This window comes from Mercenaria mercenaria, chromosome 6 (assembly GCF_021730395.1).
Source record: "Mercenaria mercenaria strain notata chromosome 6, MADL_Memer_1, whole genome shotgun sequence".
Classification (NCBI taxonomy): Eukaryota; Metazoa; Mollusca; class Bivalvia; order Venerida; family Veneridae; genus Mercenaria; species Mercenaria mercenaria.
The window spans coordinates 25478923-25551011 of NC_069366.1; the positions used below are offsets into that span (position 1 = coordinate 25478923).

The window sequence follows — 72089 nt, forward strand, 5'->3', positions numbered from 1 at the left end:
TTCTGTAATAATTATAACAATTTCACTAATTTAATGAATGTCCACTTTGATTTACTTCACTTTGAGATATGAACGACACAAACTTTCAGGCCCTTTACGCATATTTTTGACTGAGTTAAGAGCCACGTTGTTTACGACAAAAATCTAGTTAAGAGACAAACAGCGAGAAGCTTTTTTTTATTTTTAGCAGAAAGGAAAGGAGATTTCATCGTGAATTTACCTGTAGGATATGGGAAAAGTTTAATTTATCGCTTACTGCTCCAGGTTCTATGTAAAGGTAAACATTGCATTTATTTTTAGCTCACCTGAGCCACAGGCTCAGGGTGATCGCTCACCGTCCAGCGTCCGTCCACACTTTCCTTTAAACAACATCTCCTCCTAAACCATCAGGCCAATTTTGATGAAATTTCACAGGGATGTTCCTTGGATGGTCTTCTTTAAAACTTATTCAAAGAATTTAATTCCGTATAGAACTCTGGCTGCCATGGCAACCGAAAGGAAAATTTTTAAAAATCTTCTTGTCCAAAACCACAGGTCATAGGGCTTTTATATTTGGTATGTTGCATCATCTAGTGGTCCTCTACCAAGATTGTTAAAATTATTCCCCTAGGGTGAAATATGGCCCCGCCCTGGGGGTCACATGGTTTACATAGACTTATATAGGGAAAACTTTGAAAATCTTCTTGTCAAAAACCAGAAAGCATTGGGCCTCAATACTTGGCATGTAACATCATCTAATGGTCCTCTATAAAGATAATTCAAAATATGCCCCTGGGATGAAAAGAGGCCCTGTCCCGGGGATCTCAAGTTTTACATAGACTTGTATAGGGAAAAAACTTTAAAAATCTTCTTGTCTGAAACCAAAAGACCAAGGCCTTTGATATTTGGTATGTAGCATTGCCTTTTGGTTTCCTACCAAAATTGTTCAAATTATGCCCCTGGGGTGAAAAGAGGCCCCGCCCCGGGGGTCTCAAGTTTTACATAGACTTAAATAGGATTTTTTTTTTAAATTTTCTTGTCTGAAACTACAAGACCTAGGCCTTTGATGTTTTGCATGTAGCATTGCCTTGTGGTTCTGTACCAAGATTGTTCAAATTATGTCCCTGGGGTGAAAAGAGGCTCCGCCCCGGGGGTCCCAAGTTTTACATAGACTTACAAAGGAAAAAAAAATCTTGTCTAAATCTGCAAGGCCTAGGCTTTTGATTTTTGGTATGTTGCATTGCCTAGTTGTCCTTCACCAAGATTGGTCAAATTATGTCTCTGGGGTAAAAAGAGGCCCTGCCATGGGGTTCCAAAGTTTTACATAGACTTACATAGGAAAAAACTTTTAAAAATCTTCTTGACTGAAGTTCAAGGCCTAGGCTTTTGATATTCAGTATGTAGCATTGCCTAGTGGCTCTCTAACAAGATAGTTCAAATTATGCCCCTGGGGTGAAAAGAGGCCCCGCCCCGAGTGTCACATAGTTTTTATATGAGTTAGATAGGGAAAAATACTTAAAAATTATCTGATCATATTGCATAGACTGTTTAATTATAATTACCTTATGACCCCAAGTAATCAGGGGTCACTTGACTGTTACCTTGACCTACTGACCTACTTTCTTGTTTTTTAAGATACAGCCTTGAAATTTGGATGACATGTACAGTTTTGCACACCGATCTTAAAACTGATTTTCAGTGACCTTGAATGTGACCTACTGACCTACTTTCTTGTTTTCTAAGCTACAGCAAAATGATTTGGAATACCTGTAATATTTTTTTACAGACTTCAAAAGTAATCTTGCATAATCTTTACATTGACCCACTCTCCTAATTTTCTTCTAAGAAATTTGTTCAAGTAAACAACTACTCAGATGAGCGATATAGGGCCATCGTGGTCCTCTTGTTTTCATTTTGACAGATCTTCTTCCACTTTCATTTTGCAATTTTTATATATATATATTTTTTTTTTGGAAATGTACATGGTTTGTAACACTTTCAACTCCCGGAATATCTGGAGAAATATGTTAGACACACGGTAATCGTAAATGAAATGACAAAATACTTTTGAAAAAGAAGTATGATATTTTCTATGTTGAACCCACGAAGGTCTGATACAGTCCTACCAAAATGTCTGAGAAGGTTACTAAAATCTAGCAGGGGCATCTCAGCTAGGGAAATAATCTGTAACTGTTAATATCCCATAAATCTCCATGGCCTGCTGTGCTGACTGACATCCTCACATTAATTGCCTGTTCTTTGACCTTATCTTACATGACTGACCACTTGTTTTATGCCTTTTCATTGAGTATTTTATAAAAGACTTACATTTTGTTACAAAACTGGGAATGTTTTGCTTGCTTTTTTTTTTCTAACAGGTTATTAATTAATAGTATATTTTTTTTAATAAATCAATTATATTCTTGAAACAAAATGTATCTAGCTAAACAATTGGCATTACAGTAATTTTCGAGGATTTTTTTTTTATTTAATACACAATAAAACTAAGAAAATATTAGTCTCTACCCATTTCAACAGAGGGAATTATAGTTTTACTTGTAACTTCAATCCACGTGTCTGTCCATGCTTTAATACGTTGGTACTTATGTTGCTACAGGAGACAAAAAATAACAGTAAATTCAATTAATTCCGTAATTCTTAATTTAATTATGTGACTAAAACTTCTGTTAGGTGGCTTAAAGTTCTGCCAGAACGTCCGTCTAATTGTTTAAGTAAGTGTACAAAAAAGGATAATACAATAGCTTGAACTTGTTTGATGAAACTTTCTATATTTAATAAGAAAAAAAAACAGGTGATAATTTTTAATGCATGTCAGTTTGTTTTTGCAAATTTTGAGCCTAGTTATGCAAAAGAATATCCTGAAATGACTTAAAAATTATATGGTACGGTATTTCAGCTTGCTATACTGATAGGAGGAACATCATTTGATTTTTGCAATTTTTGTGCGTTGTTGTGAGAAAGCTTTGATAAAACAGCTTCCATTTCGTGTCCGCTCTTTATCTTCTACACCCCCTGAAGGAATTTTTAGCTCACCTGAGCACGAAGTGCTCAATGGTGAGCTTTTGTGATCGCCCTGTGTCCGTCCGTCCGTCGTCCGTCGTCAACAATTTGACTGTTAACAGTCTAGAGGTCACATTTTTGGCCCAATCTTAATGAAACTTGGTCAGAATGTTACCCTTAAAAAAATCTTGGAAGAGTTCGATACTGGGTCATCTGGGGTCAAAAACTAGGTCACCAGGTCAAATCAAAGGAAAAGCTTGTTAACACTCTAGAGGTCACAATTTTGGCCCGATCTTAATGAAACGTGGTCAGAATGTTACCCTTAATAAAATCTTGGATGAATTCGATATTTGGTCATCTGGGGTTAAAAACTAGGTCACCAGGTCAAATCAAAGGAAAAGCTTGTTAACACTCTAGAGGTCACAATTTTGGCCCGATCTTAATGAAACTTGGTTAGAATGTTACCCTTAATAAAATCTTGGATGAGTCCGATATTGGGTTATCTGGGGTCAAAAACTAGGTCACTAGGTCAAATCAGAGGAAAAGCTTGTTAACATCTTAGAGGTCATAATTTTGGTCCAATCTTAATGAACTTGACCAGAATATTATCCTTAATAAAGTCTTGGACGAGTTCGATATTGGGTTATCTGGGGTCAAAAACTAGGTCACCAGGTCAAATCAAAGGAAAAGCTTGTTAACACTGTAGAGGCAGCATTTATAATGTATCTTCATGAAACTTGGTCAGAATGTTAATCTTGATGATCTATAGCTCAGGTTCAAATCCGGGTTAGGTGGGTCAAAAATTAGGTCACCAGGTCAAATCAAAGGAAAAGCTTGTTAACACTCTAGAGGTCACATTTATGACTGTATCTTCATTAAACTTAGTCAGAATGTTAAACTTGATGACCTTTAGGACAAGTTCGAATCTGGGTCATGTCGGGTCAAAAACTAGATCACCGGGTCAAACCAAAAGAAAAGCTTGTTAACACTGTAGAGGCAGCATTTATAACTATATCTTCATGAAACTTAGTCAGAATGTTAATCTTGATGTTCTATAGCTCAGGTTCAAATCCGGGTTAGGTGGGGTCAAAAACTAGGTCACCAGGTCAAATCAAAGGAAGAGCTTGTTAACACTCTAGAGGTCACATTTATGACTATATCTTCATGAAACTTAGTCAGAATGTTAAACTTGGTGATCTTTAGGACAAGTTCGAATCTGGGTCATGTCGGGTCAAAAACTAGGTCACCGGATCAAACCAAAGGAAAAGCTAGTTAACACTTTAGTGGCCACATTTATGATCATATTTTAATGGAACTTGGTCAAAATGTAAATCTTGATGATCTTTAGGTCAAGTTAAAATCTGGGTCAGGTGGGGTGAAAAACTAGGTCACTAGGTCAAATCAAAGGAAAATTTTGTTAACACTAGAGGCCACATTTATGATTGTATTTTCATGAAACTTAGTCAGAATGTTAAACATGATGATCTTTAGGTCAAGTTCGAATCTGGGTCATGTCGAGTCAAAAACTAGGTCACCGGGTCAAATCAAAGGAAGAGCTAGTTAACACTTAAGGGGGCCACATTTATGACCCTAACTTAATGAAACTTGATCAGAATGTTAATCTTGATGATCTTCAGGTGAGCGATACAGGGCCTTCATGGCCCTCTTGTATAAAACTTGGGTCAAATGATTACCTTATCAAGACCATGTGCAGAACCTACGAGTCAGCCATACCGGCTCTAGGTCAAGACCATAACTTAGGGTCAAAGGTTTGAGCCTTCCATTTTATGTCTGCTCTGTATCTCTTTAACCCCTTTAAGGATTTTCATGAAACTTGGGTCAATTGATCACCTCATGAAGGCGATATGCAGATCTCATGAGTCAGCCATGTTGGCCTAAGGTCAAGGTCACAACACGGGGTCAAGGATTGAGCCTTCCATTTTGTGTCCCCTCTGTATCTTATAATCATCTTGAAGGTTTCATATGAAACCTGGGTCAAATGACCACCTATCCGCGACGAAGTAAAACCCATGAGTAAGCCATGCCGCCTCAACGTCAAGGTCACAACTTAGGGTCAAATGTTTCAGCCTTCCATTCTGTGTCCACTGGAAGGAGTTTCATCAAACTTGGGTCAAATGATCACCTCATCAAGTACTCATGAGTCAGCCATGTCAACTCATGGTCAATGTCAAAGGTTTGAGCTCTATACCTCCTAAACTCCTTAAAGGAGTTCCATGAGACTTTGGTCAAATGATCACCTTATCAAGACGATGTGAAGAATTTATGAGTCAGCCATGCCAGTTCAAGGTCAAAGTCACAAATCAAGGTCAAAGGTTTACCCTTTCACTATCCATAACAGTGGTAGGGGATCAAGCTGTCTTTCAGACTTCCTTGTTATACTTAGAAAAAAAATCAGGTTTAAGTTTTGTGCCAGTACATATCTCTGTGACTACTAAAGATATTCACACAATCATGTCTTCTGTGTCATTACGTCAAATAACTCTGACCTACATTTTACCAGAAGTATGTCCCTTTTTGTATATAGAATGTGAAAGTTTTGCATGCAAGTACGTATCTCTGTATACTTACAGTACTGCAATTTTTACATACTGATGAGAGTATGTTCCAATAGCCACCAGTTTTATGACATGAGGTAACTTTTAACAGCTTTCAAAGAAAATGCTGGAAGAGCAACTAGTATCATAACTTAGTGTCTAATTAAATAATATTGGTATTTAACGCATACAAGAACATAGTCAAATGCTGTAATTTGTCTATAAATGTTTCTTCTCCACTTCTTTGCTTTTTTTGTTGATCCCTAATATAAAACAATATCTTGAAATGATTGTTTTGTTTGTTCAAGGTCCAGTAACACTTGGAATTAATTTACAGAACATTACTTGTTGTTGATAGTTTAGAAATAAACCTGTTTTATTTTGCTCTAAAACATGTTACCATGTATTTTTCTGTGACAGTTTAATTGTTTCTACACAGAAAACAGTTAACAAAAGACATTTCTCTCCTTTTTGCAATATTATTAAAAAAATACTGTGCTATATTTTTGTAGTGTAATTTCAACTTGAAAAGCAACACTAGGTGTTTTGTGAGCAAATAAAAGCCAATTTCATCAGAAAGGTAACTTTCTTGGTAAAATAAATGCTACTTGTAATTATTACATCCAAAGTGTTACTGGGCCTTATAACTATTTCTTACTGTAACTCCAATATAGACTGCTAAATGTTTAAGTGATAAAGATAAATTTGTTTAACGTCATAGATTCATACGCCATACTCGAATTCCAAGTATGTTAAATTTCCTCTGCATTTCATTCAAAATACGTTTTTTTCTTGAAGCAATGCAATAAAACCCATATACCTAATATTCATCTCAATTCAAAGGCTGACCGTGGAGAAGGGAGCTGGTAATTTGATCGGGCTATTAAAGCCAATCTAAAGATGCTATCTGTAACTCTCTGGCTATTATAATTTCACGCCTATCATTAACCCTCCCATCAGAAATTCTCGGAGAAATTGAAATCTTCGGACATTTTAGTATGAGTGGATAGAACTACCTAGGAAATAAAAAGGACTTACCAAATCGATGGATGGCTACTGTAAGCTGTGTACAAGTTTAGCTTTTAAAAAAGCTAGAAAGTGGCTCGCTTAGCTCTTGATCTAACAGGGCAATTATGAAGCACAGTGATATGCCAGTGAAAACTATAGGGTCTGTGATGCCTGGATAGGTCAGTGGTAGAACGTTTATTGTGGGTACACAGGTTATGTGTTCAATGCCTGAACGTGAGCATTTTACCAGAAATTCCCTTGCTTTTTGCTTAGCATTAAAAAGAAAACCAACTTCCTCTCTCTTGTACATTCATGGCGATGGATATCATATAGCGTAATATAAGTACGTTTTTTCTCTGTTTTTCTTGCGTTTTTTGCAGGAACCTCCAGTGTACTAGAGAGTTGCAAAAACCGAAAAATTTAACGAGAAGAGCCGAAAAGGAAGGAAGGGAAAAAACGAAAAATTAAACAAGAAGAACCGAAAAGGAACGAAGGGTACTGTATTCTGTGTTGATAACGCCTTGAAATTTTGCCTTATTACTATTTCAGATCTTGTCTACATAGTTCTGAGGCGTATATTCATTCATTTTTTCCAGAAAAGGAGCAATCTGAATCTTTCTGCATAATTTCAACAACTACAATAAGGGACAGGAAATCGATGCATTTTCTACTTGCATAGATTGGTCCTTTGCGTGTCGTTGAGCTTCTTTGTGTTCATTAATATAAGATGGTTGCGGCCTATGTGGATTACATGACTTTTTCGTAAACCAGCTTTCGATTGGTTACTTTTTGTAAACCTGCTTTCGATTGGACACTTCTCGTAAAGGAAACGCTATTTTGTCTTCTTGGTTGCTGGCTTGCATTTGTAATGAAAGTAAAAAGCTGAGAGCCAGGTTTAGGAGATGTTCTGCCTTTTAGGTAGATTTAATAGTAAAATCCTATCGTAATACTGGCTCATCGAGAGGAGCAAGCAATATAACGGCTTTATTTGTCGTTCCGGAATGTCTACAATATGGCTGACGCACAAAACGAAGATGGCGATCCCACAATCCTCTTAGGAAACTGTTAAAGTCCGGAACCCATGATCCGGAACAGCCGCTCACTACACTCCTCCCCACCCTAAAAAGGAGAGCTTTGTAGGTGTAGAATAGCTGGGATCCACATCAGTACTGGTTGTTCTTTCCAGCAAGCTGAGTGGGTGTCCTGCACTTCTCAGCGGGTTTGGCCGAGAAGACTGCTGCCCAGGTTGGCCGTGCTTGCCATTACATCTCAGGGGGCTGGCCCTGGACGTATAACCGGTCCACATTCTGTGAGCATCTACGCAGGATATCCTTCCAAGGCTCATTACGGATCCTAGCGACCTCTACTGCAGCATACCCCAAGAGTGCAGGGGTCGTGCGCCGAGCTCCTCCGATGCCAATGTATGGGGCATCTGTCACCAACAGCATCCTTCCGGGCTCCATACGTCGGATACTTTCCAGTCTCTCGGCATCATCCTTTTCCGAGAGCCTCCTTACTAGGTTGTTATATCCGAAGTACCCAAATACTCAACCGCAGGAGGATGTTACGGAAGAGGTGGCGGTGCGGCGGGTTGTACATGTATCGCTGACACCTTGCTAGATCACCATGTTTACAGGGTATTGTACAAAATCGATAATCCACAACGACCAAATTCGCTATATTTTCACACGGTCACCCCGCAGACTCGGGTTATAGGCGATACATTAATTAATGAATGTTGAGAAAGAATATGAAGACATCACTCATAAAATATGTGATAGGCTGTTTCAAGAACGAGAAAAGTTTCCTGTTACTGTATTATTTATCCCTGTGTATTATATGACTCAAACTGTAATGTACTTTATTCAGGAATTCTTCCTTTGATGATTTTCTACCATATATCTTGATTGGCCTTGTGTTATCAACTCAACAAACAAAACAAACAATTTCAGTAACTTTTATCGGTGTCTGTTCCGCCATTTTAGTGCAGCGATCATGTGACAAAAAGTCACGTGTCTTCGAACTACTTTTTGAGGCTGTTACAGAGTTGAATGAAATATCACCGGAAGTGCAAGAGATCGCATATTTTTGTCAAAAGCCATAATTCTGGTTTTACCTAGTGGAATCTCAAATAAATCCCCCGATGCACAGTTTTACATGATGAATTATATTCCTGTATGGTTTCATGACTAGGTTATATTCTATTTGAGATATATGCGACACAACCTTTTAGGGCCTTTATGTACATTTTTGGATATTAAAGGCCATAGCTTTTACAATGTGAAATCTAAAAAAGAACACCAGGTGCACAACTTCGCATGCTGATAATCCTACGATGTTTAACAACTCTAGGTCAAATACTGTTTGAGATTTGTACAACAATCACCATCCACCCTCCCTCCGCATTCGAATAAAATGTTGAGGACGGGGGACACAAAAAAATATAACGACATTTTGAGCGGGTCACATCTTAATTACTTTACGATATTCCAAACTTTTCTGTAACTGTATGTCGGCTAAATCATGACTCGACGAAATAGTTGAACTTTGCTGTCTAAAAAGTTCCGATACGTGCAGACACGAACTTTCCACGACTACTCTTCCCGTAAAACACCATCACACCAACAACTTTAAAAGGCAAAATTTGCACGCCCCATATTGTCAGTATATATTTTTTGCGCAAGAACGCTGTATATCCGAGAAATATGGACTTTCGGTGGCGAATCATGTGGTCATCTTACTGTGCGATTTTGTTGCGCACAAAATATTGTAGATAAGGTAATAATGAACACCTACGATTATACATATGCGGGTGTACGCCTTAAGTGTTGGATAGTAACAAATCAAATCTGTGTAAGACAAGATTGGTTGTGGAACAGTCATTTGAAGTAATGAAAAGACCATGTTTAACATATGATTTACGTCTGTTACCAGGGTATGTAGAATAACTGTGCAATGTGTCGTTCTCAATAGCATCGGTCTACAGAGGAATGCTAGAGGAGTGGATTTAGCCAATCAGCAGCCAGAACCTGTGTACGATGGGCCGGGAGCCAGTAGTCATTACCAGGATTTTCTGGCTAACGCTTTCTTTGCATAAGCGCTACTGTAATTTATACAGAAAAATGAAAAATAACAGTGTATAGCAATAGTCCAATTACTTATTATAATTAAATAAACACATTTTCTTTACAAAATAAATTCACATTATTATGTATGATTGAAAAAGATCAAAACGAAAATGGCACTAGTTAAAGACTTGTACATTACAAATGATAATAATAAAGGTAATTGTTAGCGGACGGAAGCAAAGTCAGTGCAATTATATTATTTAATGTTCATGCCTGCTTCTTTCGCTGCTAAAGTAATGCGATTTCTGTCTCTGCTCTTCTCTTTTCAAGTTCATACAGCTCATCTAATATTACTGTCCTTTTCTTACCTTTTCTTGAAAATCCTTTTACTTCAGGCACCCCAGAAAAAATTATATTGAGAGTTTTTTTGTGTTCTATAATTGTTTAGCAATAGTTTCACGTTTAGTTTTGGGCAGCGGTCATCACTGAAATTTGTCTCTACTTGAGCTTGATGAAATATCATAAATAATACAAAGTTTATAATAAAAAAAATGGCATGGTAAAAGTTGTTTAAAATTGCAAAATAGTGCGACACAATGTCAATTTTAAGAAACAAAAGAATACTAAAAAGAGATCGACTGAAAAAGTTTGCGGATGAAGTTGCGAAAACACATTAATTAAGGCAGGGCCTAAACTGTCCGCATGACATTTTGAAGTAAAACTGTATTATACCTGTACATTCAAAATGATTTTAACGAAGTTCATTGGAGAGAGAAAACTAGGCCAGTAAGTTGTAGTGGGTCTTTACTATGGATATATGCTAGTTTTATTTATTGGTTGTTGCAATTTTATAAGTTTATCATGCATAATAACACAGGCATTTTTACTAACTATAATCAGTATTGCAGAGAATTCGTATGTTTCGCTGGTCCGCAGTGTCTGTTATCCAAAGCTCCTGTTGTAGCGCCTTTAAATTTGAAAAAAAAAACAGAGCCTCATAATTTCCGTTTTAGCTCGACCTTTCCAAGAAAAAGTATAGCTATTGCACTCGTCCTGGCGCCACCGTCGACGTTAGTTAAAGTTTTCCGTAAAGTCAAATGTCAAGTGCATATCAAACCTATTGACTTGTACTAACAATATTATTAAACATTATACAATGTGGACCTGTGACGAAGTTTGTAAAGCCCTTTCCTTTTTATTGAACAACATTTACATCAGGTTTGGGAATGCAGTTTTTAGACAAGTTGTTGGTATTCCCATGGGAACAAATTGTGCACCCCTTGTCGCAGATTTGTTTTTATATTGTTATGAAAGAGACTTTATGTTGAGCCTCTCTCCAGATACGCAGGCACATATTATAACGGCATTTAATAATACATCACGCTATCTAGATGATATTCTTAATACGGATAATCCGTTTTTTGGTCAGTTGGTGGGTACTATTTATCCTAGGGAGCTTCAGTTAATTAAAACTAACAATTCGGATACTGATGCTTCATTTTTAGATTTACATCTCTCTATTTATGACAATTTTATACATACCAAAATTTATGACAAGAGGGATGATTTTAATTTTAGTATTGTAAATTTTCCCCATTTGGATGGGGATGTACCTCAGGCTACATCTTATGGGGTATATATTTCTCAATTAATTCGGTTTGCCAGAGCGTGTAGTCATATCAAGCATTTCAATGAACGTAATCAATATATTACAGGTAAACTTCTTCAGCAAGGCTACCGTTATTACAAATTGCGTAAATATTTTGCTAAATTTTATTATCGTTATTCTGATTTAGTTTTAAAATTCAATAGTAATTTAAAGACACTTCTGCGAGAAGGTATTTCTAAACCCGTTTTTTATGGGGATGTGGTTTACAAACTTCGTAAGATCTTGGGTCACGGTAATTTTCCAAATGTATTTGGAAAGATTATCAAACGTTTTATTAAAAGAGGTTACGACCCAACTGTTTTGAGACATACCGCATGTTTAGTGTTCAACCCGTTTACAGTTGGACACTACGCTTCCCTCTTTGATTGCGTCTGACGGAAGAGGGGGAGGACTCTATGATGAGCAGTTTTTAAATCCTACCAGGACTGAACTGTTTTGATATTTGTCTTCTGGCCTGTTTCGTCGGGCCCTTAAGGGTGTTTCTCTTGTTGCTCTGTCTTCTGAAAAGGCATTGAGTACATACGTTTTTGGTTCTTAAGGTTTGTTTTTTATATATTTATACACGAGCATTTTTGTGTTTTACATGCCATGCCTTTTTGTTTCCATTACGTGTGTAAGAGATTCACCTTGAGGGGATTACTTTTATTTACACTGTCCCATGTCTTTGGAACATGGTGGGGGTAAGAGTGAGGTTAGGTGCACCATAAACCGGTTTAAGCTCCCCAGTGGTGTTTTTGCCACTGACCGTTCCAAGGCGATGCCCCACTGTGTTCCTTTGTTTATTCGTTTCGTCTTATGTGTTGGCTTTGTGCGCGTGTGTGTTGTTCGTTTTGTCCTTATGTGTTGGCTTTGGGTGTGTGTGTGTGTGTGTATGTGTGTGTGGTGCGCGCGTCTGCGTGCTGGGGGTTTCGTTTTGGGGAGGCTGCGTTTTTGGTGCGTGGCATTCCCTGTTTGATATTTTTCTTTGTTTTTTGAAACTTAAAACAGTTACTTACTACCAAAGTCTATACCAGAAGAAACAATCCCCATAACTCTGATTTGAACTTTGACAGAGTTATGTCTCTTTTAAACTTAGAATTTTTTGGTTAGTGTTTTTGATAAAGTCAAATATCTTTGTTACTATCAAAGCTTCCACTTGAAAATTAATGGCCCTATCACACCAAACTAGTTCTCAAAACGTCTCAACCCGTCCGATCTGGCTAGAACGTTTGTACTTTGGCCGGAAAATATCCATAATGCGGTCGTTGTTAGTTCATAAACAGTTCTCGATATGTCCATCGCGTCTTTTTCCCGTCTGAAGTCCGTTTATAGTAAGTTCAGTTCGGGAAAAATTGCCCGTTCACCTCATGTGGACACCGTTTGTAGGCAGTCCAAGCCTGGCTGTAGTCAGATTAAAGCAGTACGTAACTTGTCCTACTTCGTTCTGAATACGTCGAAATACGTTCTAACTAGTTTTTAACTCGACCAACTCGTTCACAGACAGTTTAACTAGTTCTGATTACGTCCTCATATCGTCCCTAGTACGTTCAAAATGTAAACTGCGATAACGTCTTGGCTCGATGGCTATAAAAAGCCGTCACGTTTCGTCCAGTTCTCATTCTCGTTTTTCTCTTCAAACACTCAAGATAAAAAAATCCACAGCAATAGGTACGTATCTTTATGCCTCCAAAGAAAAGTGGAACCAAACAGAGACGGGGTGTTAAAGTAGTAAAAAACCAAATTTCTAAAAGCTGCTGCACAACAGAAGCCGATACAGAGCCTCCCGAGTCAGCCCCTGAACGTGAAAGTCGAGATGATGAAAGTCGTAATTTATCCCCTGCACCTTCTGACGACTCTGTCCTCCACCTCTGATAATTCATGTGGGGAAGTTGGCAGATACTTGCGGAGAACAGGTTTGTACTGGTACAGAATCCAGGAACACTGGTTAGGTTAACTGCCCGCCGTTACGTGACTTAAATACTGTTGAAAAACGGCGTTAAACCCAAAACAAACAAACAAACTGTCTCAAAGTCCGAGGATGAAGGAGGACCGAGTCAGAAACCAATTTGAAAGAAGAAAAAAGCAAAGGCATACACACGGCTAAATCTGTGAACGGGTTGAACGAGCTACAAACGGATCCGGTCGGTGTGCGCACGTACTGAAATTGACGCCCGATCGCATTATGTCATACCACGTCTCTAGTACGATCGAAGTACGGCGGTTCAGTTCTTAGAACAGGGTTTTTTTTCAGTATTTATGGAACATGACCCATACCCTTGGGATTGGGAATTTTCGCGTCGTTTTGCTCAAAATTGGGGAAAATGTTATATTATAAAATTTACAAAATTAAACGAGACTTACCTTGGTTAAAGTTGATGTTTAATTGAAATTACAATTATGGAATATTATAACTTAATGAACACAAGTTAACAAACAGCTGAACATGATGGAAACATTTAATCAGTACTACTCCAACAGTCTCCTGTATGTATTCTCATATATATCTTATATTTAACATTGAAATCGTTTCTTTCAAATATATATTCTTATATAGGTGACATTCAATGATTGTGTCCACTTGGCCAAGTAAGTGACCAGTCAGACAATTACAATGCAAGATCCCTGCTTTTCATATTCTTGAACTCTTGTATAATGTCATTTAATTGTGCATCTGTCAGTGATTGATTTGCTTGCTTATGCTTATGGACACAAATTCTCATCAGAGAATCCAGTGAACTCTGGTTTAACCTGCTACGGGAGGCAGTGCATAACGAATTCATTAAACTAAATGTCCTTTCAACACATGCTGTGCTGCTTGGTATGATCCTACTAAGACCCACAAAAAAGAACATAACAGGATAGGCATTGCGAAGGATTCCATCTGTTGCCATCTCCTCATATAGGTCTGGTCTCGGATTCCTCTGCCTGTAATAGGATTATTTTAAAAGTTTAAATTATAATTAAAATCATCTAGGAGCGATTTACACCATTTGGTCAAAGAAGTGAAATACTGTGCAAAAAAGTCAAAGTAAATTCATGGATGTAAGTCATTAGCTATAAACTGATCATTCATTCAATACTTTATATTTCAGAAGCAGTAAACAGTACTCATCATGTCTGATAATCACAAGTGACATTTTCATCATGATCATGATTACAACTGGCATCTTTAATTATCAAACAATTTACTTTGAATCTTCTTATTTTTTTTTCTTACAAGAAACAGAAGATACCCTAACCAATTCATTGCTGCATTCAAAGACTTATTGACAGTCTACTAACCAACTGAACATAGTACAGGAATCAACTGGAAGGGAGAAGGATCATGAAACAACAAATGTAGCAACAACTGAAAACTAGAATAACAAAAGCAATCATGCCTTAAAATATCAACAACAGTGAACTGAAAAAGAACTCTGATTCTTGGAAACTTTAAAACAATGAACAGTGAAACTGCTAACTTCTTACGGGTAAATGATTACTCAAAACAGGTAAATTTAACTGAAGCTGAACTGTGTCAACATGTTGTTATTATATGACTTACTTCAATAATTATAAAAAGAACTTAAATAATAACTCAACAACTAGTACCGTATCAAAATCTGATTCTTCAACAAGGAAACTTTAATTTTAGTAATAAATAGTGCAAAACATTGGAAGTAGCTTGATATTGGATTATAAAACATTATCAAAACATGCAAACTGTTAACAGGTAAATTCAACTTAAACTGAACATGCAGTTGGATAAATTAATTCAAAATAAACATCTGCCGTTTGAACTGTTCAAACTTCTGAATAATTACTTCCCCTGTATACACAAGGTTAACTTCAGTTCGGTGCCCCATGAAAACATCTATTCTGTTTCTACCATAATGACTTGCTAGTGTCTTAATGGCTTGCTGGCAATAATATATGTACATAGGAATCATCTAAAATAAATTGTTGTTCAGAATGAGATACATATTTGTTGCTTTTTTTTTAATCATTTCAGTTCCATAATAAATCAAATAAAGTAAATGCACGGTCACCAGCATCTCTCGGTTACTGAATTTTTAGGCTAGCTATTACTAAAGGGGGGGTCCCAGTTAGGTGTCTGCGCAAAATGTTTTTTGATTTTATTTATACTTTGTGGTAATATACCTACATGTATTAAGTTTCATTAACAAGTGGTACTGTTACCAGTTTTGACTTACTTTTATAGATATTCACATTTAAAGTGGGTGGGGTAATCTGACGTGTGACCAGCCAGGAACACAATTTCTGTTATTTTTTTAAAAATGGTTCCAACTTTTTACCTGAAACTTTCATGATAAAATAACTATGCAATGGACATTCACACAACATGTTGCATTTTAAATTGTACTGAATACTTTTTTCATTACAGAGCCACAAAGTGGTCTAATCAAATTTACTGATTTTCAATGGACGAACTTCACCCAAAAGCTAAAACATTTTTTATTAGTTGAGATATTAAGGTGTTATTTTCAGAAGATATTGTAAACTAAATAAACATAAAAATGACAGTATATCAGTACACTCTGATTAATATTGGAAGAGTGGTACACTCTCAAACTGGGTAAAAAGTGGGTGGGGTAAATAAATATTTGAAGCAACACTACAAAAATTGTGCAGTTGTTACGAAATGGCCTCAGATTGTCTATTACTATCTTAATTGTGCCCCCATGAGTGGTGGGGGCATATAGTTTGCTCTTGTCTGTGCGTCCGTCCGTCCATCCATCTGTCCGTCCGTGCGTCTGTCGAAGTTCGTGACGCGCCTAGCTCAAAAAGTGTTTGATATAAATTGATGAAACCTTGCAAGAGTCTTTATCATGATATGAACTTGCGCACCTTTTATTTTTCGTCTGGCTTCGCCCCCTAATTTTAGAGTAACTGCCCCTGAAATAGTAAAAAATGCACATTTTCACCTTGTGACACGCCTAGCTCAAAAAGTATTTTATATAAATTGATGAAGTCTTGCATGAGTCTTTATAATGATATGAACTTGCACACCTTCTATTTTTCATCTGGCTCCCCCTCTATTTCTAGAGTTATGGCCCCTGAAATAGTAAAAAATGCACATGTTCACCTTGTGACATGCCTAGCTCAAAAAGTATTTGATATAGATTCATGAAACCTTGCATTAGTCTTATTCATGATATGAAATTGCGCATCTCCTATTTTTAATCTGGGTCTGCGCCCTATTTCTAGAGTTTTGGCCCCTGAAATAGTCAAAAATGCACATTTTCACCTTGTGACACGCCTAGCTCAAAAAATATTTGACATAAATTGATGAGTGTTTATCATGATATGAACTTGCGCACCTACTATTTTTTATCTGGGTTTGCACCCTATTTCCAGAGTTATGGTCCCAGAAATAGTAAAAAAAATGCACATTTTTACCTAATTATGTGCCTTACTCAGAAATATTCTCGGTGCCTTACTCTGAAGTATTTTAATGTAAATTCATGAAACCTTGCTTGAGTCTTTATCATAATGTGTCCTTTGCACACATGGCATTCTTCTTGAGAATTTTAGTATTCATTACAGAGTTATGGCCATTGAAATAGCCAAAATAGTGGATTTTTTGTTTGTGATTCTCATAGCTCAAAAAGTATATGGTATAGAATAATGAATCCTTTTCATATTTTTTGAGGCTATACCCCATTAAGACTGCAATCATTTGAATTATTTCCCCTTATTTGTGACAAATGTACCAGTCGGAGGAAGAGGTGGGGGGGCACACCCTGTGTCCTACAGACACATTCTAGTTTTATTAAATACATACATGGTTGATAAATTTTAACAAAAAAAATTCTCTTTAATAAGACTTTATACATGTGTGCCATGGAAAAATCAATGCAGAAAATTTAATGTTAATTTGAACAATAGCTTTCCTCAAAATATACTGCCTCAGGCAAAACCTTTTGTTAAATACTTTGAGCTTTGGTTTGTCTACATGTCATTTTCAAGGTCCATGCTTTTTCCATGACACACATGTATAAAGTGGGAAATTTTGTTAAAATTTATCAATCAATGCTGTATTTAATAAAATTAAGACAGTAATAGACAATCTGAGGCCATTTCTTAACAACTGCACAATTTTTGTAGTGTTGCTTCAAATATTTATTTACCCCACCCACTTTTTCCCAGTTTGAGAGTGTACCACTCTTCCGTTATTAATCAGAGTGTACTGATATACTGTCATTTTAATGTTTATTTAGTTTACAATACCTGCTGAAAATAACACCTAAATATCTCAACTAATGAAAAATGTTTTAGCTTTTTGGTAAAGTTCGTCCACTGAAAATCAGTAAATTTGATTAGACCACTTTGTGGCTCTGTGATGAAAAAAGTATTCAGTACAATTTAAAATGCAACATGTTGTATGAATGTCCATTGCTTAGTTATTTTATCATGAAAGTTTCAGGTAAAAAGTTGGAACCATTTAAAAAAAATAACAGAAATTGTGTTCCTGGCTGGGCACACGTCAGATTACCCCACCCACTTTAAATGTGAATATCTATAAAAGTAAGTCAAAACTGGTAACAGTAACACTTGTTAATGAAACTTAATACATGTAGGTATATTACCACAAAGTATAAATAAAATCAAAAAACATTTTGCGCAGACACCTAACTGGGACCCCCCCTTTCTGTAATTCATTACACCATCAATTTTTAATTTGAAAACTACAATTTATGATACAGATACCATTTCAGGGTAGACATGTATTTTAATTTCATTTTCAATATACCTTTTTATAGTCCTTGAGTTCTTCAAGATTATCTGGAACTGACTCTTATCTGAAAGCATCAAATGCAGCAAGAACTGGTGAGCAGATAAAAGCATCTTCTATTTCTTGTATGAGACGGTGTGTTCTGGGCACTGTTACCTCAGCTACAAGCTGTTCTGGTTCATGAAGTCCTGTGGCCCTGGAAAATGAAAATGTCAATAATGTCATACACTTTCAATTTGTATTAACTTATGAGTATCAGTTAGTTTACTTCTATTCATGATAAGAATTAGTACTGTAAAACACTACAAAGTACTCCATAATGAAACCTGTAAAGAGAATCAAAATACTGGTTGAGGAATTCATTAATATAAAATAAATTACAGTACCTCATTCTCCTTCTGAGATTGGTGCGTTCATCAATTTCCAGAAAAAGGGTTGACATCTTTGAAAAGTACAAATCTGTGTCAGGAGTCCGGAGGGATTCACGAAATCTTTCAATCAGGAGGTAAAGTGCATCCGTCAGATCCTGAAATAATAACTTCATAACTTGATCTTTTTTTTCTGACATGAATTTATTTGAAAATTTACAGTAAGTCAAATGAACAAAATTTATGTATTGCATCTTTTAAACAAACAAATCATTGGCTTATTTAATTATTTATTTATTTATTTATTTTGTTGGGTTTAACGTCGCGCCGACACAAGCTTATTTAATTAATTTACAGTACATGTAACGGGAATATTAAATGATCCTTTGTATAAAATTGATCTTTACATATTAAGCCTTAGGACTAGACGAAAAAAAATGGCAATTTTCATCGGGAATATTTTACCTTGACTTTTTTATTGACCTGTGAGAAAAAAAAAACAAAGAAAAATATCAAACAGGGAATGCCACGCACCAAAAAGGTAGCCTCCTCAAAAGTCTATGCTGGCCCCTTGAAGGTAATTGCTGAAGACGATGACTGGTTCTAGTAGGTCACACAATATTAATATGCCAGCGAAAGTGCTCTTTGAACACAGCATGTTTCGAATACCCTCGATTTCTGGATCATGTCTTCGATCGATCATTTCGTCCAGAGAATCTAGAACCTAAAAAAATAAAATGCTATAGAATGATCTACAACCTTAAAACAGCGCATGGATTCTCTTTTATGTGTTCACCATGATTGCCCTTTGAACTTTTAATAAAATTGTATTTTTATTCAGGTATACAAATGTAAATTCAACAGAACTGTAGAAACAGTGAGAAAACTTAAAACTCACCTGTACAAAGCGTTCAATAAGTCGTCTACATGCATGACCGTGTGACAGCCATCTTGTCGCTGCAGCCCGTACTATTTTAAGATTTTTCATTCCGTATGCTTTCTGTGCATCCATAAATATGACGTACTTCTGAGAACTATAATGGAAGAGTTTCCAGACACTCAAGAGGAGGCTGTCTACATCTTCTAACACAAGGAAACTTTGCATTAAATACTTCACACACAATGCAAAGTTTATGATTACGACAATTTATGTAGATCTGATATGGTAGGTGGTTTCTGAATCTTCTCTGAAGACCTGGAAATGCAGATAACATTATTTTTAAACTTAAAACATTAATTTGATACATCAGATTTATCAAATATTTTATAAATTAATATAAAATACTCCAAGTCTGGGGAATATCAAAGAATTTCCCAGCGATGTATGCATTGTACATAAACTGATAGGTTAATCACATTTTCATGGCATTTCAATTTCTATATCTGGTTACTGATTGACCAAACAACTTAAGAAAAAAACATGATGTTTTGATAATTGGTCTATTTTGCCTTTTTTTTTTAAAGATTTTTTTCATTCAAAATTTAGAGAAATATGTAACTGAGCAGCTCTCTATATTAATACCTTTATTCTTACCACTCATGGTGTTACAACCATCAAATCCAACAAAATATGCCTTCTTGATGTCCACTCCTTTGGCCAGTAGAAATATTTCAATAGCTTGCATAAGTGATGCTGCATCAGTGCGTTCAACATGGGTTATACCAAGAAAGTGGTCAGTCACAGACTTGTCATATGGAAACCGTACCAGGATAGCAAACTGCTCCTTATGAGCTTCATCAGAGGACTCGTCAGCCAAAAGAGCATAATAAGGAGCTGCACGCAGCTTCTCAACTAGTTCTCTTTCCAGTACATAATTCATGGAAGCAAGGAGGTCTGTTACTGTTGTAGATGAAGCATATTTTATGAAAGATGACTGTCCCATGGCAGGTTGTGCATCCATGTACTCGGCTATAGAAGGAGGACGCAAGTCTGCTATAAAATCTAGCATTGGCTCAAAACAGTCAAGGGCCCATCGCTGAGTAATGATAAAATATAAAAATCTTAACCAAACACTGCACATAGCGCCTATTTCTTTCAATCTCTTTCTTTTGTTTAACTTCTACAGTTTCTGTCAACATGTCTGCAACTGTTTTTTTTTTCACTTTACCAGATGCAGCAATACTATTTACCAAAACATACTTTGACACAGAATTTTTGTGGCATTTGGCATTAAAATGGCCCTCTGAATTACAACTGGGGTGGTCCCCTAGATTAGTTCCAACAATGAAGACATTGTCCTTATCTGTAGATGAAAACAGCTCACACAATTTGCAACAATAACCACCTTTGGCACAACTGTAATATAGCCAGTCATACCGGCTCTCATATTTGCTAGAGCTAAACAGACGCTGGTCAGGGACAGGCACTGTTTTATCAGTTTCAGACTCTTGCTCATCACTATCGTCACTGGCATTTTTATTCAGTTGTTTTTCACAGGATACGCCAGGCAGGGGGCACTCGGTCTTGCTGGTGTCCGATGACTCGGAATGTTGCTTACTAATAGTAGCTTCAGTACTTTGTCTTTGTTCAGAAAGAGCAGCCTGTTTAAACAGGGTGTCAATTTTTTGAATGTTTTTGTCCGTTTTCTTTAATTTCTTCACATAATACTTTGAATTGTGAGACATTATTTCTTTCAATTATTTACTTTCGCTTTCCGGCAATGTCATGATCGCCAGACGCTTTGCATTATCGTACGCCGTGATCTCCCTTACCTATATATACTGTAGTGGAAGGGAAGTAATTCGTTTACATAACACCGCGCATGTATATTTGTTTAGACTACGGCTTTCGCCTTCGTTTTACGTACCTGATATTCCCGAAAAAAGATCGATATTCATTTTATTGTTCGGAAGTTTCGATTGGGAATTTTTGCATGAAATTTGGGAAAAAAACCATACTTTTTTCAATTGGGAATATGACCGAATATCGGCTATAAAATCGGCCAAAAAAAACCCTGTAGTACGTCCATCTCGTTTTAAGAACGTTGTCAGTCCGTCTAAGTGCAGGACGGGATGATCGGCAGAAAATTTTGAGCAGGCCCAAAGTTCTGGAGCACCATGCCCGTTCAACCCCGTCCGAGCCAGTCCATAAAGTTCTAAGACAGACTGTAGAACGTCACTGCTACGTCTGTTCCGTTGAAGCAGTTTGAGCCCGTTCGGCTACATTTTTAGAATGTATTGAAAACGAGCTTGGTGTGATGGGGGTATAAAGTAGGTATTTACTATCAAAGTCTACTGCAGGTAAAACAATCCCCATACCTCTATTTTGAATTATGATAGGGTTATGCCCGCTTTTAAATTAGAATTTTTTGGTTAAAGTTTTGTTGTTTTTTTTTTGTTTTGTTTTTTTGTTGTTTGTTATAAAGGCAACTATTTGTGTTACCATCAAAGCTTTTGAATTGAAACTAACTATCAAAGTCTTCATGAGGAGAAACAATATACATAACTCTGATTTGAATTTTGACAGAGGTATTCTCCTTTTTAACTTGGAACATATTGGTTAAATATTTTGGTAAAATAAAGAAAAGTGGAAACTTCACAGGTCGCTCAACACGACAAAAACGAAAATGTTGCAGGCTCGGTTTGATTGAGCCTATTCATGGATGGTTGTGGAAATGCATGCTACCGTCCACGCCCTCTAGCCCCGGGTTGAGCAGAACTCAACATTTACACATGCTAAAAGTACAAAAAGCAATTTAAGAGACATCCGCAGATGTGTTCAAACGGCGGTGAACATGGAACCTAAAGTCTGATATACCTGATGCTATCAATAGCTTTTGACTTGAGACTCAAGTTTTTCGTCTGGCTCCGCCCCCTATTTTCAGAGTTATGGCCCCTGAAATAGTCAAAAATGCACATTTTCACCTTGTGACACGCCTAGCTCAAAAAGTAGTTGATATAAATTGATGAAACCTTGCATGAGTCTTTATCATGATATGAACTTGCGCACCTTCTACTTTTCGTCTAGCTCCGCCCCCAATTTTCTGAGTTATGGTCCCTGAAATAGTCAAAAATGCAAATTTTCACCTTGTGACGTGCCTAGCTCAAAAAATATTTGATATAAATTGATGAAACCTTGCATGAGTCTTAATCATGATATGAACTTGAGCACCTCTCTTTTTTGTCCTATATTCAGAGTTATGGCCCCTGAAATAGTCAAAAATGCACATTTTCACCTTGTCACACGCCTAGCTCAAAAAGTGTTTGATATAGATTTATGAAAACTTGCATGAGTCTCAATCATGATATGAACTAGCGCACCTCCTATTTTTCATTTTGGTCCGCACCCTGTTTTCAGAGTTATGACCCCTGAAATAGTCAAAAATGCACATTTTCACCTTGTGACAAGCCTAGCTCAAAAAGTGTTTGATATAGATTCATGAAACCTTGCATGAGTCTTAATCATGATATAAACTTACACACCTCTTATTTTTTGGCTGACTCCACCCCCTATTTTTAAAGTTATGGTCCCTGAAATAGTAAAAAAATGCACATTTTCACCTAATTATGTGTCTAACTCAAAAAGTATTTGATGTAAATTTATGAAACATTGCTTGGATCTTTATCATGATGTGTCCTTGCACACTTGGCATTCTTCCTGAGAGTCTTAGCATTAATTGCAAAGTTATGGCCCTTGAAATAGCCAGAATAGTGGATTTTTTGTTTGTGATGCTCATAGCTCAAAAAAGTATATGGCCTAGAATAATGAATCCTTTTCATAAAATGTTTGTTGAGGCTATACCCCATTAAGACTGCAAACATTTGAATTATTTCTCCTTATTTGTGACAAATGTACCAGTGGGGGTGGCGGCACACCCTGTGTCCTACAGACACATTCTAGTTAATATGTTAATTATTTTATGTACTGTCGATTCCCATTGGCTCGAACCCGGATCACTCGAATACCCTCGTCCGCTAGAACTCATAGTCTGGTCCCGATCTTATTACTTATATATTGTTCGACTTGAACACCGATAACTGAACTCATTAACTCCCTGTCTGGTCCCTTCATCTTAATTATAATGTAAATCATACCTGATGGGTCGAACAGAAAATTATCTGCCACAAATCTTTTCATGATGCAAAAACTTCGCACCTCTAGGTTATAACACACTAAGTAGTTGTTGTTCTTTATTCTATATGAAATTGACCTATTTCCAATGGCCGAAGCACACATCAGGACCCATTTTAAATGTCTGTAACCTACATTTTCTAGAAGAGTATTGTCAATGCTAAATAAAAATCAAAAGAAAAGTGGGGGTCATGTTTCATGCAAGAAAAATAATTTCAGTTAAACACACAAATTGCAAAAATCAGCTAAAAAAATGAGACCCCACTGGTGGTGTATGATCTAAGTTTCCATGAAAAATTTTGTCATGATGTTATTTCATTATGAAAATGCTACCTTTGTGTCAAGCATAGATTTGTCATGTGACTTTAGCAAAAAAATTGCAAAGAAAATAAGGAAAATAGCTCTACAACCTAAAAAAAAATGAGAACAATTTGTATCCGCCATTATGCGACTACCATTTTTTTCGCGCCATTTTTCTATTTAGTGTATGTATGCCTCTAGTGTTACTTACGCTTTTATCGGTGTGCGTAGTTTTAGCACGTTGTGAAATTAATACATGTATAGGTCAAACAAATTTAAGTAGATGATGTTCGTTCACTTTAATGATTTAATTAAGGAATTGTATGTGTCAAACAAAATCAGAACAAAGAATGTCTGTATTTTACTTTAAATAGGGCTGATTGCTTACACATTTCACATTTCCAGATTTGAAATATGCAAGTCGAACAACTTAGTGAAGGACCCGGCAACGGAGGATAGCTAAGTCGGCTACCGGAAAACAAGGAATTAAAAGAAAATTAGACCCAAAGACTCTTGAGACAAAATATAATGCTTTAATGGAATGTGAAAAAGGACAGAAATCAAAAACAGAAATTGCCAAAATGTTCGGCATACCGAAAAATACTCTCGGGCTGGATAAAAAAGGCAGACTCAATGAAAGAGGGCTACACAAAATTGGAACCAAAGCGTCGGAATATGAGAACTGTATTAAAGTTACAATTTTAAATTTATTATTTTTAATTACGTGTACTTGATTAATTGCGTTATTATTATTATTATTATTATTATTATTATTATTATTATATACCAGATTTATATAGCGCCCTTTTCATGATAAACACGTTCGAAGGCGCTTTACAGTAACTGCAGCCACACAGGGCGCGAAATCATCCTCTACTAGTACAGACACAGAGCGATATGACCAGAGGGACAGAGTGAGATAAAGCCCCCACAACAGACAGGGAAGTTTTCAGATACAGACGTGTCCGGCTAACTTAGCCTAGCTCTTTTCGAATAGACAGTCTGGTTCTTTAACGTGCCCGGTGTATAGTACCGATACACGCAAAGCCCTCTTTCCTGGGAAGAACCAGTACAGGCCTCCAGTTAGGTGGGAGACACTCAAGAGCATCTCAGAAATTTCCAGTGCCTGGACCGGGATTATAACCCCGGACCTCTGGATTGACAGTCAAGCGTGTTACCACTAGACCACCGGCCCACAGGTTATTCATAATGAAATGAGTTTTGTCTACTTTTAAAACAAAGACAAATATCAACAGGGAATGCCACGTACCAAAATCGCAGCCTCCCCAAAACGAAACCTACAGCACGCAGACGTGCACACCACAAACACACACATACACGTGCACACACACAAAGCCAACACACGAGGACAAAACGAACAAACAAAGGAACACACACACATACACACAAAGCCTACACAAGAGGACAATACAAAACAAACAAAGGAACACAGTGGGGCACCGCCTTGGAACGGTCAGTGGCAAAAACACCACTGGGGAGCTTAAACCGGTTTATGGTGCGCACCCAACCTCACTCTTAAGCCTATCATGAGTTAAACTTAAATCAAATATAGAGTTGAATACGATTTGTACGTTAGAGTGCTCATCGTGTTTTCTTTTTATATTTTCAGGGAAATTACGGGGAGTTAAAGACAGCCGTTCTTCGATGGTTCACAGAGGCTCGTGATGGCGACATCGCTATAGCAGGCTGGTCTGGATCCATTCTGGTCGCAAATGCAATATGTTGGTTTTCTCATGGCGCGGTTCATTTATACTATATATTGGGCTGATTACCAGAGATCTTTGGACAATTTATTAACTGATGTCAAGTGTGTATCTATTTGAACAACAAAATAACAATCCAGAAGGGTGTACCTACTGCCTGGGTGGTTTGTCTATACTCTAATGGACTGAATATTAAGATGATATTTAGGAGGGCTTCACAAGGCACACTCATTAGTTCCTCGTCAGTGACTTTCAACTCATCAGCATTAAGTGCCGTGTCACGGCTGTAAGGTGTCCCCTTACCTAGTTTCAGTGTTGCCGTATAATCTGGCCCTTTGGGATCATGGAGTTCATTTAATAAGTGAAGTGTAGAAATTCACTTAAGCCGGTGCTTTGGGACGTGTGGTGTGTTGCACACGCCATTACCTCCCATGAAGAAACTCAGTTAAACCAGGTCTACTATTGTTTTGCCTGAATTTATTAAAGGACAATCTCTCTCGTACATTTTTATTTCAAACACAGATATATAAATATTAGTAAACCAAACACTCAAGTTAAGTTTCGTACCAGCTCGATATGACTAACCGTTAACAAGATAAGATGTGAAAGGACGAAAGTTGCAGTTTTTAAACAATTAAAAAGAAATAAATCTGGACACACTTAAAAGAGTTTTCAGTTACAGATGCAGGGAAACAGCTGAATAGATATAGTATACATACCAATTATTAACTCGAATTGATTTACCATTACAACATGCTGGCTGCTGAGTGCAATTTTTTTATTAACGAAAGGGCAGTAACTATGACTGTACTAATTTTGATATTCACAACCTTTGCAGAGTAGCAGCTCCGAGTGAATACGAAGTCATTAAAACAAAACAAAATCTTTATCCTTTAGTGTATTGTTATCACCTACGAAAAGCACTCTTTGTCAATGTCCATTAGTCCGTCCTTGTGGTCTTCAGCAGCAGTATCTTTATAAGAGTTGATCAAATTGAGTTGATATTAGTGCGACACTTACAATGGATGTATAACTTATCCATAATTCAGTTGTTTTACTTTTTGTTTATGATATCGAACGTTTTTGTATTTACAATTGATTTAAAGTAAATGCAAAAGAAGGTTAGAGTCTATCGAAAATCGTGTTAACATGTATGAATACATCTGCGGATGTCTCTAGATTGTATTGTGAACTAGTAACATGAATAAATATTTAAGTTCTGCTCAACCCGGGGCTAGAGGGCGTAGACGGTAGCCTGAATTTTCACTACCGTCCATGAACAGGCTCAATCGAACCGAGCCTGTAACATTTTAATATATATCGTATTTGGCAACCTGTGGTTTTTCACTTTTTCAATGTAATTGTATTGTCCTTACTATCCGAAAATAAATTGTAATATGGTTCGTCCAATAATGCCTCCGCATTATTACATAATTTTATTAGTGTCATATTCATGCTCTTAAATAATTAAATCTACCTACAGTCAGAATATACTTTAGATATGTTGACTAATTGCTACACATAAATGAACGTGGTCAAGAAAGTTTACACAGGGGTGTATCTGAAGAAAGGGAAATTGTTTCATACCTGAAGTTTCATGCACAGCTTTTTAGTTTTAAAGCATGCCAATTTATTGATTATTATTTAGGAAGCAGGTATCCCGTGTTAACATTTCCATTTTCTAAATGATATTTTGTTTCTAAGAACGTAGAAAAAATTACAAGGTACGGTTGATGGTAACTTAAAATGCAAAACTGAGCATATCGTTTCTTTTTTTTTTATAGTTAATTTTGTTAAGATGATTTTGCCAGGTTTAAGCTCAAGAAAATATACCATTAGTTCGTACCAGAAATGAATAATAGATACATGCCTGCCTCGATGACATTAACTTCTTTGAAGTCGCGAGAAGATATACCTATACTTTCTTTGAAATCTATGGACTGGTGAAATCTGTCTGTTTCATGTTTTAAAAGAAAAGTTAAGCCTCCCATTTGTCATTTATATATTTGAATGTCTAGCCATCTTGGTGACGTGAAGTAAAGACTTTTAAAGATTTTACTTTGTGGGAATTTTAGGACTAGAACTGCCAGGCACCATGATTTGTTTACTTCTTCAGTTGTTCTCTCTGACTGGTAAGATTTAACTATTTTTTATTTCTTTTTCTTATGTAATAATTACATTAATCTGTTTTTCTCGGGTTTTTTTTGGTTTTTCTTTTTCGTTCTTTTTTTCTTTGTTTTTCCTTTTGTGTAAAATTTACAAGATAAACGCACCAAGGTTAAAATAATATCACCATGGTTTATTTTATTTCATTCTACGTACTTTCAACCTTAACCAAAATTCGATAATTTGTCGCCAGTTATAAAACAGTCTGTCGTCACTGAAATTTTACCATGATCATGAAATTGTGACACGTCTACGCGAAATTAAGTTATCACGATGCGACAGCAAGAAACATAAAGAAACAGCACGGTAATATGATGTGATAATGTAATATCAATGTCGTGTTATCGTGCTGGCGGATCATGTTATTGCCTTTACCTCTGTAAGGATCGACAGCACGATGTCACTACTCGAACACCGTAATAAAAAGAGGTAGTGTAGTTCCGGTATAAATATACTCGCGCTGTGTTATCATGTTGTTGTCCTCGGTCGTAATTTCATCATGTTAACCACGTCACGCTAACCTCTTATTCTGTTATTTCATTCTTCGCTATCGTATTTTCGCCCTTCTGTCAGGCATGAGCATACTATGAATTTAAATAAAGAGATAGGTTTACAGGGCAGTACAGGTCATTGACATGGTAGTGTTCCAACCTCGACTGGCAATGTAAGAAATCGTTTGCACCTGGTCCGTCCCCTTTGTCTGAGCCGTATACCTATATAGGATACGGTAGTGTATATTTAGTAATTTGCATGTGAATAAAACCATGTTATGATACCTTCAGTCGGTATTACTTAAAGATGTGACTTCTCAAAAAAAAAGACTATACAAGTCATTGATAGATGTAATAAGTACGTTATGCGATTCCTTAGCCCGTGGACAAGCAGCATGGGCACAAAACTGATAGTAACGGTACTTTTCCCAATACAATAGAAAAAGTGGACATTCTACAGGTCATTCAACACGACGAAAATAAAAGTTGCAAGATCGGTTTTATTGAGCGCGATCATTTAGTGTTGGTGAATTTGCAAGCGTTCGCGCCCTGTAGCCAAGGGTTGAGCTAATGTCAACATTTGCACATGTTACGAAAGCAGAACTACACTTTAAAGTCATCTGCAGATGTATTGATATGGCAGTTGAGATAGAACTTTCAATGATACACAGAGAGCAATATCATGAAAAGCGGCGTATGATCGTTAGCTAAAATAACATGGACATAGTATTAGAGATCAATGACACTAAATATTAATCCTGTCATGCATTTACCTGTTCACCAGCATGACACAAGTTAATAGCAATAATGAAGTAAATATTTGGTTAAAACTTTAGTGATAAGTCATTTCATTGTAATGTCAATTTTCATGGTAAATACTGAAGAGTTTTTTCTTGTTATTATATATGATGTGTGATATGATACAAATAACAATATGAGCCGCGCCATGAGAAAACCAACATAGTGGGTTTGCGACCAGCATGGATCCAGACCGGCCTGCGCATCCGCGCATTCTGGTCAGGATCCATGCTGTTCGCTTTTAAAGCCTACTGCAATTAGAGAAACTGTTAGCGAACAGCATGGATCCTGACCAGACTGCGCGGATGCGCAGGCTGGTCTGGATCCATGCTGGTCGCAAACCCACTGTGTTGATTTTCTCATGGCACGGCTCATATATCTAAATTTCGGCTTATATAGTGGATCTGAATTTATTTTATTAGATTTAAAACATTTTCTGACGTCACACAATAATAATGTATTTAACAACGTTTTTGCATTGAGATAAGTTCTTCCCGCATTAATCCAGGTATGGTTGGGGATTAAATTTGTGTAAAGGTAAGACTATCTGCAAGAGCAGATACATGGAAAGTATATAACAAGTTTTAGAAAATCTTAAATAATATGCTTCAAAATGATCAAATCAAGAGTTAAGTATTATATTCAGTCTTAAATGTTACATTTTCAGCAATCAGCAGTATCTTTTTAATTGTTTTTCATAAGCTAAAATTTTAGGTAATATCTCTAAATAACGGGTTTGAACCAAACGAGAAAACGATAGGCGGAACTAAACAAACTAGAATTTATAGAAATTATCTGAGGTAATGGAGCCTGTATAACAAAGAAACTACCAAAATACAAAAATGCAGGCGTTGTAATCCCGGAACATATTACTTAAAAGAAAATATATTTTGTTAAAACAGTGGGTTCATTGCGTCGCGGTTTGCTTACTATTTCTAGCTAAAGATATCAGACCCTGCGGTTATAATGTAAAACGGTTTCAGAGACAAAATCAGCACTTAGTCCAGGGCTGGAAGGACTGTAACCTAGGCAGAATTTAGTAATGTTGAATATTGAAAGCTATTGATACTTAACTCACAGAATATTTAGTACTAAGAAAATGAGAATATAATAAAAGTATCTTAATTTTGGGACACTGGATTTTTACGGTTTTCTACTGTGGTGAGAAAATTGTTTAACTGAGTCAGGTATATGGGTCAAGTTAAAAATTATTTCACCCTCAAAAATACCCATTCATATCGGAACATCCCAAAACTGAGTCATTTAATAATTTCTCAGATTTGACACCCCATCCCCAACCCAGCGCCGCCGTAACTTGCGAAAATAGTCTGGCTACTGATATCTTTAGATTTGCAATTTCTATTTAGGCGGATGCCAATATTATTAGCAAACTTTGAAATTCGAAATTCTGTCTGGCTTAGTTGTATATTAACCTATAGCCTGCTAAATTTCTAAAATGGACTGGTTCATCATTCAAGTTGGCAGTACACTTTATTATTCGAAGGGATATTCACTGCAAATTTCTGACTGAATAGCGAACAGTGCAGACCATGATGTGCAGGCTGATCTTGGTCTGCACTGGTCGCAAAGGCAGAATCACTTGCCAGCAGCAAGCTAAAGGTTAAACATTTACTGTTGAGATATGCTGGTATACAATATTTAATAACGGATATTTGGTTATTGTTGAAAAAAGGTGCAATTTGTGATATTTTACGAACCACGTGCGAAGTGCATTATGCAACTGACAATAAAAAATTACAAATAAAAAACAAAAAAGCTTGTAAGTAAACTAGTCTCCTCTTCACAACAAATAAATTTCAGACTTCCTAGTGATGGTTGCACTAGACAGGTTGTTCTTGCATACTAGACGGGGATTCCCGGTATTTTTACCGGTGCTGGAAAAATCATCTTATACCCCGGTGTGTAAGTCATCTTATACCCCGGGGTGTAAGTCATCTTATACCCCGGGGTGAAAGATGACCTCGTGCTGTAAATGACGTATTACGGACTACATATATGTAACAGATTTATGTAGTAATTTATATTTATTTAAAAAAAAACACGGGATAAAAATCCAATACCTTGACAGTTCCTCCTTGTTCCTGATAGTATATTTCTCGAGTCAAAACACGTTATTTTATCAAAAATTCATAACGTTACGCTGCAACTGATAAAACAAAACCGGAACTAAACATTGTTATTTGTCTTTGAAACGTCATGACGTCTTTCCTGTTTACGGACGTTAGCTTCACGCGCTTTGTTTAAATACGCTGCTATAAGAAATAGTTTTAAAATGAAAGCCGTTCGATTGATTTTATTTTTATTTCTTGAAATCAGTATGCAAGAAAAAGATTTTCTCACTGGTTATAGGTGCAGATGGGAATATCCGGCTCTCGGGTACCTACAACCGGTGAAAGAATCTTATCTTGAGTGAATAAAATTTGTAACTCTCCACTTGTAACATCTTATTTACACACATGTAGGATATAGAGGATATTTGTTTGATTCAGTGTAATATTGAAATATCCGTCACGAGTGATTACCAGATGCAATATTTTCAGGAATGGCACAGCTATGAGTGAAAAAGTAAGATATGGTGTCCATGAGGGAAAGATATTTTGATCTTACATGTGAAACAAACAAATGTTCCTTATATTTCATGTTTTGACAAAATTTATCAATTTTATAGTTTCTTACGAGCGAAAAAAATATTTAATATTTTTCACTGTGGAAATACCTGATATATATTTACTCTTAAGTTGTCGATAATTCACTCAAAACGTGTAATAAAAAGTTGTCATGTTGAATGTTTTTTGTGACATTTGGAATATGCAATATAGCAATTTGTATGAAGGGAGGTATCAGGTTCCATGTCAGTCTCACTTATAATGGTTACTGAGACAAGTTCTGATATATGATAAAGAGTAAATTCTCTGTAAGTCTATAGTTTCCTTTCTCTAAATATCGATTTTTGTGCCTTCCTTGTGAATTTATCATATTGATTACTAGGTGATCTGCCACAAGAAAATGATACCCTTGAATGTTCAAGAGGCGTACCATCGCAATAAAATTGCGTATGGGTCAATGATCATTTTCAGGCTGTTCCCAGAGCTAACTTTGACATTCACGAAACAATTATTTATTATTTGCCAGAAATTAATGTCTTAATGAGGATTAATGTCGCGTGCAAACTGTAGGTACCTATCTCAAAAGTAAAGGTCACATTTAAAGACGATCAATAGCATAACTGTATTTTTTGTATTTCCTTGGTGGTATATTACAAAATTTGCATAAAAAAGAAGTACAAGTATCCAGTTACAAAATTATTATATTGAAATAATGTAAGGTCAAGATCTAGACAATGTGTTTATGTTTTATTTATTAATTTATGGATTTCACGTCGCACCTACGCATTTATGTCATTTGGCGACTTCCAAGCTTTTTATGGCGGAGGAAGGCCCTAGGTGCCCTTCCGTGCATTTCGTCACGGGTGGGCACATAGGTAGAACCAACGTAGCTGGAGACAATGTATTTAATGTACAAACATTTTATTGAAAGAATATAGCAGTATGTATTCGATGTATTGAGTTTAGACCACGCTTTGTTAAAACGGTATAAGATAGAATCTCATCTAGGTTTTTAAAAATATACTAAAAATACATTTACTGAATACGTTTGCAGTTAAGTTGTTAAAATACATTAAGTCAGGGACCTGTCAGCTGAAATATACCAGTATTATGATTGTGAGGAAAAAGTAGGTCACTATGTTGTGATTGATCTTTAAGGATCAAATGCTATGTAAGATCTTATCTAGTGGGTAAGGGCTTATGTACAGTGCAATGTGTTGAAATATACTGGATCATCTGTCAAAGCATTATTTATTCATTGAGCGGAAAACGAAACGGCTAGCAGACTCACCAACGCGTAGAACATATTCCACCACATAGTCTTTGGCGTACAAAAGATTGCTGATAAACCGTTACCGCTCAGCAAAGAACTTATTTTAGGATCCTTAATTTTGGCAGACACATTGATCATCACTTTGTTTTTCTTTTCATGGGCAGTAGAAGAACTTTTTTTAAATAGCTATAGCTATAATATATAAGATTTTTATATCAAAGACATACAACATACTCGTATAGGTTTGTGTCTTCCTACTTACAATTTATGCCAAACGTACATATATGGTCGCCTTTATGTTTTTCATGCCTAATTAAAGCTTATTTCTAGTTTCAGTTATTGCAGATAGTCCGCCAGTCACGGGTAAGTATTCTAAATAATTTACTTTTTTTAAACGAACCCTTTAAACGAACCCATACGGTTAGTTCAATAGGGAGAGCTCAGATTTACGTATCGTGGGATGAGTTTCATCCCCGTGCGAGGCGTGTATTTCCCATGAGGACTGCTTATTGTCATTGTGTAAAGAAATAAGTCGTTTTCCACATTTGATTCGTGTGGAGAACTAGGCAGTTACTTGCGGAGAATACGTTAGTATTTGTACAGTACAAAATGCTGGAACAAGATCAGGTTAACAGCAGGTAAAGTAGACCGAAGCCAAGCTTCAGATATTATACCTTCACTGAAAAAAATTCAAATGTACGCGACATTCTTAATTGTTTTCTTTGTGATATTTTGAAATCTTTTTCCATAACTGTTCGTCTCATTTTCGATATCTGTGACAATCTGACGTAGTATAATTAGTATTAGAACTGCAGGACCATAATTTGAAAGCCAAGTATTATCGTTAAAAATGAGTTCAATTGTAAATCATATTATTTGTGTGTTAATGTTATTTGTAGTAAGCTTTTTCCAAATGGATTCCTATGAAACTTCATACACCATGACGTGAATGTTTTTCCCTGATATACTTAACAGGATACTTGTGCTTCGTCAAAGTGTCTTATGTGGTATTGTAGGACGATTTATTCTTCTGTAGTTATAATTCTGGCTATTTTTAGCTTAATAAAAAGCCTGATCTGGATACTGGCATAGGTTTTACAACTAGCAATATGTAAACAATCATGTTGTTAATCATTAGATGAAATTGCCCTTGTTGATATTGCTGCAGCTACCAAACAATACCTGGGCACGAGAATACATGTTTTACCAAGTCAGTTGAGCTAGCACAACAGAATGTATAATCAGATTTGTTCTTGTAGTATGTTGTATATAATTTGGACAGAAGCATTTTTAAACAAAGTAAATAAAACATTTATTTTTATATATCAAAATTTTCAGAAAAAGATTACATGTGTCGTTATCGAACATATTTTATCTACCAAAAATGAGAAAAAAGAAGAAAAAACACGAATATTATTGCAACATGTTGACAGAATGTTGACTTATACCATTAAAGTAACAACATAACATTCGCTTTTAACTCTCCAGTACTGTTCTTTTTTAGTAAAGTTCCAAGTTGACTTACAGTACTCACTTTTGGCTGCGTTAGGAGGACCAGATGTCTTTGTTGGAATAATACAACCAATGATACCAGACCTTTTCCAAGGCATTGAATCGGAGCACATTACAAATGTTGCCCTTTCTGACGCTGATGGTATTGAAACATTGTTTTTTTTTAGTATGCATTAATAGTAATATGCAGTATATAGCAGTCCATTTAACTATAGATATGTTAAGAATAAATAACCTTACAATGAGATGAAAAGCCTTACACAAATGAGCCGCACCATGAAGAACCAACATAGTGCATTTGCGACTTTGGCATCTGCGCAGTCTGGTCAGGATTCATGTTTTTAGCTTTCAAAGCCTATTGCTATTAGAGAAACCGTTAGCGAACAGGATGGGTGCGCAGTCTGGTCTGGATCCATGCTGGTCGCAAATGACATATGTTGGTTTTCTCATGGTTCGACTTAAATTATCTTAGCTATCTTAGATTTTTCTCGAGTGCTTAGTTGTGATGAATTAACAACAGATGTATATTTGTAATCTTAATGCTTATGGATATCTTTTATGATTTAGACTTCAAGAAAATAAAAAGACCTACAAAATAATCTACTACTTTTTCAGTTTTAAACTTTACATTTTTCGTATGCACGTTTAACCACTGTCTTGCAAAATTATGGCGTTTTGTAACTGAAAGATTCCGAGTTTACATTGTTCCTTTTAACTTATGCATGTAACCATGATTTTATGTTTGAATACATATATTTATATGATATTAAGAGATAACTCTGTACCCTGGATACTGTAAAAGAGCTAACCATGACAAACTAATATATATCAATGAACAACGGTTGGTTGTGCTTAGACATGAATAATTAAAGATGTATATCACTTTCACTGTGTTTTGAAAAAGAAAACAAGTCTTTGAAGGATGAACGGTGAATTTTCAGCCACTTTATGTTTACTTGGGTATGCATTACCATAACGACCGATTAGTATATCTTGAGAATGTGCTTTTGCGTATTTGTTTGGGTAGGGCAACGTAAAGTGACTCCCCCTCTTGGACAGGGCAATATGTGGTGAATCTCTCTGTATGGATAAAGCAAAGTGCAGCGACTCCCTCTGCAGTTAGGTTACAAGTACTCGCCAACTTCTGTGATGCATCCCGCCGGCAGTCACATGATATCATCAATACATCACATAAACTACTCCAAGTATCCCTTTGGAAGTACATAACAACTACTCATTGACTGACCATTCTCTGCGGATGTCAAGGAACATTCCACCACTACAGATATTTCCATTGTCAGTCTTGTAACAACTACTCACATATTGCAGGATTTCCCCTCGGACACGTTTAAATACTGGTCAACTACTCGGAAATCACGTAACAGCTTCTCAAATAACCTACTGAGAGTAATTCTCCGCCGGTCAAATAATTTGTATTCAGTAACTACTTCGAATTTGCTTTGTTGTAGTCATGTAACAACTTCAAATTAGTAGCTGCTCGGATTCCATCTGGTAGTAACAATAACTCCATACGATAGTCAAGTAACAGCTTGTTACTACCTTCCGTGGGGCTTCCCTTTGGAAGTTACACAAAAACTAACCTTTAAGTACAATATACTGCGAGCTTTTCTCTTAGAGTCACGTTACAGCTATTTACTTATTACAGAAGGGACTCCCTTTGACAGTCGTATAACAGAAACTCATTAACTACTTTGGGGCTTCCCTTTGGCAGTCAAGTAACAACTACTAACTTCCTGGTTTGAGAAGACAGTCTCCTAAAACAGTGACTGTTCATTGAAGGGATGTCCTCCGGCAATGATGTAGTAGCTGCTTTACAAATGTCAAGGCTTTCCTTCGGCAATAGCATTTGAACTTGTCACTGCCTACCGTGGAACTCCTCTTTGGCAATCATGTTACATATACTCGCTACCTACCGCAAGGCTGCGTTTTTAGAACGTGGATTTCTCTGTTGGATATTCATCCTTGTTTTCTTCCCCGCTGGCAGTCATGTCACAGCTATCACTACTTATTGAGGGGCTTCTCTCCAGATGAAACGCTTCAGCTACTAACTGCCTAATGCGGGGGCTTACGTCCAGCAGTCATATTGCATTTACTCACTACCTCCTGAGAAGCTACCACGCGGAGAGTCACGTTACAGCTACAAGGTACACACTAACTACTGAGGTGTCACGTAACAGCTACTCACTATCTACTGAAGGATTGCCTTCCAGCAGTCACGTAGCAGCTACAGACTGCATACAACAGGGATTTCATTAGGCAAGAATGTTACAGTTATTCGCTCCGGAGGATTTTAATGAGCAGTAACAATACTCTACTTACTGCCTACATAGGGCTTTCCTTAGATAATCGCAATACAACTACTTACTACCTACGATGGCTTTTTCTTATGCAATCACAATACTGCTATTTACTACTACAGAGGGCATCCTTAGGCAATCAAAATACTGCTAATTACTGCCTACGAGGGGCTTATCTTTGCAATCACGTAGCAGAAGACTGAGAGGCTTCCTTTAGCCAGTAATTTAAGATTCGTTAACGCACTACTACAGAGGTTCCCTTAAGCAGTCAATTAATAGCTACTCACTTTCTTTTCAGGGGCGTCCCTTCTGCAAACTTTAAACAGTTACTCTCTATCTACCGATGGTCTTTACATAGGGAGTAGCCTAACGGCTACTTACTAACTACTGAAGTGTTTACCTTCGGCAGTCATGGCAGTAATGTAACAGCTATCTGCAACCTACTTAAGGGATTCCCTCCGTCATTCACTATATAGAAAGTCACTAACTACAATAATGCTTCCCTCCGTCAAGTCACGCTACCTCTAATTACTACCTTCAGAGGGACCTTTCTCCAGCAATCATGTTAAAGCTACTCACTACCGATCGCGAGGTTTCCCTCCTTCATTGCAATCACCTACTACCGACCGCGGGATTTCGCGCCGGCAATCACGTGAGTGGCTCCTTTGCACTATCTATTATGAAGATTCCCTTCGGCACACCATTCTCAGCTGCTCACTACCAAGTGAGGCGCTTCCCTTCGACAGTCACATTACAACGACTTACTACCTATTTTGGGACTTCTCTTCTTCAGCCAGTTATAGATACTACCTACCACAGGACTCCCTTACGTTAATATCTCTCGAGGGGTTTCTGTTCGGAGTCATGTAGCTCTACTCACTACCTACTGATGGCTTCCTTTCATCAGTTATATCACAGCTGCTCACTATCTTCTTTCTGATGACATTCTCCCTTTCAGGCATATATTAGTTTCTCACTACCTACCGCGGGGCATCCCTTTATTAGTCAAGATTCAGCTACTCACTACATTACGTGGGGCTTCCCTCTGTAAGTCACATTACAGCTACTAACTACCTAAGGTAGAACTTTCCTGTGTTAGTCACTACAGCCACTCACTACTTACTAAGGGCCTCCCTCAGATAGCCCGGTAGCAGATCCTCACTATCATCTGAAGGACTTCTCTCCTACAGCAACTCGCTACCTATTGCGGGGTTTCCATTTGTTAGTTAGTTACAGATAAACAGTATCTTATTATAAGCTTAAGCTTCTGTTTTGGCAAACACGAAACAGGTAATCACTAATTACAGAGGTCCTTCCCTCTGTCTGTCACGTAACAGCTATTCAGACTACTTTGGGGCTACCCTCCGTCTGTAACCTTACAACTACACACTACCTACCGTGGAATTTCATTCCGTCAGTCACGTTAAAGCTACTCACCTCCTACCGCAAAGCTTCCCCTTGCCAATAGCACAGGGTGAAAAAATGTGCAGCCAGACCGGGACTCGAACCCGGGGCCTCGGAATACCGTTCGATGCTCTACCGACTGAGCTATCTGGCCGCCTACACATTTTCTCTCCGTTTTAATATTCAAGTTCTATACCGTGACGTATTTCCCCACCATTTTGAAATTCGTCCTCGAATTTCAGCGGGTACTTTAAATAAAAGCAATTACAGGCGTCGGAGACTAACCAGTGTAATGCCGTCACGGTCCCATGTTGGGCGCCAAATGTCACAGGATGAGAAAAATGTGCAGCCAGACCGGGACTCGAACCCGGGGCCTCGGAATACTGTTCCGATGCTCTACTGACTGAGCTATCCGGTCGCCTACACGTTTTCTCCCCGTTTTGATATTCAAGTTCTATACCATGACACCAATCGTATTGCTTCCGTCAAGCAGTCACCTTTCAGCTACTCTTTAACTATTGAGGTGCTTTCTCCTAGCATTCACGTTACAGCAACTCTTTATCACCTCAAGGACTTCCCTATGGCAGCCACGATACATTTTCTCATATGTTTCCCTTTTACAGGCATATTACAGGTGCTGACCTCATAACGCGGGTCTTCCCTACGGCAGGAGAAATAATCTACTGTAGGTCTTTCCTCGTGCAGGCACACATAATTTCTTATTTCATACCGCGGGCCTTCCCTACGGCAGGATAAATTATCTACCGTAGGGCTTTCCTTGTGCAGGCATAAATAATTTCTAACTTCATACCGCGGGCTTCCCTACGGCAGGATAAATAATCTACCATAGGGATTTCCTCGTCCAGGCACAAATGATTTCTTTCTTCATACCGCGAGCCTTCCCTACGGCAGGATAAATAACTTACCGAAGGGTTCCTCATGCAGGCATAAATCAAGGGCGGTCTTTATAGACAGGGTTTACTGTAGTTATCTTATAACCCTAGCCTACTGACTTATTTACTTTGTCATCGCTGTATTTTTATCATTTTTTGTTTTCACATATAACTAAAGTTGTATTACACACAAAAATTAGTATATGCCATAATTTTGTATTTCAGGGAACACAGAAATAACTGTATCTCTTGATTCTACGACACCTGATCTCACAAACACACTTGATGAAGTAGAAATCTTCGTCGAAGATGAAAGTTCGATTGAAGCTGGTGGAATGACTATAAAAACGATTCCAGGTTCTTTTTCCAGAATAGGTAAGACCAACAGTTAGTGTAAATTAAAGTACTGCAAATTCTCTTATATTTGTTTTAGTTCTCTGAAAAACAGTTTCCGTCCGTCCGTCCATCCACAATTTTGTGTCTTGTTCATAACTGTCATTCATCAAGAGATTTAAATAACTCTATTACTTGCCAAAACTATTGCCCTTCATGAGCAAAACCTATACTCTTGTCTATAAGGTCACGGTCACACACGGCGGTCAACTGTCTAGAGGGTTGTTTTCCTATCCGGTCTGTAACTCTTCATTCAATGAAGGGATTTCCATAATAAAGTTTAATATAAAACAGTATTTCAATAAGATATCAACTGTAATAATTGAAAATGGATCAGGAAAACAGTTTTGTGCTTCGGGTATACCTATAAATACAGCGACCATTTAGCAGGTAATACAAAAAAAAACGTATTTTGGGAGGCTGCGTTTCTGGCATCTTGGGAGCCTTGTCCTTGCCCTTACACTGCTATATTTCTAAAATGAACTGTTCCATCTTTGTGTCGATTCGCCGTAAAACCCAAGTCACTCACTCTCAAATAGCACTTTCCGAAAAACAAGAGGGTCGTGATGACCCTGAATCGCTCACCTGAGTAATATAAGCCACATATAAGCCACATGTTTAAAATGGCACACTGATGCTAAAATATTAGAAAGTTGGTCACATTCATGCTCACTGAAAGTCAGTTTTAAGATCGGTGCGCAAAACTGTACATGTCATACATATTTCAAGCCTGTAACTTAAACAAGAGAGCTATGAAGGCCCCGTATCGCTCATCTGACCTATTGACCTAAAGATCATAAAGATTAACATTCTGACCAAGTTTCATTAAGATATGGTCATAAATGTGGCCTCTAAAGTGTTAACTAGCTTTTCCTTTGATTTGATCCGGTGACCTAGTTTTTTAACCCACATGACCCAGATTCGAACTTGATCTAAAAATCATCAAGATTAACAATCTTACTAAGTTTCATAAAGATACAATCATAAATATGGCCTCTAGACTGTTAACAAGCTTTTCCTTTGATTTGACCCGGTGACCTAGATTTTGACCCCGCATGACCCAGATTCGAACTTGACCTGAAGATCATCAAGATTAACATTCTGACCATGTTTCATGAAGATAAGTCATAAATTTGGCCTCTAGAGTGTTAACAAGCTTTTCCTTTGATTTGACCTAGTGGCCTAGTTTTTTACCCCACCTGACCTAGATTTAAACATGAACTATAGATCATCAAGATGAACATTTTGACTTAGTTTCATTAAGATATGATCATACATGTGGCCTCTACAGTGTTAACTAGCTTTTCCTTTGATTTGACCTGGTGACCTAGTTTTTGACCTTACGTGACCCAGATTCAAACCTTGAGATCATCAAGATTAACATTCTGACCAAGTTTCATTAAGATATGGTCATAAATGTGGCCTCTAAACTGTTAACTAGCTTTTCATTTGATTTGACCCGGTGACCTAGGTTTATACCCCACATGACCCAGATTCAAATTTTACTTTTAGATTATCAAGATTAACATTCTGACTAACTTTCATGAAGATACAGTCATAAATTAGGCATCTAGACTGTTAACAAGCTTTTCCTTTGATTTGACCCGGTGACCTAGATTTTGATCCCGCATGACCCAAATTCGAACCATAAAGATCATCAAGATTAACATTCTGACCAAGTTTCATGAAGATACAGTCATAAATGTGGCCTCTAGAGTGTTAACAAGCTTTTCCTTTGATTTGACCTAGTGACCTAGTTTTTCACCCCACCTGACCTAGATTTAAACAATAACCATAGATCATCATGATTAATATTCTGACTTAGTTTCATTAAGATAAGATCATACATGTGGTCTCTACAGTGTTAACAAGCTTTTCCTTTGATTTGAACTGGTGGCCTAGTTTTTTATCCCGGATACCCCAATACAGAACTGGACCTTGAGATCATCAAGATTAACATTCTGACTGGGTTTCATGAAGATACAGTCATAAATGTGGCCTATACAGTGTTAACAAGCTTTTCCTTTGATTTGACCTGGTGACCTATTTTTTGATCCCAGGTAACCCAATATCGAACTCGTCCAAGATTTTATTGAGGGAAACATTCTGACCAAGTTTCATTAAGATTGGGCCAAAATTGTGACCTCTAGGGTGTTAACAAGCTTTTCATTTGATTTGACCTGATTTCCTAGTTTTTGACCCAGATGACCCAATATCAAATTCCTCCAAGCATTTATTATGGGTAACATTCTGACCAAGTTTCATTCAGATTGGGCCAAAATTGTGACCTCTAGAATGTTAACAGTCAAATTGTTGACGACGACGGACGGACGACGGACACAGGGCGATCACAAAAGCTCACCTTTGAGCACTTCGTGCTCAGGTTAGTTAAAAATACAATACCTTTTATCTCTGACTCTTTAACTTGTTGAGCCTAGAGAGAAATGGGGTTTCTTAGAAATTATCAGTGTCATTATGATGAAAGAAATAAACTTTATTACAGATTACTAAGATAACTGACCTCAACACACACTGTAAATCTAAGCCTAGAGTAGCGATGTCATTTGATAGGCTGCCCTTGCAAGGGTAGTTAAAGTTGGGGCTTTAAGATGAGGTCACAGAGAGAGCAGAAAAACAGACCCGCTGCCTTATAGCTATACAAGATATTTTGCTTCTATTCCCTTTTTCTACCCATCAGATTGTTTGTACCTTGTATCTAGTCTAGACATTTATAACTTTTGTTGGCAGTGTTGCATTTTCTATTACTGCTCATGAACAGACTCAATCAAACCGAGTCTGCAATTTTCACTGTTTGCCTTGTTCTCGGTGCTTCCGAGGGATCTACTTTTCAGATTTTATTTATCGCGCTTGTTAGTTTGTTTGTTTTTGGTTTAACGCCGTTTTTCAACAGTATTTCAGTCATGTAACGGCGGGCAGTTAACCTAACCAGTGTTCCTGGATTCTGTACCAGTACAAACCTGTTCTCCGCAAGTAATTGCCCCACATGAATTACATGAATTATCAGAGGTGGAGGACGAATGTCTTTTATCAAATCGCCACGGAGAACACAGCCCCGCCCGAGGATCGAACTCAAGACTCCGCGATTTGTAGACCAACGCTCTCCCTACTGAGATAACCGGGTGGGCTTATTTATTTAAGAAATAATAAGTTCCCAAACGTGGTTTATCGTAGAATAAGAGTTTTTCGTTCTTCTGCGAAACAATATATCACTTGGGCTTTTCTACGATAAATCACACTTGGGAACTTGTTACTTCGATTCTTACACGACATACTAGTATCAACAGTGTTAGAAAAAATGGTAACTACTTTTTACGACCGTGCTACGCACCTGGCTCGGATGACGTCATTGCACGCGAGCGGTTTATTGCAGAATAATCCCGAGATCGATTTTGCTCTACATGTATGTAGGTTATTCGCTGGTCGTGTTAGAATTATGTTTTTTAGACTGTACTGAAAAGATAGTGACTGAATAGTTGTAAAAACACAAGTATTTCATCGATTATTTATCGCGCTTGTTAGTTTGTTTGTTTTTTGTTTAACGCCGTTTTTCAACAGTATTTCAGTCATGTAACGGCGGGCAGTTAACCTAACCAATGTTCCTGGATTCTGTACCAGTACAAACCTGTTCTCCGCAAGTAATTGCCCCACATGAATTATTAGAGGTGGAGGACGAATGTCTTTTATCAAATCGCCACGGAGAACACACGCCCGCCCGAGGATCGAACTCACGACCCCGCGATCTGTAGACCAACGGTGTCCCTACTGAGATAACCGGGAGGGCTTATTTATTTAAGAAATAATAAGTTCCCAAACGTGGTTTATCGAAGAGTAAGAGTTTTTCTTTCTTCTGCGAAACAATATATCACTTGGGTTTTTCTACGATAAATCACACGTGCTACGCACCTGGATCGGATGACGTCATTTATTTATTGCCGAATAATCCGAGGTCGATTTTGCTCTACATGTATGTAGGTTATTCGCTGGTCGTGTTAGAATTATGTTTTTAAGACTGTACTGAAAAGATAGTGACTGAATAGTTGTAAAAACACAAGTATTTCATCGAATGTCTTAATTTTCCCATCTGTCATCATGTAACATAGCTGCATTATACAAGTATTATCAGAATGGCTTTCACGAAGTTCGTGGGGGTGGTGTTTAAGGCCACACGCGTCACTAATGTGGTTAAGCAGCTTCGCTTTTGGTGTGGCTGTAGGTAATTCTTCATCTGAGGAAGCCATCGATCCAGCTGCCTGGCAGAAGGTATATTGTTCTACCCAAGTGCCAGTCCGTGGGTCTTCCTCTTCCAACGAAAGCCGGAAGAGCCTCTATGTGACCTCAGTTAACTTAACGTTTAGCGAAGTCTAACAGAAGCGTAGTTAATATTACAGTATTGTACCAAATACTGAAATCACGTGTTTATATCACAGTTTACGTCAAAATAAAATATTTTGTCTGTCTCTCTATATTTATATCGAAGAACTACTGTATACATTTGTCTGCATAATATATTGATTATCTAATACATATTTAACTTATTTTTCTTTTATTGCATACGTTACAGGAGTAATTGCAGGTAAGTATAAGATTCTGTTCATTCTCCAGATGTTTTTGTTAGAAAACCAACTGAAGTTTCAGAACAAACCTTTGTATTTTGAAAAAAAAAACTTTGCCTTCGTTGTTTTTGATGTGTCCAAATTCACCAGACTTGCCTTAGATTTACTAATTTGCCATTTTATGTTGTTAGATAGTTTGGGCACATTTTTATATGAAATCGACACTACCCCCAGAGTATTTCATTTAAAACAAGAGCTCGTAGAACAAGAAATGCACCCCTTGATACATTCAGTAATTGCACAAGAAACAGAAATTATTTGCCCACAGTAAACAAATTTAAAGTTCTACTGTTCTGGTTCAATGCAACCTTGACCTTTGACCTATTGTCCTCAAATTCAACAGCGGTCATCTGCTGGTCATAATCGACCTCCCTATTAAGTTTCGTCATCCTAGGCCCAAGCGTTCTCATGTTATCGTCCGGAAAGGGTTAAACTCTTCCGGGTCAATGTGACCTTGACCTTTGGTCTACTGATCTCAAAATCTATAGGGTTCATCTACTGGTCATGACAAACGTCCCTATAAAGTTTCATGATCCTAGACTCAAGCGTTACGAAGTAATTTTCCAGAAATGGTTTAACTGTTCCGGGTCACTATAACCTTGAACTTTGGCCTACTGACCGCCAATTCAATAGGGGTCATTTGCTGGTCCTGAACAACCTTTCCATCAATTTTCCTGATCCTAGGCCCAAGCATTCTTGAGTTATCATCCAGAAACCGTTTTACTGTTCCTGGTCACTGCAAAACAATATACCCCTCCTTCGAGTGGTGGGGGGTGGGGGGGGGCATAATTAGTAACGGCGGTATCTTAAGGAGTACCAGAAATATTTTCATGAAAGCAGATGACAATATCAAAATTATGCTCTTATTTTTTTCATTTTGTTGCTGTGGCAATTAATATGGTTGTAAGAGTAACAAATATTTAAACAAAACATAAGACAAACTTGTAGATTATGCTATAACTTAAAAATACAGTTGTTTTTCTTTCATGACACTTGAATCACGATAATATAAAACAAGAGGACCGTGAAGGCCCTGTATCTCTCATCTGACCCATTGACCTGATCATCAAGATTAACATTCTGACCACGTTTCATTAAGATATGGTCATAAATATGGGCTCTAGTGGTTAACTAGCTTTTCCTTTGATTTGACCAAGTGTCTAGTTTTTGACCCCACATGACCCAGATTCGAACTTGACCTAAGGATCATCAAGATTAACATTCTGACTAAGTTTCATGAAGATACAGTCATAAATGTGGCCTCTAGAGTGTTAACAATGTTTTCCTTTGATTTGATCTAGTTTTTAAGCCCATCTGAACCAATATCGACCCCGTTCAAGATTTTATTTAGGGTAACATTCTGACCAAGTTTCATTAAGAATGGGCCAAAATTGTGACCTCTAGAATGTTAACAAGCTTTTCCTTTGATTTGACCTCTTGACCTAATTTTTGACCCCAGATGACCCACTATTGAATTCTTCCAAGATTTTATTTAGAGTAACATTCTGACCAAGTTTCATTCAGATTGGACCAAAATTGTGACCTCTAGAGTGTTTACAATCTTTTCCTTTGATTTTACCTGGTAACCTAGTTTTTTACCCTAGATGACCCAGTATCGAACATGTTTAAGATTTCATTAAGGGTAACATTCTGACCAAGTTTCATTAAAATTGGGCCAAAATTGTGACTTTTAGAGTGTTAACAAGCTTTTCCTTTGATTTGACCTTGTGACCTAGTTTCTTTCCCCAGATAACCCAATATTGAACTCGTCCAAGATTTTATTTAGAGTAACATTCTGACAAAGTTTTATTAAGTTTAGGTCAAAAGTGTGACCTCTAGAGTGTTTACAAGCTTTTCTTTTGATTTTACCTGGTGACCTAGTCTTAGACCCCAGATGACCCAATATCGAACTTATTTAAGATTTTATTTAGGGTTACATTCTGACCAGGTTTCATTAAGATTTGGCCAAAATTGTGACTACTAGAGTGTTAACAAGCTTTTCCTTTGATTTGACCTGATGACCTAGTTTTTGACCCAAGATGACCCAATATCAAACTCTTCAAAGATTATATTATTATTATTATTATTATACCAGATTTGTTGAGCGCCCTTTTCATATGGAATATACGTTCAAAGGCGCTTTATAATTAAACATGTGACACATCGCAGATATGTAGGAAAGTAACAAAACATGACATATGCAATCACAAAACTGAAACTGAACAATTTGATTAAACGCCTTTTTTTTATAAATGATATATTCAATGGCGTTGTACATAATAATAAAAAATAATAGTTATTACAACAATATCATAAATGAACAATGATAATATTTATAGCCTTATTGTAACAAACAGCCATGACCGCGCCCCCACCCTTGAGGTCATATTGAGGGTAACACTCTGACTAAGTTTCATTAAGATTGGGTCGAAATTATGACCTCTAGAGTGTTAACAAGCTTTTCCTTTGATTTGACCTGTTGACCTAGTCTTTGACCCCAGATGACCCAATATCGAACTCATCCAATATTTTATTGAGGGTAACATTCTAACAAAATTTCAATAAGATTGGGCCAAAATTGTGACCTCTAGAGTGTTAACAGTCAAATTGTTGACGACTGACGGACAGACGACGACGAAGGTTCTACCCAGTACCCGCTCGTGACGAATTAATGCCCGAAGTTACAGCTGGGGTATTCCTCCACCATCAAAGCAGGAAGGTCGCCATATATGACCTTGGATTGGGTCGTTAAACGCAACAAAAAGCAAAAGCAAAATCTTCAAGCAACATGTTTTTTTTGTTTTCTCCATTCGTCCTTCTCTCAGTCACAAATGACTGATTCTATCAAACCTATTTCACTTATCTGGTATATCTGGTGTAAAGTGCTTGTCCATATATCATATTGAACTAACAGATGTAGTAATTGGAATGGTGATATTTTTTTATTTGTGGCTGTTGATTTCTTAACAGCCATTTTCGGAACACAACGGGGGCACCGCTTTAGAATTGTCATTGCAGGATTTTAAATCGGTTAATTTCGTACCAACCCTCACTGTTTAACCATACTACATGGTAGTATAAATAAGATTAGCTCCCATCTTTAAATTCCTTTAATTTCTCTTGCATCGTTTCTAGTCGTAAGAATTTTAAATTACAGTACCCAAGACATCAGCTGATCCTGCGAGTCAAAATGCAGTAGAACTACGGGGGTTTCAGAATTCCATTCTTAAAAGTACTTTCAAATAAAGATATATTTTTAAACCCCTTTCACGCTTGATTATAATGAAAAACATACACAGAAGAGGGAAAATGGGATTTATGGTCGTATTTCCTATTATGTGTGATCTGTATAACTAAGTAGGCTTCGAGTGTCCGTACGATTTACATTGTTATCAGTTCTTACTTGTTTGTTTGTTTTCGGTTAAATGCCGTTTTTCAACATTATTTCAGTCATGTAACGACGGACAGTTATGATTTCAGACACATTGTCTTTTATCAAATCGTCACGGAGATCATATGCCCCGCCTTGGGATCGAACTCGCAACCCTGCGATTCGTAGACCAACGCTCTCCCTACTGTGCTAAGCGGGCAGAATGTTTTTAGTTGTTATAAATGTTAACCTTTACCATGCTAAATTTCTAAATGGACTGGCTCTTATTTCTTATTTGGGCGGCCCCACTTATTCAAAAGGGTGTTCACTGAACTTTACTGACTGAAAAGTGCCTTCTTGCAACTGCATAAATCTGGAAGCGCGGTGCCTTAAATAAACTGAATATATGTAAATATATGTGTTATTTGGTTGCTTTTTTTCTTTTTGAAGTAACATATGCCTACTTGCTGCCGTATGGTCTTGTTAGCGGTGTGGCCACCGAAGAGGAAATCCTGCAAGGAATACGACAGTGGACTCCAGTTTACATTGATATATCGGCAAACGACATTCAACACGTCGAAATCTTTTCGAACGACAATGGTAAGTAAAGGGGTTGCAATGCTCTTATAGCTACAAACATAGTTCTTTATATTTTTCCTACTCCAGTGGAACATTTTTAAATTATACGAGAGTCCTGCAAAATGTTCGTCATTGGGTTCTGATTTCTTGCTACGTTTTATCGAATTATTTTATTACAAACCCACATTACCAAAACAATTTGTTGTAACCGTTTTACCCAATCGCGAAAAGTAGATAGTCTTCTTTTGGTATATACTTGAGACATTAATAAATTTCGCTGCCAAGAGAACTTCTATACTTCCAGAAAGCATTTTCTTAAACCTTGGAATTAAAAGAAGTCACATGGACTTGAGTCAGGTGAATAAGGCGGATGGCTTACAATTTCCGCCTTTTCAGAAGCAAAAAGGACAATGGAGTTTCCACTTTCTATTTCAACAACCTCGCACTTGTGAGAGGAGGCGTTGTCGTGTATAGTTGGCCTCCTGGCCATCTTTTGCTTGGACGTTCCTTATTGTAAAACTTCACTTTCTTCAGCACAGAGTTCTTGCAGAATCCTTCAGCGAATGTATGACACTTGCACGACTGGCCCACTAGAATTAAAGAAAATTGCGTACGACCTCTTTTTCGAACTTACGGTTCTCTTGACAATACAGAGGGTTTTCGATCTTTTCGCTTCCACTGCATATTATCAGCCTTTCTCTGTGGCTCAAACATGTGCACTCAAGTTTTGTCACCTGCTATTAGAAATAACGTCTATCACAGCCTTTGTATGTTTTCAAAATTTCCCGGGCACATTTAAGGCGTTTTTTGCTCCTCAGTGAGCAAATAAGGTACCCATCTAGTGCAAACTTTTCTCAGTTCAAACGCGTATTCAGAATTGTTTACACACTGCCTGCTGATATGCCAGTAAAACTGGCTTTATCTTCCACCGACAATTCCTCATCCTGTTCGACCACAGCTTTTACAGCAGCGATGTTTGCCTTGGTAACAGAGGTTTAAGGCATATTCAAGCTTTCACCAACCAAAAACTGCGCATTTTAATGGCCCGAGGTCCATACATACCACACAATTCATCAAATATCTGCTTTGAATCTATATCATGCCTAATGCGGTATTTAATATAGCTACGAATTTCAATCTTTTTATCCATTTTACAATATGACAAATAAATTGGTCAGTGTATATGACTGCACGTATTTTAGTTTGAAATAACAAGGTCATTTGAAAAGCAGTTTGCACGAAACTTAATCGTTTTTCTTCAAAAGTGTTCATTACAGACTTAAGAAGCCGTTTCGCTAGGATGAACACCAATACTGTCCGAGGCGAATGAATGAATGAAAAAAAATGAATATATTTTCTTCTGAAATATAATCATTAAATTATTATCATGAGCCTTTCTTAATTCAATGTATCGGCTAGTTGTATTACCCGAAATTTTCATGCATTCCAATTTCAAACGGGCGGCAATTCATGTGTTTGCACATTGTATCACTACATGATATACATAAAATCTGTATAAAAGAAGATCCTTTGGAAGCAAAGAATGCAACCAAGCAGAATAATAGCAGACTCGGTTTGACTGAGTGTATTGTTAATCAAAGCATTGTAAATACTGGAGGACGGATTGTCTTGAAATGTATTGATTCTGTCAGGTCCGAGATCAGCTATGTCCCTTTTCTGTTGGGACTGTGAAACTAGTAAATGTCTTTTTCTTTCTTTTTTTTTACAACAGTGTAACCATTTCATTGCCAAATTTCTATGTTCATTGTGAATTTAATGACTAAATATGAACAATGCAGACTATCATGATCAGACTGCACAGATGTGCATGTAGACACATACACACAATTACAAAACAATCATACACTTTGTTATAACTATTGGGCAAATATACATCAAACTGTAATAACATAGGGAACAGAACTGGAACATATTTTTAAGGTCACTAATTATAGCAGGGACGATCAGACATTTAAGAAATACACAATGTCATATAACTGATTACCGTTTTGCAAATTAAAATAGACTGTAACAGCCAAATCATTTGAGCATGAACTCTTTTGTTTTTGCTCTAAAATAGTAATAACTTTTACAGATTTACCGAGAGCTAAGTAATATTCTATTCGGCAATATAATAAAGTCCTTTCTCAATAAATTTCCAAATATCATAAATTATTGGAAAAGTCTTTTACTTCTTTTGATCATCAAAAGCAATATCAAAGTTCTATAATTCTATTTCACTTCTTTGTGGTGATTAAAAATAACAAATTTCCGAGTATTTACTTCCCCTAAATTCTGTTTTTTTAGTACAGCTGTGAATTCCATTGATGTAAAATCTTCAATGAAAAATCCGTCATTCAGCGATAAGAACACTAGTATATAAAGCGAGCTTAGTTTATTGGTCAGTGGTCAAATCGTCTGCTCGAGTATATATTACACTAATCCTCTGCATTCAATTAAAGCGCGCAGTGAAGCGTGGTAATATCAGTTGTTCTATGTGCTGCCATTTGAGAACTATTTTCTTTCGGCGGAGTGTGAAATCTGTGGTGGTTATCAAAAATCGACTAAGCCGAAATTTGTATATGTATTATTGTGGTTCCACTCACATCATATGATACAATGTCCATAACGTTGGCACCAATATTTCAAGAATTATCCCCCCTTTTAACTTAGAATTTCAGGTTAAAGTTTTGGTGCACTTTCACTTCATCTTATTTATTACTAAATGGATTTGAGTCAAACTTAAAATAGTTGTTCAACATCATCACTCACATATGACACAAGGGCCATAACTCTTGCACCAGTATTTCATGAATTATCTCCTCTTTTTACTTAGAATTCCAGGTTAAAGTTTTGATGCACTTTCACTCTATCTTAGTTATTACTAAATGGATTTGATTCAAACTTAAAACAGTTGTTCCACCTTATCACCCACATCATATGACACAAGGGCCATAACTCTTGCACCAATATTTCATGATTTATCTCCTCTTTTTTTTTTTAGAATTTCAGGTTAAAGTGTTGATGCACTTCCACTCTAACTTAATTTTTACTGAATGGATTTGATTCAAACTTAAAATAGTTGTCCCACCTTATAACACACATCATATGACACAAGCTGGTAGCCTAGTGGTAGAGCGTCCGCTTCGAGTGCGGGAGGTCGTGGGTCCAATCCCCGGCCGCGTCATACCAAAGACGTAAAAATGATACTAGTAGCTTCCTCGCTTGGCGTTCAGCATTAAGAGGGTAGTGCTAGGACTGGTCAGCCCGGTGTCAGTATAATGTGACTGGGTGGGGTATCATGTCACGTGTCTACGGCGTGATATTCCAGTGAAGCAGCACTATAAAGGTGGGCATTGTGCTCACTGCTACAAGTAGACACCGTCGTTTATAGGACTGAAAAATTGTTAAAAAGGACGTTAAATCCAAACACACACACTTTTAACTCTGGCACCAATTTTTCATGAACTATGCCCCTTTTACCTAGAATTAAAGGTTAATTTTAATGCATTTTCACTGTACCTCAGTTATTACAAAATGGATTTGATTCAACATGACACAAGGTGCATCACTCTTGTACCAATATTTCATGAATTATGCCCCCTTTTTCCTAAAAATCATACTTGATATTTAATAGTTTTGATATATTTGATCCTTATCTCTCTTATTACTTTATACTTTTGACACAGACTCAAGCTATTATCCAATATTTCATCCATGTTGGAGTCATTAAACACTCCAGTGACAGCTCCAGCTTTGTCAGATGTGCCCAATTTCACTATCCAGCATCGTAATAGTCGAGTGCGCTGTCTCCTGTGACGGCTCTTGTTTTTAGCTCACGTAGTGACAGGGTGAGCTTTTGTGATCACCCGTCGTCCGTCCGTCCACAATTTCCTTGTGAACACGATAGAGACCACATTTTGTAATTGATTTAAATCAAACTTGCACTCAACTTGTATGGGCATAATATCTCGGATCCTTTCGAAAACTGGCTAGATCTCGTCACGGGTTCCAGAGTTATGGTCTCTTAAAGGGCCAGACTTTGCTATTTTTGGCTTGTGAACACAATAGAGACAAAAGTTTGCGATCAACTTTAATAAAACTTGCACACAACTTGTATTGGCATAATATCTCGATTACTTTCGAAAACTGGCCAGATCCCATCATGGGTTCCAGAGTTATGGCCCCTTAAAGGGCCAAAATTTACTATATTTTGCTTGTGAACATGATAGAGACAACATTTTGCAATCTACTTTAATAAAACGTGCACGCAACTTGTATTGGCATAATATCTCGGTTCCTTTCGAAAACTGGCCAGATCCCATCATGGGTTCCTGAGTTATGGCCCCTTAAAGGTCTAAAATTTGCTATTTTGGCTTTTGCAGCCATATATAGACTTCATTTATGATTTGATTTGATACAAACTTGCAAAATATCTTCAACAACAATAAATCTTGGATTCAATGATGAATCTGTCAGATCCAATCATAGGTTCTGGAGTTATTTTATATCTGATTACCTCCCCTGATTTTAATCAAAATGGATTTATATCAGTAAGTACTTATAGGACTTATTTGAAATTTTCATTATTGTCATTAGTTGGACTTGGACAATCAGTGTAGATAACTATGGACTGTTTTATGTCAAATTACCTTCCTTTATTTCAAATTAAAATTGGTATATCTCCGTAACTAATGAAGATTCTGATCTGAAATTTCATTTATGTCATCAGATGGACTTGGACAATTAGTGAAGATACATATTGACTGATTTTTTTACAAATTACCTCCCTTTATTTTTTTATGTAAATGAAGATACCTAGCAGCTTCTAATGAGATTGGTTTGAAACATTATTGATGTCTTCCATGGTAAGAAATTTCTACTTTTACTTGCTTTTCTAATATATTATTGTAAAGGCTTGTACTCTGTATCGTCCGCATGCATATACTGATGCATGATTACCTCCCTTGATTTTATTAAAAATGGATTTATCTCAGTAAGTATTTATAGGACTCATTTGAAATTTCATTATTGTCATTAGTTAGACTGAGACAATCAGGGTAGACAACTATGGACTGATTTTATGTCAAATTACCTCCCTTTGTTTCAGACTAAAATGGGTGTATCTCAGTAACCAATGAAGATACTGATTTGAAATGTCATTTATGCCATCAGATGGACTCAGACAATCCGGGTAGATAACTTTTGACTGATTTTATGACAAATTACCTCCCTTTATTTTATGTAAATGAATATACCTCAGCAGCATCTAATGAGATTGGTTTAAATTTTATTTAAGTCTTCCAGGGTAAGGAGTAGTCATGCTAGTACAAAAATGCAGTATTTGAGCCAAGGACCCTCAAACTTGGTATGGCAATTGGCTATATCTTGTATGTGACCCATAGGTCAAAAGGAACTGTTACAAGAACATATTTATCCTGATTATTTTTAAAGTGTATGCCTATGTGATCTATGCCAAAATTTGATCTTATCTTTAAGAGCAATGGTACTCAGGTGAGCGATATAGGGCCGTCATGGCCCTCTTGTTTTTTTTTTGTTTTTGTTTTTTTTTTGTTCTTGAACTCTGAAGCCATCAAACAGTTACCACTGCAATGTTTATTTATATATTTATTATGATATAGTTAACAAGTTAATGCGTAGACTCTCGTAGGAATACGAACACATGCTTTTTTGTAATACCGGTATATAATAATTATAGTTGTTCTATTTTGTTAAGGGAGGCGTGGGGTTGGGGGCGGGGGGGGGGGGGTAGAGGGGCCTCCGTGGCCGAGTGGTTAAGGTCGCTGACTTCAAAGCACTTGCCCCTCATCGCTTTTGGTTCAAGCCTCACTCGAGGAGTAAAACTATTCATGTGAGGCAACCATCCAGCTTGCTTACGGGAGGCCGGTTGTTTTACCCAGTTGTCCGCTCGTGATGAAATAATATACGTAGGGGCACCTTAGGTCTTCCTCAACCATCAAAGCTTGAAAGTCGCCATATGACTGATAATTGTGTCGGTGAGACGTTAAACCCCAAACCGTAAACTAAATAAATTGTTACATATTTGTAATAGTAAGATCTGGTGTTAGACTAACAAGTCTACTACAACAGAGGGCGCTGAATGTCTATTTTATAACAAGGGAGACTAAAAAAGTACAACTGTTGGAATCGTTTCTGTGAATGTGTAAATTACATGTTTACCGAGTTTTTTCTATAATACACGTAGTCATAGGCACTGGCACCAGACCAGAAAGAAAATACCTCTGTACGTGTTATACCTTACCCATAGGTATCATATAAGAACCATGGTCATGAACAAGAAAATGCACTGACCTATTTCAAGCACACATTTCTTACATAAAACGCGCAGTTCGATGAATGGGTACCTAGCATATTGAACAAGCGGTAATTTATCTTCCATCGTGCACCAGTCACATTGTCTTAATATTTCATATTGCAGAGATACTTCGAATATTTTAGGCTTTCGTCAACGTTACAGAAAAAACTTGCGTGAACTTCCCTAATGAATATCCGGTCTAGAGGTCACAGCGATGTGCACATGTTAGGCGGAATGTAAACAAACAAAACAGAATGCAAAATATTCACAGTTATACAAATAAAAAAATCAAAATGATGAATGAAATTCATCTTAGAAATGATTTTGAATTTGAAATAATACATTGGTATACATCTGTTTTGTTTATTTTATTCACATTGCACATTTATGCTGCATATACACATATTAGCAAACACGTGTAGTTATATGACGACTGACCTACATTTTCACATCAACCAATCAGACATGTTTTGTAATATAGACCGGAACTTCAACAGGGAAGTTCATCAAAGTTTTTTCTGTAACGTTGATGAAACTATAAACTACGCACAGTTTCTCTAAGATAAGAAATACTGAAGAAGTGTGACCGGTACACAATGGAAGATAAATTATCACTTGTTCAATGTCCATAGTACACATTTATTGAGCTGCACGTTTAAATTGAGAAATGTGCGATTGAAATGGGTAAGTGTATTTTCCCGTTCATGACCATGGTTCTTATATGATACCTAGGGGTACAGAGGCATTTTCTTTCTGGTCTGGTGCCGGTGGTCATAGGATGGAGTTTCTTGTTATTTATTGTTGTTTGGGCAATTGGAATTTAAATGTATACATTATTCCAGTTTTGTAATTTGGTCATGTGAAGCCTTTTACTGATATCCAATAGCTTGGAATCATTTTCTAGCTTTTCAATTGATTTTACATCCAGGTCATATGTTTTCAGTACTCACAGACAACTGGCGACATTATTGAAGGTCATTTAACCCGTTAGCCTATATTGTTGTATTGGTAAACTGACACGAAATCCACGCGTTTTTTTTTGTTACCCTGTTTCCCTTGATATATATATATATATATATATATAACGCTACTAACGCTACTGTTGTAAATGACTGGTATAAGACTGCTTTGCGATTGGCTATTTACGGATTATCGTGGTCTAAAAAACGATATTGTTAGCTATTGGACACACTATTCAAGTGCAATAAAGGGTTTTAAAAATACCTGGGATAAAACTACGGAAGCTCATTAGTGACAGACCTTTTCGCTGGACCCTCATAGCTAAACGTTTAATACACTATACCTGGAAATTGCTTTTTGTAAAAACACTAATTCTAACACCGGTCCATTTTACTAAAAATGGGGAGTTGATATTCAACATTCAGCCATTTTACAAAGACATGTCGTGTTTTGTTTATTGTACAGGAAATAGTGTGCAACCATATCTAAACAACACAATATGAATGTTTAACATGTATGCCCCATATGTAAGCCCCTCACAGGAGACTAATTTACTTGGGTATTGAGTATGCTGATACAATGACATTGAAACAAAGAAAAATATCAAACAGGGAATGCCACGCACCAAAAGCGCAGCCTCCTCAAAACGAACCCCACAGCACGCAAACGCGTGCACCACACACACACACACACACACAATCAAAGCTTACACATCAGGACAAAACGAACAACACACACACACACACTCAAAGCCAACACATAAGGACAAGACGAACAATAAGCATAAACACACGCGCGCACACAGTCAACACACAAGGACAAAACGAACAAACAAAGGAACACAGTGGGGCACCGCCTTGGAACGGTCAGTGGCAAAAACACCACTGGGGAGCTTAAACCGGTTTATGGTGCGCACCCAACCTCACTCTTACCCCCACCATGTTCCAAAGACATGGGACAGTGTAAATAAAAGTAATCCCCTCCAGGTGAATCTCTAACACACGTAATGGAAACAAAAAGGCATGGCATGTAAAACACAAAAATGCTCGTGTATAAATATATAAAAAGCAAACCTTAAGAACCAAAAACGTATGTACTCAATGCCTTTTCAGAAGACAGAGCAACAAGAGAAACACCCTTAATGGCCCGACGAAACAGGCCAGAAGACAAATATCAAAACAGTTCAGTCCTGGTAGGATTTAAAAACTGCTCATCATAGAGTCCTCCCCATCTTCCGTCAGACGCAATCAAAGAGGGAAGCGTAGTGTCCAACTGTAAACGGGTTGAACACTAAACATGCGGTATGTCTCAAAACAGTTGGGTCGTAACCTCTTTTAATAAAACGTTTGATAATCTTTTCAAATACATTTGGAAAATTACCATGACCCAAGATCTTACGAAGTTTGTAAACCACATCCCCATAAAAAACGGGTTTAGAAATACCTTCTCGCAGAAGTGTCTTTAAATTACTATTGAATTTTTAAAACTAAATCAGAATTACGATAATAAAATTTAGTAAAATATTTACGCAATTTGTAATAACGGTAGCCTTGCTGAAGAAGTTTACTTGTAATATATTGATTACGTTCATTGAAATGCTTGACAAGACTGCACGCTCTGGCAAACCGAATTAATTGAGAAATATATACCCCATAAAATGTAGCCTGAGGTACATCCCCATCCAAATGGGGAAAATTTACAAGACTAAAATTAAAATCATCCCTCTTGTCATAAATTTTGGTATGTAAAAACGTTGGTCTACGGATCGCGGGGTCGCGAGTTCGATCCTCGGGCGGGGCATATGTTCTCCGTGACTATTTGATAAACGACATTGTGTCTGAAATCATTCGTCCTCCACCTCTGATACATGTGGGGAAGTTGGCAGTTACTTGCGGAGAACAGGTTTGTACTGGTACAGAATCCAGGAACACTGGTTAGGTTAACTGCCCGCCGTTATATGACTGAAATACTGTTGATAAACGGCGTTAAACCCAAAACAAACAAATCGTTCAACAGGGAAATGCTGCCAAAATTACCTTTGTCCCAAAAAATAAAAATGTGAGTGAGTCACTTGATTCTGCCAAGATTTGACACAAAAATATCATAAATCGCAAAGAAGAAGACTTGAAACATAAATTGAAACATATCTCTAAAAACATTGTAAGAAGCCAACATTATAATATCGCAAGGATTTGAATAAAGCAAGTTCATGCTCATACTCATAGTAGATATTTGTCTGTTTTAAAAAGGCTAAAATATTGTTGACAGAAACGGGTTTTGAACAAAATGTATGTTCCCTTCGTTTTGTAGATTTCCCTGCAGGTTCTTGTTTTCTTTTATTTATGCTGAAAATTTATTTATAGTTCAGCTATCTAGATATCGTTTCCCAATAGTAATTCTAATATTTTGTAGCCCCTCATCGATGTGGGTTCGAGCCTCACTTGTGGCGCTGAATTCTTCAAGAGAGGAAGTCATACAGCTGGCTTACGGAAGGTCGATGGTTCTACCCAGGTTCCCGCTCGTGATGAAATAATTCACGGAGGGCACCTACAGTCTTCATCCACCATCAATGTTGGAAATTCGCCGTATGACCTAACTGTTGCGGTGCGACGCTAATAATGATATTTTGTAATTATTCTACCTCTCTTTATTGATTATACAAGTCGAAAATAAATTAGCAACAACAAAACGAGCCTTGAAATTGCAATAACCACCTAAGCATATTTCAACCAGAAAATGCCAAAGATATGCAAATTTTACTGGGAAAATTTTGGTTGATACTCCGCCAGCAGATTCACACATTAATTAAACAGGAGTAGACAGGACAAACTGTAGAGACAAACGGACAGACATACATACTCATGGACAAGACAAGATCAAATAATCTCTCAATAGGCTCAATGGACACCACTAAATGCAGCCACTATATAATTCTATATAACCCACACTACAAAACCAGCTTTTTAAATCCATTTTCTAATATATGTGACTGCCGCAGCCTGCTTCTTTCAAAAGTTGAAGTTTAGTGCAACATAAAGCTCAAAAGAAAATAGGATGTTAACATTTCGAGGGCTTCGCGCAAGACTATTGTAACTGTATATAAATAAAGAACATGATACAATAGTATTGCACTAAACACTCGATTTTGACCAGCACAAATAATACAGCAACACCACAAGAGGAGGCAACTAACTTGATCGTTACAGTTAAGGTTTTAATATTTTTGTACCATAAAACATACAGGATTTCTTGGTTCAAAAATGGAGATACTGTCTACCACCCCGAACCTCCATGACGTGCTGATCCAAGCAAAGGCGTTTGTTACATGCGGGACAATAGTGGACACAGGAGATGGCTTACCGGATATTGAACTCGACTACGAGTCATTCCAGGTTGAGTATTTAGGTTCGTACGACAATGCTTTTTCTTTTACATGTATTCATTGGTACAGTAATGCATATTTCGCCTTATTTTATAAGGGAGTCATAGCACGTGAGTGGAGCGAGTTATGAATGTAATAATGAAAGGGACTGGATAAAATATGTCATGTACATTATACGAGGTACCATCAATATAGCCCAGAAATTGTGATTTATGAGCCTCCCTCCTAATCTCTTTATGGGAGCGTGCACTCAAAAGTTGCGCTTGTCTTTCAATACGACCGTCCGAATTTGTGTCGCACCTTTCTCAAAAAGTATTTGACCTAGTCATAAAACCGTTTAGGATTATTAAGCATGTGATGCGATACACCTTGTGTTTAACTACCAGAGTTATGGCCTTTGCTTAGACCAAAAATTGTGCATAAAAAGGGCCTAAAAGTTTGTGTCACATGTGTCTAAAAAGTATTGACCTAGGATTATAAAACCTTTCAGGAGTATTATTCAGCTCTTAAAGTTGCGCACCTTTGGTTTTGTTAGAGATAACACTTAGCCAGACCAGAGTTATTGCCCTTGACAAAAGTGTACATTTAATTTTAAGGGCATATAAGTTTACGTCATATGTATCTTAAAATGACCTAGGGTCATGAAACATTATAGGAATATTATTCAGCATGTGAAATTGTGCAGCTGGAACTGTATTTGGGATTTCAGTTGGTAAGACAAGAGTTATAGCCATATAGCCATGTTTGTCAAACAAAAGGCATACAAGTTTGTGTCACATATATCCAAAAAAAGCAAAGAACATTAAACCTTAAAAGCAGCGCCATGTAATGTTGCGCACCTTGTGTCCTGTTAGAGATTTCACACATCAAGACCAAAGTTGTGATCCTTGACTTAGTTAAAATACAAGTAAAATTCTACAAAGTTTGTGTTCCATATTTCTTAAAAAATCACCTAGTGACATGAAAGCATGTAGGGATATCCTTCATTATGCGGATTTATGCACCTATGATTTTTTAAGTTTCAGTCTGAAAGTCAAGAGTTATGGCACTTGACTCAGTCAGAAATGTACTTTCAGTGCATAAAAGTTTGTTTCCCATGTGTCTTAAAATGTCCTTGACCTAGAGTTATAATGAATTAGAGGATTGTATTTGTAAGTGTTCTGTTTATTTTTTACTTAGCATTACAATTAAGTATAGTAGTAGTAATCTTAATAAACATATATCGTTTCTCGTTCTGCGTACCTGTACGTATGTAAATGTGTCTTAGAAATAAACAATGTGTTTACAGGAGTAGAACCAGTACTTACCGGTGACGAACAAATAGACTGCCCAGGAGCAACAACCACACCAATGACAACGCCAGGGGTCACCCGACCGAAGCTGAGGCGTGGTCCTGTAAAACCTACAGCAGGTAGGCTTGTGTTATGGTATAAAATAAGACATTCACATTATTGAAATAAGAAATGCCCTTAATCATCATCCCCGAAAGAATTTTAAACGTCAATGCATTACTAGGAAGGGCTTAATGTAATGTTGTTAGAACGTGTTGCCCAACCCATTTGCTTTTGTATTTTTGTAATTCTATGTATCTACTTGCATGTATATATGAGCGATAAAATATGGTTAAATCAAGGCATTACTTTCATCAACATGATCAAAAAATGTATTCTGTAATGTAGGTATTTCGCTTAAGTGAAAGTTTTATACATTTTAGGTAAAGTAATTATACATATCTGGGAATGAACAGGGTATAAAATGAAGCCTGTACAGATGTTATTAAATGTTTTAGGTTCAAGAAAGACATCAGGAATGGAGATGATTGTCGCTGTGGCAGCTGTGGTGGTAGTACTGGTGGTTTACTGACTGTTGAGATAATATTTTAATTGAAAGGAGCTTGTCTGGAGATGATCATTGTAGAATTAAACTTTTTAAAATAGAAAGTAGTGTTTATGAAAAAGAGAGAAGTCGTTAATTAATATTTAAATTAATATCATTAATCTATATTTAAAACAAAAGCTGTTAAATACAGCATGATTATTATATTTTTACATGAAGTTTGACTGCTGCATCGTAGATAAAAAAAAATTGTGAATTAATACTTGCAAAATTTATTTACAAACTAACGAATACATTTTTAGGTCGAAACATCAGTATTCAGACTAGTCCCTTTCCATTATAAATATTGATTTTGCCGGAATGGTCTGGCCACATTTTATTCAGAGTTAACTTTTAGATTATTAAGGCATTTCTGTTTTTCAAAACACGTGGTTTAGTTTTTCAAGTTCAATTTTCATGTACAGTTTGTTCACAAGGAAAATGTCTAGTTTATAGAGATGTTACAAATTGTACCTAAGTGCAGTGTAACGAAAGCTACTTTTGGCTGTAAACTATTTGCTAATGTAAAATTTAGACTTCGTTCATTATTTTAAAAGCCTCTTTAAAAGTTCCATAAGGCTTTAAATTTTATGTTAAAACAATTAAAACAGCTAGATCTATATTATATAGGTTTTAAACATAATTGCACGGTTAGAAAACTGCTACTTTAATACTGAAAATGAACAGTTACAGTTAAAGGGAGGTAATCAAAAACAATAGATTTGTTAAAACTTTCTTTTGTTTATCAATATTTAAACCTTTGATAATATTGGAGGAAAACAATTATTGGAAACATGGTTAAAGAAGAAATTAATATATTTTATGTTCATATCGAAAAATGTGGCAGCAACATTTTAAACAAAGGCATTCTAAGATTTTAGCATGGTGGGCCTTTACGAAAATAGGCAAATAGTGCATTCCCCACATGCGATTTTGGCATTCCCTGGATTTTAGGGAACTTTATATGCGCATTCAGCTAATTCACGTCCGAAGAATGCCGCACTGTCAATCCAGAGAACGTAAAATCCAGTGTCATTATGGATCCACTACCTTATTTGATTGATGCATTTATCGTAAACGCCGACTGATATTACATGTGCAGTAACCGTGACTCTTACGTTAACTCTTTGGTTTAATTGCTTGTTAGCTCGCCTTAGCACGAAGTGCTCAAGGATGAGCTTTTGTGGTCAGTGATTGTCCGGCGTCCGTCAACACCTTCCAGCCTAAACCACCTGTTCAATTTTAATGAAACTTCACAGGAATGTTCCTTGCATGATCTTCATTTAAAAAATAGTCAAAGAAATGAATTCCATACAGAACTCTGGTTCCCATGGCCACCGAAAAGAAAAACTTTAAAAATCTTCTTGTCTAAAACAAAAGTAGCTAGGGCTTTGATATACGGCGTGTGGCATTATCTAATAGTCCTCTACCAAAGTTGTTCAAATTATCCCCCTAGGGTCAAATATGGCCCCGCCCTGCGCGGGGGTGCGGGGGGAGTGGGGTCACATGGTTTACATAGATTTATATAGGGAAAAACTTTGAAAATTTTCTTGTCTAAAACCACAGTAGCTAGGGCTTTGATATTTGGTATGTAGCATCATCTAGTGGTCCTCCACCAAGATTGTTTAAATTATTTCCCTAGGGTCAAATATGGCCCCACCCCGGGGGTCACATGGTTTATATAGACTTATATAGGGAAAACTTGGAAAATCTTCTTGTCCAAAACCACATTGCCTAGGGCTTTAATATTTTGTATGTAGCATCATCTAGTGGTCCGCCACCAAGATTGTTCAAATTATTTCCCTAGAGTCAAATATGGCCCCGCCCTGGGGGTCACATGGTTTATATAGATTTATATTGGGAAAACTTTTGAAAATGTTCTTGTACAAAACCACAGTAGCTATGGCTTTGAAATTTTGTATGTAACATCATTCTAGTGGTACTCTACTAAGACTGTTCAAATTATCCCGTAGCGTTAAATATGTCCCCGCTCCGGGAGTCACATGGTTTATATATACAAATATAGGGAAAAACTGAAATCTTCTTGTTTTTAATTTACAGTCTTGAAATTTGGATGACATGTACAGTTTTACACACCGATCTTAAATCTGACTCTCATTGACCATGAATATGACCTACTGACCTACTTCCTTGCTTTTTCAGATACAGCCTTGAAATTTGGAGGACATGTACAGTTTAGCACACCGATCTTAAAACTGACTTTCATTGACCATGAATGTAGCCTACTGACCTACTTTCTTTTTTTTTTTATGATACAGCCTTGAAATTTGGATGACGTGCAGTTTTGCTAACCGGTTTTAAAACTGGTTTTCAGTAACCATGAATGTGACATACTGACCTACTTTCTTGCTTTTTTTTAAGATACAGCTTTGAAAATTTAGTGACATGTACAGTTAAGCTCATTGATATTAAAACTGACTTTCATTGACCATGAATTTGACCTACTGACCTACTTTCTTGTTGTTGTTGTAAGTTACAACTTTTAAATTTGGGAGACATGTACAGTTTAACACATTGATCTTAAAACTGACTTTCATTTACCATGAATGTGATCTACTGACCTACTTTCTTAATAATTTAGCATCAGTTTGACATTTGAAACATGTAGCTCATATAAGCTTAGTGATCCAGGATCACCATGACCCTCCTGTTGTTGATTGTATTAAGAAAACATTTATTTTCATACTTTTCTTGTGTTTTTTTTTATTAATTGAGTATAGGTCTACATTTGTGTAACTGATTAGCCATTTTATGCGACCATTTTCAGACGGTGTTGTTTCTTTAATCTTACTTTTGTTTTGCATATTTTTGATAAAAGGTTTTAAGTTGTTGCTCATCTGAGCACAAAGTGCTTTTTGTGAGCTATTATGATTACGCTGTGTTCGTCGTGCATGTTCGCTTACGTGCGCAGTCCGTCCGTCGTCAAAAGTTCTTTAAAAGACATCTCCTCCAAAAGCACTGAGTGTATTTTGATAAAACCTAGTCTGTGTTTCTTTGGTAGTTCTCTATCAAAAGCGCTTCCGTTCGGTCGCACATAGTGGCGGCCAGAGCTTAAAATTAAAAAAAAATAATCAAACTTCTGATCGGATTTTTAAAATAATTTCATACAAATAGGCCCTATGAAACCTTCTTCCAAGATTTGTCAAATTATTCAGTTTCGTCTAAAAACATGGCCTCAAGTGGGCGTGGTCGCTTTTCCCTGTATGTATATTCTGGAAACTTTAAAAATATTCTTGTGAGAAACTGCTGGTTCGGTTTTAAAATGATTTTACATAAATTGATTATGTGTGACCTACCGAGATTGTTCAAATTTTGATTCGTCAAAACATATGGCCGCCAGCGGGTATGTCACTTTTCCCTATATGTGTATATGGTAGAAAATTAAAAGTCTTCTCGTTATGAAACTACAGGCCCGATTTTAAAGCACTTTCTCATAAATAATACTTGTGTGACGTACCAAGATTGCTTGAATTATTCTGATCTTCAAAAGATATGGCCGCCAGAGGCCATAGTCACTTTTCCCTGTATGTACGAGGGCTGTTTAAAAATAACGTTGACTTTTGGCGTTAAAAGCCGCATATTGTGTAAAGAACAATGTGAAATATATGAGTGTAATTCGCAGTCTTTATGTAATTTGGTTATGCACTTTTTGAAACATTTTTGCGGCTAGGCGAAGCGCGAATAACGTTTTTTTTTTCTAACATAGCTACGCGCTATAACCTGCGTAGTTGCTTTTTCATCTGTCATGCTTTGAATTCGATCGCTAATGCTTGTTCGCCCAAAAATTAATCAAGGTGCAGCAATATGTCTGAGGGGGATGCACTGAGAGAATAGTGTCAGTCGGACATGGGAGATGGAAGCAAACAACGTTTAATCTAAATGAGTATTACTGGTTATAATGCATGTTATATCGGCATCGACTCAGAAAGATAGTCAGACAGGTGTTTAGTTATTTAGACATTTTGGCGAAAAGCAAACGCCACATTCATGGTCGGTCATCTGTGTCATGATCTTCGAGTGGTACAAACTATTCAAAAATTGTCCAGAATTGCTCAAAGACTGCAAAGGTGGAGGGAGAAAACAGAACATCCTTAATTCAACGTTAACATTAATGTATAACCCCATGGATAAAGACCGAGTGACCGAGTGCTGACGTCAAAATTAATAAAATAAATTTACATATATATATTAATGCAAATTTAATGAAAGCATTCCGACGAAGGCACGACGTCATTAACGTTCTCAAAATATGATCGCCGTGCGCTGGGTCCATGCAAAAGACTTGTTTCCGAGGATGCATATAGCAAATATGGTCATATGATTGTATGGTCATAATCACGTCAAATTTGCAGTGCATTTAGAAGAAAGATTCATGATGTTATATTTCTTGTGTTGCTTCAATAGTGTACAAACGCTAGCAAAAAGTCTACGTTATTTTTAACTGCCCTCATATGTAGTAATCTAAAAAAAAATTACAAAAATTGTCCTTGTGTAACCTTCTAATAAGATTGTTCAAAATATTCTGATTTGTAAAAAAAACATGACCGCAAGAGGGCATGGTCTCTTTTCCCAGTATGTATATAGTAGAAACTAAGAAATCTTCTTTTATGAAACTGCTGACCCGATTTTAAAATACATTCACACAAATTGTCTCTGTGTGACTTTCAATCAAGAATGTTCACATTATTTTGATTTGTCATAAAACATGGCCGCCAGGGAGGGTTGTCACTTTTACTATATGTATACACTGGAAGCTTTAAAAAATGTTCTTGTTAGAAACAGCAGGCACAATTTAAAACATTTTACTTCAATGTTCCTTAAATATTTAGCGTATGATATCAGGGTTTGATTGTCTACCGTAAGTGTTCAAATTAATGCCCTCGGTTCAAAAATGGCCATGCCCATGTGTGTGATATGTAATAATAATACTATATAATGTAGGCTAATATAAAAGAAACTTTGAATATCTTCTTCTCTGAATCCATAATATTTAGAGCCTTAATATCTAAATAAACCTAACTCTATACTTGTACCATCACGTTATATAAACACACTTGAAGTCTTTTACACATGTGAGCGCTTTTGGGTCAGTGACCCTCTTGTTTTCATTTTTATGTATGTCGCAAAAATTTTGAAAAAAAAAGCTATGAGCTGTTTAGTTAATTAGAATATTGCATTTTGTTTTGAAAAACTGCATTTAGACTTTCTAGATATAAATGCAGAAGTAATGGCGTAACGTTATTTATCCAGGTACGAAACCCGCACCATTTTATGAATTAATTGGAGGACGTTATTGAATTTATTAAAACGCCAACTTAATTATCTTTAAAAGTTAAAATATGAAACAATTTGCAAGTTAAATATTTTCACATAACTCGTAAAATTCATATTGAAACGTGCTGCACTTTTTAATTATTGGCAAAAGTCTCAAAAAACAAGAACTCTGACTTTCACATTTTATTACACCATATTGTAGGCCATATGTTTATTTAGGATTGTGAAAGGATACATCGTGGAAAATTCTGTTAGCGAAAATATCATCAAAAGTGGGATTTTCTTAAAGACTCCCTTGATGAAAACTTGTCCGAGGTCAAAATTTTCAATTCAGTACAGCAAAAAATTAGTCACACGTCCCTTTCTTTTTATTTGCTGAATTTTCTACATATATTATTAAGTTTTGAAAAGCCACGGTTTAATAAAATGTGCATAGTAGAAAACGAATTGACCCGAACGAGCAGAAGTACCTTAACAGAGCCCATCCTAGTATGTAATGTATGCTTGTATTCATTGTCATTGGCTAGGTCACTGGAGACAGAACAGAAAGAAGAAAATGCCATCGTACATGTAATAACCTACAACTAGGTTCACTACCCAATGGGCATTTCAATCGCAGTTTGACCTATGCACAACTATGCAAACGAAGAAAAAAAAGATTTTTTTTTTATATTTTCGTTAACGCTTATACAAAAATGTTTGATTTCCTATTGATCTTCCGTTTGTTTATTTGCCCGTCCGTCGGTAGACCACTTGATTTCGCTTACTACCGAGCATTTTCACAGCACATTTTCATGTGGTCAGTATATTGTGCTTATGGTCAAGAGTTATGTCAAAGTAACAGGATGACTAGAGGCAGTTCCTACAGGATAGCGTCTTTGCAAATGGCTGTAAAACCGCTTAGGTCAGGGGTCAATTTCGTAAAAGCTTAATCTTTAGCCAGATAACGGTATATGAATTCATACAGAATGATATAGCCTGCATCCAGCAAATGCACACGACCTTTGCCTACGATATTGTTCTAAAAGGCCAAGATCTAAGACACTGTGTCAAAACAATCTTCTGTCAATATCTGGAGAAAGCTTATGCCTTAGAAAATCAACTTTAATAGGTTATTGGCTTTAGTTCAGGCCCCATGTTCACAAAACACTCAATTTCAGATGAAATTCATTTGTATCTAAATCACTAGTTAAAAATAAATATAAAGTTTATTACCGTTTCTTTTCAAGTCCCTTTTTAGTACTGATTGTCAGTTTCAACTTGAATTTAATTTTGAAGTTGTAGTAAAATTTGATTTTAAAATTTCAATCTCAAACTCAGACGATACCAAGAAATGTTTTGTGAACATTGGACCGGTAGTGCAACTGTCTTGTGTTTCGGTTATTACAGCGTTTAGAGAAAATATTACATATTCAGCAAAAACACGGGCATAAATGTTTTGATGTTCCTTGTATTGTCATTTCTGTTTTATAATTTCAGTACTTGTATATTTCATTTCTGTATGTATGGATGAAGTATTGTGATCGTCCCCTGTCCGTACGTCGTTATCAATTAGTTCAAACATTATCGTCTCGTAAACGACATTCCAGTTTGCATGGATGGTAACCTTTCTTAGTTGTTTAATAATGGCCACAAAGAACTCTGTCTGCCTTTTCAACGGAAAAGACCAGCTTGATTATGAGCTGTAAAAAAATGGCTTGACCATCTCTGCCAATGGGAAAGCTCATATGACAGACAAGAATGGATACAATCGGAAAATATAGATTTTTATTAAACATTTGGATAAACACTTTAAGAGAAATCTTAACTAAAATATGATATGCAAAATAATTCAGGAGTGAAATGGGAGGAAAAGGGTTAAAAAGTAAACAGAAACAAAAATGTAGTAACAGAAGAAAAGCATAAGACGGAAGAGGGCAAATGTTAAACATTGTCTTTTACAATGCTATATGGGTTTAATGTGGTGTTAGGGCGGGGAAAGGATGGGATTGGAAACACTAAGAAACGAAGTTCAGTACTATAAAAATGGAATATGTGAAAAAGTGGCAGAAGATGCATCTGGGGTGACGATGTGATTATGAAGGGTGGAAGAGAACACTTGTGTGTATGTGGGAGACCAAGGTATAGCAGAAAAAAGTAAACACAGGCGTAAAAATAGTTTTTATTTTCCGAGGGATGTTATAAGGCGAGGAGTGGGGACAACAAGTGAAGAAGGGGTTCAATTGAAAGGGGTTTTACCTTGGAACAATGGGTTTGCTTGTATGTTTGTCTATTTAAGGTTTAGCGCAATTTCTTTAACAATACTGAATTGCTTTCATACCAATATTCCTTGAAAGAACCTCTCCTAGCTGAGGCCACCACGAGTCGTCAATAAATATCAGTCCCGAAAGTGTGCTGCTAGTTTAACGTCTTTGTCTGTGTATCCATAAGACTCATTTCCTAAACTAACAACGTTTTTACCTGGTCAGGTGAGCGATCCAGTGTCAATATGGACCTGTAGTTGATTTTGATTCTAGTGCTGTAGTTACTATTGCTAAATAAAAATTTATCTTTATTTGTATTTCATTATCTTTTAACGTTTGTGAAAGTAATTTTACTTCCTTTAATTTCTTACATTTTTTCCATAAATGCCTCGATTATTATGTCTCCCACCACACAGTGGTGTGGGAGACATATTGATTTACTACTGTGTGTCTGTCTTTGTGCCTGTCTGTCACAAAGCTTGTCCGCACTCTAATTCGAACATTTCTCATCCGATCTTTACCAAACTTGAATAACTAGCTAAATCAGCCCAGGCTCTTCGGAATTATGGCCATTATGGCCTTTGACCATAATTACTGAACCATTCATCTTAATCACCTACCCGCCCGCTTAGCTCAGTAGGTAGAGCGTCGGTCTACGGATCGAGAGTTCGATATTCGGGCTGGGCGTATGTTCTCCGTGACTATTTGATAAACGACATTGTGTCTGAAATCAGTAGTCCTCCACCTCTGATTCATGTAGGGAAGTTGGCAGTTACTTGCGGAGAACAGGTTTGTACTGGTACAGAATCCAGGAACACTGGTTTAGGTTAACTGCCCGCTGTTACATGACTGAAATACTGTTGAAAAACGGCGTTAAACCCAAAACAAACAAACAAACATCCTTATCACCTAGACACAAAACTGCTGAAACATTTTTTCTAAAACGCCGTTTTTCAACAGTATTTCAGTAACTGCCAACTTCCCCACATAAATCAGAGGTGGAGGATTAATGATTTCAGACACAATGTCGTTTATCAAACAGTCACAGAGAACATACGCCCCGCCCGAGGATCGAACTCACGACCCCGCGATCCGTAGACCAACGCTCTTACCTACTGAGCTAAGCGGGCGGGCTAGTTATTCAATGAAAAACGGCGTTTGGTCCCCAGATAAAGTAATGGGTTTAAACTTACTCCTGAAGAGTACTTTTTTACTATTCATATGATTAGTAAAAACAAGTACACTTCATATGATTATGGTGCGCCGTAAAACCCAAATAAATGAATATTCATATGATTAGGCAGTTGTGGGAGATATGCGCTTTTCTCAAAAGCAGCCCAAGTTAAAAAAGACATTGACAAGGACGTTACAGTTTGTGTGTTGTCTACAAATGGACTTGAATCACTAAAAATAGAAATAATGGAAACTTCACAGGTCGCTCAACACTACAAAAACGAAAATGTTGCAGGCTTGGTGGTTTGACTGAGCCTGTTCATGGACGGTAGTGGAAATGCATGCTACCGTCCACGCCCTCTAGCCCCGGTTTGAGCAGAACATTTACACATGCTAAAAGTACAAAAAAGCAATTTAGAGACATTCGCAGATGTATTCAAACGGCGTTGCACATGGAACCTTCAATGATACACGTGTTGTGGCGTGTAATTCCATGAAAAGCGGCGTTTGGTCCCCAGATAAAGTAAAAACCATTTTTATTTTACCATCCTCGACTGAATATGGATACATCGTTGGGTACAATACAATGCCAAAATGCAACAATCAAAGTTCAATGTGGTACAAACTTTGTTTACGAAGCCGCAAAGACGGTTTATGTTTGAAAAATCCACACCTATCTGTTCTCAAATACAATAGAGAAAAGTGAAAACTTCACAGGTCGCTCAACACGACGAAAATGAAAATGTTGCAGACTCGGTTTGATTTAGCCTGTTCATGGACGGTAGTGGAAATGCATGCTACCGTCCACGCCCTCTAGCCCCGGGTTGAGCAGAACTCAACATTTACACATGCTAAAAGTACAAAAAGCAATTTGGAGACATCCGCAGATGTATTCAAACGGCGGTGAACATGGAACCTTCAATGATACATGTGTTGAGGCGTGTAATTCCACGAAGAGCGGCGTTTGGTCCCCAGATAAAGTAAAGGGTTTGCCCCAAACGAGAAAACAATGGGTAGAAATAAACAAACTGGAATTTAGGAAGGGGATCTGATGTTATTGAGCCTGCGTATCACAGGAACTGTCAAAAGACAAAATTAAAAAGCAGGCACCATATCCAAGGGGTGATTAAACAATACCCAAGGCTATGAAAGCGGGAGTATTGGAACCACCCAGGCCGAAATGGTCATGTTGAGAAACTAAACAGTACCAATAACACGACATAAAAGTCGTGCAGAACGATCTGAGAAGATCGAAATATAACAGCCCTGATTGAATGTACGGGGAGACTTTTTGCGGCCGCCACACGGCACAAACAACGCTGCTGTGATAATAAAATAGAGAAAAGTGAATTTAGGAAGGGATCTGTGTTATTGAGCTGCGTATCACAGGAACGTCAAAAGACAAAATTAAAAAGCAGGCATAACCAAGGGGTGATTAAACAATCCTTAGACATGGTGCCTGTCTTTGACTTTCTGTGATATGCAGGCTAATTAAACCCAGATTCCCTCTCTAAATTCTAATTTGTTTTGTTCTGCCCAGTGTCTTCTCGTTTAGGACAAACCCATTATTTTAGGTGAAGAGTACGCAGCTTTCCGTGGAATTACACTTTGTATATTGTTGAAAGTTCCAGGATATCTTGAATGACATTTGGGCTTGTAACTGTAACAAGTTGTTGACCCGTAAATGGGGGCGTGGACTGTAGCTTTATTAACCTAACCAGCCGGTATAGTCCAATTAACAAGCGTGCCCTACATATTTTATTATTAATGTCATTCGTGTTGGGCGACCTGTGATATTCCACTATTCTATTCAAAATGTTCAGTTAGCAAATAGGTAAATACTTTTTTTAAGAATACTGAGATGAATTAAAATTCGATTGTTTACCAGAAAATTTATATAAATTATTCGAAACGCACTTTCTCAATACAGCAGAAAGGAATGTTTTGTAAGTTCCAAGTAACTTTCGATGGATTGCGAAATCTAATATTTAGAAAGTATTATGTTAATCTAGATTGTTTTTTAAGTTAAATGCATTGCATACATTTGAACATTGTCAGTAACTATTACAAAATTGACAAAGCTGTTCCATTAGTTATTAATTGAGTCAAATACTCCTACTAGTAATCTAATGCGATTCGGTTTTGAAGAGTGAATTCATAATAGGTCTTAAGCAGACATTCTAATTTTAGCACTGTTGATGTCCCTGTGAAGTTTTCACTTTTTCTAATTTATATCACAGAGTTGTTTTGCCGTATTGCGGCGAACAATCTCAGTACATTCAATCAGGGCATGTTATATTCGATCTCTCAATCGTTCTGCACGACTTTTTATGTGTGTATGGTACTGTTAGTTCTCAAACATGACCATTTCGGCCTGGGTGGTTCCAATACTACCGTTCATACCCTTGGAATTCCCATGTTTTGCGCATCTATCTGCCAGAGCCGAACTTTCTATGGAAAACTGAACTGAGTCAATTTGTTGAGCGATTATTTCAGACATCTTAATTGGAATTTTGAATGAATACATTTTGAAAGTTATGTCAATACTCAAATGTTGATACTGGTTATGTTGTATTGACAAGTAACATGCTGACAGTATTTGCTATTATGTGGTTGTGTTTTCACATCGCATTTATACAAAACGTGTTGTTCATATAATGTAATGAATTGACTTTAGTACGAATGACAGAGTATTACAGTTTTCAGATTATTTTTGTCAATTATAGAAAGAATTAAGATTTAAATTTTTTTTAACCTTTAGCTAGAGTTACATGTAATAAATTGACGGTTCGCGCCTTTCCGTCCGAACGGTGTTGTTTTAGCGATCTTAACATAAATTAGCCTGGGACCCATACATTTTTGGCCATTCTTAGTCACATACATATTTT

At 36.9% G+C, this 72089-nt stretch overlaps 3 protein-coding genes across 3 annotated transcripts; 2 read left to right on the top strand and 1 right to left on the bottom strand.

Annotated features, from left to right (window-relative positions):
* Positions 1-18821: 18821 nt before the first annotated feature.
* On the bottom strand, positions 18822-19838 carry LOC123550255 (uncharacterized). Its single transcript, XM_053546660.1, has 2 exons — positions 19282-19838; positions 18822-19107 (listed from the first exon to the last, which is right to left on the bottom strand). Exons 1-2 carry the CDS (start codon positions 19486-19488, stop codon positions 18934-18936), a joined length of 381 nt encoding a protein of 126 aa, XP_053402635.1. The 5' UTR covers positions 19489-19838; the 3' UTR covers positions 18822-18933.
* A 7452-nt stretch (positions 19839-27290) lies between these two features.
* On the top strand, positions 27291-41864 carry LOC123550254 (uncharacterized). Its single transcript, XM_053546721.1, has 5 exons — positions 27291-27610; positions 33164-33196; positions 34338-34487; positions 39186-39335; positions 41857-41864. Exons 1-5 carry the CDS (start codon positions 27574-27576, stop codon positions 41862-41864), a joined length of 378 nt encoding a protein of 125 aa, XP_053402696.1. The 5' UTR covers positions 27291-27573.
* A 5706-nt stretch (positions 41865-47570) lies between these two features.
* Positions 47571-66947, top strand: LOC128557651 (uncharacterized). Its single transcript, XM_053545457.1, has 4 exons — positions 47571-47957; positions 58477-58638; positions 59904-60026; positions 60405-66947. The coding sequence occupies exons 1-4, from the start codon at positions 47774-47776 to the stop codon at positions 60476-60478; spliced, it is 543 nt and encodes a 180-aa protein (XP_053401432.1). The 5' UTR covers positions 47571-47773; the 3' UTR covers positions 60479-66947.
* The last annotated feature ends 5142 nt before the right edge of the window (positions 66948-72089 follow it).

Excerpts from the sequence above, each read along its gene's own strand:
- LOC128557651 (XM_053545457.1), top strand. The coding sequence starts at position 47,774 with ATGTGTTATTTGGTTGCTTTTTTTCTTTTTGAAGTAACATATGCCTAC. Across the intron at positions 58,639-59,903 it reads ATTCCAGGTTGAGTATTTAG|GAGTAGAACCAGTACTTACC; the intron begins GTTCGTACGACA and ends ATGTGTTTACAG. Across the intron at positions 60,027-60,404 it reads TCCTGTAAAACCTACAGCAG|GTTCAAGAAAGACATCAGGA; the intron begins GTAGGCTTGTGT and ends TAAATGTTTTAG.
- LOC123550254 (XM_053546721.1), top strand. The coding sequence starts at position 27,574 with ATGATTTGTTTACTTCTTCAGTTGTTCTCTCTGACTG. Across the intron at positions 27,611-33,163 it reads TCAGTTGTTCTCTCTGACTG|TTTCAGTTATTGCAGATAGT; the intron begins GTAAGATTTAAC and ends GCTTATTTCTAG. Across the intron at positions 34,488-39,185 it reads TGCCCTTTCTGACGCTGATG|GGAACACAGAAATAACTGTA; the intron begins GTATTGAAACAT and ends TTTGTATTTCAG.
- LOC123550255 (XM_053546660.1), bottom strand. The coding sequence starts at position 19,488 with ATGCAAAGTTTCCTTGTGTTAGAAGATGTAGACAGCCTCCTCTTGAGT. Across the intron at positions 19,108-19,281 it reads TTATTGAACGCTTTGTACAG|GTTCTAGATTCTCTGGACGA; the intron begins GTGAGTTTTAAG and ends TTATTTTTTTAG.